We start from the raw sequence: 72,089 nt of genomic DNA, 5'->3' as shown, positions 1-72,089 counted from the left end.
TAAATGACTCAGTACTGTAAGTCTCTCTGGATCAGAGAGTCTGCTAAATGACTCAGTACTGTAAGTCTCTCTGGATCAGAGAGTCTGCTAAATGACTCAGTACTGTAAGTCTCTGGATCAGAGCATCGGCTAAATGACTCAGTACTGCAAGTCTCTGGATCAGAGCATCGGCTAAATGACTCAGTACCGCAAGTCTCTGGATCAGAGCATCGGCTAAATGACTCAGTACTGTAAGTCTCTGGATCAGAGAGTCTGCTAAATGACTCACTACTGTAAGTGGCTCTGGATAAGAGAGTCTGCTAAATGGCTGAAATGTAAATATTGAACAGCAGAGTGCGTCATCACAGAGTGGCTGTAGTGTTAAAGTGATAATACCAAATGCTAACCTCTCCTGTTATTGTAATGGTGAGAGGTTAGCATGTCTTGGGGGTATGATATATATATATAATGCTAACCTCTCCTGTTATTGTAATGGTGAGAGGTTAGCATGTCTTGGGGGTATAATATATAATATATATATAATGATATATATAATGCCAACTAACCTCTCCTGTTATTGTAATAGCATGTCTTGGGTGTATGATATATATAATGCTAACCTATCTTGTTATTGTAATGGTGAGAGGTTAGCATGTCTTGGGGGTATAATATATATATATATAATGCTAACATATCCTGTTATTGTAAGGGTGAGAGGTTAGCATGTCTTGGGGGTATGATATATATATAATGCTAACCTCTCCTGATATTGTAATGGTGAGAGGTTAGCATGTCTTGGGGGTATGATATATATATAATGCTAACCTCTCCTGTTATTGTAATGGTGAGAGGTTAGCATGTCTTGGGGGTATGATATATATATAATGCTAACCTATCCTGTTATTGTAATGGTGAGAGGTTAGCATGTCTTGGGGGTATGATATATATATATATATATATAATGCTAACCTCTCCTGATATTGTAATGGTGAGAGGTTAGCATGTCTTGGGGGTATGATATATATATAATGCTAACCTCTCCTGTTATTGTAAGGGTGAGAGGTTAGCATGTCTTGGCGGTATGATATTTAAGTGATATTACCAGAGTAGCCGGTGTTTGGAGGATATATTTTAGCACAGGTGTTCTGCCTCGGGCCACCCCAACCGTGCCAATATATCCTCCAAAACACTGGCTTCCAAGGCATTATCACTTCTAAACGACAGGTTAGCAACATATTCAAATAATGACTGATATATTTTTCCTTAAACATTATTTTAAAGAAATTAGTTCATACCATTTCATCCCTACATGAGATATAGTCCTGACAAATAATCTAGGGTTGCTACCCATGGCATTTAGGTTGCTAGAGATGCGCCCCAATCGTGAAATCTTTTTGTTCTCCATTTATGGACGCAACCCAGTAGTTTGTTTTAAAAAGGTCCCGTTGCCAATTGCCATGCTGGCTGGCATCCCTCTTATCCCTTGCTTGCTAGCTAGCCATCTACGGCTAAACACTGTCACATCAAACAATGGATCCAGAATAACAGCAAAAGTAGCCGTATTTGTCTTTAAGCTTTTTGAACAAAAATATAAAACGCAACATAATCAATCCACCTGACAGGTGTGGCATATCAAGAAGCTGATTAAACAGCATGATCATTACAGAGGTGCACCTTGTGCTGGGGACAGTAAAAAAGCAACATAATCCATCCACCTGACACGTGTGGCATATCAAGAAGCTGATTAAACAGCATGATCATTTACAGAGGTGCGCCTTGTGCTGGGGACAATAAAAAGGTCACTCTATAATGTGCAGTTTTGTCACAGTGGACAATGCCACAGATGTCTCAAGTTGAGGGAACTTGCAATTGTCATGATGACGGCAGAAAGTCCATAACAGCTGTTAGAGAATTAAATGTTAAATGTCTCCAACTTCATTTTAGAAAACATGGCAGTGTGACCAACCGGCCTCATAACCGCAGACCATGTGTAACCAAGCCAGCCCAGGATCTCCACATCCAGCGTGATCGTCTGAGGCCAGTCACCCAGACAGCTGTTGAAACTGTGGTTTTTCCACAACCGAACAATTTCTGCACAAACTGTCAGAAACCGCCGCAGAGAAGGTCATCTGTGTGTGCATCGTCCTCACCAGGGTCTTGACCTGATTGTAGTTCAGTGTTGTAACAGACTTCAGTGGGCCACTGGAGAAGTGTGCTCAATGTTTGAATCCCGGGTTTCAACTGTACCAGGCAGATGGCAGAAAGCGTGTATGGCATCGTGTGAGCGAGCGGTTTGCTGATGTCAACGTTGTGGACAGAATGCCCCATGGTGGCAGTGGGGTTGTGACATTGGGCAAGCGTCAGATACAGATAACGAACAATTGCATTTTTATCAACGGCAATTTGAATGTACATTGACATTGGCTCGACTTGTACGACAGTGGTCCAGTTCCTGCCAATATCCAGCAACTTCGCACAGCCATTGAAGAGGAGTGGGGCAACATCCCACAATCAACATCCTGATCATATGCGAAGGACATGTGTCGTGCTGCTTGAGACAAATGGTGGTCATAACAGATACTGACTGGTTTTCTGATCCACACCCCTACTTAAAAAAAAAAAAAAAGTATGTCGACACCTGCTTGTCGAACGTCTAATTCCAAACTCATGGCCATTAATATGGAGTTTCCCCCCCTTTTGCATTTGGGGAGAAATACAGATCCCTAAATGATCAAGCAATGAATACCAAAATCATGGGCATTAATATGGAGTTGGTCCCACCTGTGATGCTATTACAGCCTCCACTATTCTGGGAAGGTGTTCTACTAGATGTTGGAACATTGCTGCGGGGACTTGCTTCTATTCAGCCACAAGAGCATTTGTGAGGTCGGGCACTGATGTTGGGCGATTAGGCCTGGCTCGCAGTCGGCGTTCCAATTCAACCAAAAGGTGTTCGATAGGGTTGAGGTCAGGGCTATGTGCAGGCCAGTCAACTTCTTCCACACCAATCTCGACAAACCCTTTCTGTGTAGACCTCGCTTTGTGCACAAGGACATTGTCATGCTGAAACAGAAAAGGGCCTTCCCCAAAATGTTGCCACAAATTCAGAAGCACAGAATAAATCTAGAATGTCATTGTATGCTGTAGCAATTAAGATTTCCCTTCACTGGAACTAAGGGGCCTAGCACAAACCATGAAAAACAGCCCCAGAACATTATTCCTCCTCCACCAAAAACTTTACAGCTGGCACTATGAATTGGGACAAGTAGCAACTCCTGGCATCCGCCAAACCCAGATTCGTATATCAGACTGCCAGACGGTGAAGCGTGATTCATCACTCCAGAGAATGCGTTTCCACTGTACCAGAGTCCAATGCCAAGAAGCTTCACACCACTCCAGCCGACGCTTGGCATTGCGCATGGTGATCTTAGGCTTGTGTGCGGCAGCTGGGCCATGGAAACCCTTTTCAGGAAGCTCCCGACGAACAGTTATTGTGCTGACATTTCTTCCAGAGGCAGTTTGGAACTCGGTAGTGAGTGTTGCAACCGAGGACAGATGATCTTTTACACACTACGAGCTTCAGCGGTCCCGTTCTGTGAGCTTTGCAACCGAGGACAGATGATCTTTTACACACTACGAGCTTCAGCGGTCCCGTTCTGTGAGCTTTGCAACCGAGGACAGACCATTTTTTCCACGCTACGAGCTTCAGCGGTCCCGTTCTGTGACCTTTTGTGGACTACCATTTCGCAGCTGAGCCATTGTTGCTCCTAGATTTTTTCCACTTCATAATAACAGCACTGACTGGGGCCGCTCTAGCAGGGCAGAAATTTGACCTACTGACTTGTTGGAAAAGTGGCATCCTATGACAGTGCCACATTGAAGGTCGCTGAGCTCTTCAGTAAAGGTCATTCTAAGGTCAATGTTTGTCTGTGGAGATTGCATGGCGGTGTGCTCGAGTTTATACACCTGTCAGCAACGGGTGTGGCTGAAATAGCCGAATCCACTCATTTGAAGGGTTGTCCACAGATCTATATATAGTGTAGCTACTCTAGTGAAAATGGGCTTCCATAAAGTTGTTCAATAATCTTGGGCAGATGGCCAAATTCCACATTTTTATAGTCACGTGCACTAATATAGCTAAATGCCTTTCTTGCTTAATGTTTCCCCAAAATGTTTTATTGCATTCATGCTGGCTTTCGCAGGCTAACAGAGGTGGGAGGGCAGACAGGCTACCTGAGACATGAAACCGATAGCTGGGGGGGCAGACAGGCTACCTGAGACATGAAACCGATAGCTGGGAGGGCAGACAGGCTGGGCTGAGACATGAAACCGATAGCTGGGAGGGCAGACAGGCTACCTGAGACGTGGGGGGGCAGACAGGCTACCTGAGACATGAAACCGATAGCTGGGAGGGCAGACAGGCTACCTGAGACATGAAACCGATAGCTGGGAGGGCAGACAGGCTGGGCTGAGACATGAAACCGATAGCTGGGGGGCAGACAGGCTACCTGAGACGTGGGGGGGGCAGACAGGCTACCTGAGACATGAAACCGATAGCTGGGAGGGCAGACAGGCTACCTGAGACATGAAACCGATAGCTGGGGGGGCAGACAGGCTACCTGAGACATGAAACCGATAGCTGGGGGGGCAGACAGGCTACCTGAGACATGAAACCGATAGCTGGGAGGGCAGACAGGCTGGGCTGAGACATGAAACCGATAGCTGGGGGGGCAGACAGGCTACCTGAGACATGAAACTGATAGCTGGGAGGGCAGACAGGCTACCTGAGACATGAAACCGATAGCTGGGGGGGCAGACAGGCTACCTGAGACATGAAACCGATAGCTGGGAGGGCAGACAGGCTACCTGAGACATGAAACCGATAGCTGGGAGGGCAGACAGGCTGTCGACAAATGTATTAATGAACAATTTGCCTAAATGGGTATTGGAAACACTTCAACCTCTACATTCTCATTAGACACCGTGTTTTTTACAAAAAAAATGCATTTTATTTTAGGTGTGATGTCATTACACGTTTTAAAATAAATCGACAGGAGATAGTTGGAAAACGCGCCCAAAAGCAGGCAACTGTCACATCTATTTTCTAGTGAGATTGGAACCTATGATCTCCTGTTCTCAACCCGTAGAATTAGTCCACTGCGCCATCAGGACGGAGCTAGGACACAACGTTTTATATTTGTATTATTTCCAAGGAAACAACAATTGTTTCCAAGGAAACAAGCACTCATTAAGATCATGTGTGGCCAATTAGTGGGCGTGGCCAACACTTAACAAGATACAGGGTAGAGAAAGTTTTGTTGACCCTGAGAACGGAATGTATGCTTTTAAATAACATTTTAAGAACATTCTTTGAATGTTATCTGTTGTTTTTAAATGGACATTTTTCTTAATGTTCTGAGAAATTAACTTTATAATTCAGGGCATTCGGGAAGTATTTAGACCTGGACTTCTTCCACATTTTGTTATGTTACAGACTTATTCTAAAATGAATTAAATTCATGTTTTTCCATCAATCAGGGTCGGCAGGTACCCTAGTGTTTAGTGCGTTGTGCCAGTATCCGAAAGGTTGCTAGATCGAATCCCCGAACTGACAAGGTAAAAATCTTTCCTTCTACCCCTGAACAAGGCAACCCACTGTTCCTAGGCCGTCATTGTAAATAAGAATTTGTTTTTAACTGACTTGCCTAGTTAAATAAAGGTTAAATATCCATAATGACAAAGTGAAAATAGTTTTGGATTTTTATGCAATTTAAAAAATAAAAAAAATAAAAAATACAGAAATACCTGGTTTACATAAGTATTCAGACCCTTTGCTATGAGACTCAGAATTGAGCTCCGGTGCATCCGGTTTCCATTGATCATCCTTGAGATGTTTGTATAACTTGATTGGAGTCCTCCATTAGGCCGATTTCTTGTTTAATGAGTTTTTGTAAACAAACTCTGTATAGTTGGAAAACCTGGTTAAAACATTTTTTTTTTAATCTTATGGATGGTGAGGAACCCTAACCCAAATCTACCGACCTACCTCATCCTCATATTGTTTTTATTTACTTTGCTGCTCTTTTGCACACCAGGATCACTACTTACACACCATCATCTGCTCATCTATCACTCCAGTGTTAATCTGCTAAATTGTAATTACTTTGCTACTATGGCCTATTTATTGCCTTACCTCCTCATGCCATTTACACACACTGTACATAGACTTTTTATTTTTTCTATTGTGTTATTGACTGTACCGCTTGTTTATTCCACGTGTAACTCTGTGTTGTTTCTGTCGCACTGCTTTGCTTTATCTTGGCCAGATCGCAGTTGTAAATGAGAACTTGTTCTCAACTAGCTGACATGGTTAAATAAAGGTGGTGGAAAAAAATAAAGAATTTGAGAATGGTTACATACCGGCGTCTCCAGCCCCCATCCCGTAGCTGTTTACCAAAACAAGCTTTGGGCCAGTAACTGAAACGTCGCTGGTTCGATTCCCTGAGCCAACTAGGTGAAACATCTGTCGATGTGCCCTTGAGCAAGTCACTTAACCATAATTGCTCCTGTCAGTGGTTCTGGATAAGAGCCTCTGCTAAATGACTAAAATGTTCTTGTTTTTTAAGTGTCATGGCGGCCATTTTGTTGTTGTTTGACAAGGTTTTGCTCCTGTTTTTAAAATAGTACTCACTGGTGTTAATCAGATCTCCAGTCTCGTCCTCTTTCACTCTGGAAGCTTCTTCATCGCCTTTCACTGTGACATCCTTCTCTTCCTCCTCTTCTTTCACGACAATATTAAGCCACAGACCCTGTTTCTCGGTCCAGCAGACGTCCTCTTCTTTAGCAGGCGGGGAGTACCTTGGTGAGCTCATGGTCAGGGATTTTAGCTAGCTAGTTAGCATAAGCGACTAGCCTTGTGCTAAGTTAGCTAACTAACAATGTAAATACGGGGTGGTGGAATTGGTTAACCAGTAGATACGACAGACGTGTGTTTAAAACACAATGACTAATATACACTGAAAACGTCTAAAGAGCTCCAATATGTTGGCTAGCAAGATACCGAGATGGCTGATTAGCTGTTGAAGAAGCGTCCCGTCCACTACATTTAATGCCACGTCACACTCCGGCAGCATCGCCAGTAAAACGCATATCGCCATCTGCAGACTGGAGTGGGACGGGTAATGTAGTTTCAGGAAATATTTCATTTAAATTTTCATGTTGGTCTTTTGATCAATCACGTGCAATATTTTAAGAATGAGATAATTTTCAGAGCTGATTTGTTAGGTCCCCCCAAAATATCTGAAATGGTCTGCCTTTGTAAACAGCCTACTGCTCCTACATGGTGTAACAATACATCATGTCGATGTATATAATGATCAGACTAGGTATATACTGCTCCTGTATGGTGTAACAATACATCATGTAGATGTATATAATGAACAGACTATGTCTATACTGCTCCTGTATGGTGTAACAATACATCATGTAGATGTATATAATGAACAGACTAGGTCTATACTGCTCCTACATGGTGTAACAATACATCATGTAGATGTATATAATGAAAAGACTAGGTCTATACTGCTCCTGTATGGTGTAACAATACATCATGTAGATGTATATAATGAACAGACTAGGTCTATACTGCTCCTGCATGGTGTAACAATACATCATGTAGATGTATATAATGAACAGACTACAATACATCATGTAGATGTATATAATGAACAGACTAGGTCTATACTGCTCCTACATGGTGTAACAATACATCATGTAGATGTATATACTGAACAGACTAGGTCTATACTGCTCCTGCATGGTGTAACAATACATCATGTAGATGTATATAATGAACAGACTAGGTCTATACTGCTCCTACATGGTGTAACAATACATCATGTAGATGTATATAATGAACAGACTACAATACATCATGTAGATGTATATAATGAACAGACTAGGTCTATACTGCTCCTACATGGTGTAACAATACATCATGTATATAATGAACAGACTAGGTCTATACTGCTCCTACATGGTGTAACAATACATCATGTAGATGTATATAATGAACAGACTAGGTCTATACTGCTCCTGTATGGTGTAACAATACATCATGTAGATGTATATAATGAACAGACTAGGTCTATACTGCTCCTACATGGTGTAACAATACATCATGTAGATGTATATAATGAACAGACTAGGTCTATACTGCTCCTGCATGGTGTAACAATACATCATGTAGATGTATATAATGAACAGACTAGGTCTATACTGCTCCTGTATGGTGTAACAATACATCATGTAGATGTATATAATGAACAGACTAGGTCTATACTGCTCCTACATGGTGTAACAATACATCATGTAGATGTATATAATGAACAGTGTCTATACTGCTCCTACACGGTGTAACAATACATCATGTGTATAATGAACAGACTAGGTCTATACTGTTCTTACATGGTGTAACAATACATCATGTAGATGTATATAATGAACAGACTAGGTCTATACTGCTCCTACATGGTGTAACAATACATCATGTAGATGTATATAATGAACAGACTAGGTCTATACTGCTCCTACATGGTGTAACAATACATCATGTAGATGTATATAATGAACAGACTAGGTCTATACTGCTCCTACATGGTGTAACAATACATCATGTATATAATGAACAGACTAGGTCTATACTGCTCCTACATGGTGTAACAATACATCATGTGTATAATGAACAGACTAGGTCTATACTGTTCCTACATGGTGTAACAATACATCATGTAGATGTATATAATGAACAGACTAGGTCTATACTGCTCCTACATGGTGTAACAATACATCATGTAGATGTATATAATGAACAGACTAGGTCTATACTGCTCCTACATGGTGTAACAATACATCATGTAGATGTATATAATGAACAGACTAGGTCTATACTGCTCCTACATGGTGTAACAATACATCATGTAGATGTATATAATGAACAGACTAGGTCTATACTGCTCCTACATGGTGTAACAATACATCATGTGTATAATGAACAGACTAGGTCTATACTGCTCCTACATGGTGTAACAATACATCATGTAGATGTATATAATGAACAGACTAGGTCTATACTGCTCCTACATGGTGTAACAATACATCATGTAGATGTATATAATGAACAGACTAGGTCTATACTGCTCCTACATAGTGTAACAATACATCATGTAGATGTATATAATGAACAGACTAGGTCTATACTGCTCCTACATGGTGTAACAATACATCATGTAGATGTTCAGTGCATTCGGAAAGATTTCAGTATTCAAAGTAATCAGACTCCTTGACTAGGTTTTTTTTTCCTCCACATTACGTTACAGCCGTATTCTAAAATGGATCAAATATTTATTATTTGATTTATTTATTTATTTATCTACACACAATACTCCATTATGACATCACAATACCCCATAATGACATCACAATACCCCATAATGAGAAAGCGAAAAACAGGGTTTTAGAAATGTTTGATGACAGATTTGCACACTCTTTGAATTCTCTCAACCAGCTTCATATCATGTACTTAAACCTACCCCTAAACCCTTACACTAAACCGAGTTCATATCCTGTACCCAGCCCCTAAACCAGGTTCATATACTGTAATCATTCCTACCCCCTAAACCGGGTTCATATCCTGTATCCAACCCGTAAACCAGGTTCATATACTGTATCCAACCCCTAAACCCTTACACTAAACCGAGTTCATATCCTGTACCCAACCCCTAAACCAGGTTCATATCCTGTATCCAACCCCTAAACCAGGTTCATATCCTGTATCCAACCCCTAAACCAGGTTCATATCCTGTATCCAACCCGTAAACCAGGTTCATATACTGTAATCATTCCTACAGGTTCCCCTAAACCGGGTTTATATCCTGTATCCAACCCCTAAACCAGGTTCATATCCTGTATCCAACCCCTAAACCAGGTTCATATCCTGTATCCAACCCCTAAACCAGGTTCATATCCTGTATCCAACCCCTAAACCAGGTTCATATCCTGTATCCAACCCCTAAACCAGGTTCATATCCTGTAACCAACCCAACCCCTAAACCAGGTTCATATCCTGTAACCAACCCCTAAACCAGGTTCATATCCTGTATCCAACCCCTAAACCAGGTTCATATCCCGTATCCAACCCCTAAACCAGGTTCATATCCTGTAACCAACCCAACCCCTAAACCAGGTTCATATCCTGTAACCAACCCCTAAACCAGGTTCATATCCTGTATCCAACCCCTAAACCAGGTTCATATCCTGTAACCAACCCCTAAACCAGGTTCATATCCTGTATCCAACCCCTAAACCAGGTTCATATCCTGTATCCAACCCTACCCCCTAAACCAGGTTAATATCCTGTATCCAACCCTACCCCTAAACCAGGTTCATATCCTGTACACAACCCCTAAACCAGGTTAATATCCTGTATCCAACCCCTAAACCAGGTTCATATCCTGTACCCAACCCCTAAACCAGGTTAATATCCTGTATCCAACCCTACCCCCTAAACCAGGTTCATATCCTGTACCCAACCCCTAAACCAGGTACATAGACAACAAGAAACCATGAACTACAATGCCCCTCACCCTTGTCCAACCACAAACATGATCTGAAACCCAGAAGACGGAACAAAGCCCTGAGCTGTCCCTACAAGACCTGATCTGGAAACAGAGAAGAAGGATAGAGGAGGGAACAAGATCCTGAGCTGTCCCTACAGGACCTGATCTGGAAACAGAGAAGAAGGATAGAGGAGGGAACAAGATCCTGAGCTGTCCCTACAAGACCTGATCTGGAAACAGAGAAGAAGGATAGAGGAGGGAACAAAGCCCTGAGCTGTCCCTACAAGACCTGATCTGGAAACAGAGAAGAAGGATAGAGGAGGGAACAAGATCCTGAGCTGTCCCTACAAGACCTGATCTGGAAACAGAGAAGGATAGAGGAGGGAACAAAGCCCTGAGCTGTCCCTACAAGACCTGATCTGGAAACAGAGAAGAAGGATAGAGGAGGGAACAAAGCCCTGAGCTGTCCCAAAGTTCATTGTCTCTCAGGAAAATGGATTATTAAAAAATAAACACAAAGACTGCATGGGGGGCTTTAAAGCCACATTCTCTAAGATACATATCCATCACATATGTAAACAGTAGATCACCCAGTGAGTTTAACAACATATAGCTTTACCTAGCAGGGTCTTGTAGATGACCTGGAGCCAGTGAGTTTCACAACATATAGCTTTACCTAGCAGGGTCTTGTAGATGACCTGGAGCCAGTGGGCTTCACAACATATAGCTTTACCTAGCAGGGTCTTGTAGATGACCTGGAGCCAGTGGGCTTCACAACATATAGCACTCGATTAACAACATATAACACTCGATTTAAAAAAAACACAAAAAACCGAGTCAGAGTAAAAAAAAAAGACTATTTAATCACAGTTTGTGTACATAATCTACATAAAAACTGCCACACTCCATATTCAATTCATGTTTTGGGATTTTAAAAAACAAAACATATTAATGTATTTTGAGTAGGTTTTCTCCAATTTGATTTCATATGGAAATAAGAGCATAAACAAAATGACAAACCACCAATTTTCAGTAAAAGATGAGAACAAGTGTGGGAGCAATGTGTCTGTTACGTCATGAATTGTAATTATGTGTGAAATATCGCTCTCCACACTGGGAGTATGGGTAAGGCTTCTCCGCTGAGAGGGTAACCTCTGTCTTTCAGGTGCCTAAACTGGGTAAATATCTTTCTACACTGAGAGCATTCATAACATTTCTCTCTCGTGTGGGATTCTTTCATGTGATTTCAGTTGCCGTAACCACGTCAATGTCATTCCACAATGGGAGCAGCGGAAAGGCTTTGCTCATGAATCTTCAGGAAGCCTGATGAGGTTAAACTATTTCCACACAGATCAGTGATTTGGCTTCTCTCCTGTGTGTCCACTCATGAGATTTCAGGTTACTTAAGCGGTTAAATCGCCTTCCACACTGGGAGCATTGGTAGGGCTTCTCTCCGGTGTGTGTTCTCTCATGCTCTTTTTGTTGCCTTAACGTGCTGAAACTCTTTTCACATTGGAAACAGTGGTAAGGCTTTTCCCCTGTGTGCACTCTTTCATGTTCCTTCAGGTTACTTAGCCGCTTAAAAGTATTACCACATAGAGGGCATTTGTGAGGCTTATCTCCGGTGTGTATTATCTCATGTGATTTCAGGCAACTTAACCGTTTACATCTCTTTCCACACTGGGAGCATTGGTAAGGCTTTTCTCCTGTGTGTATTCTATTATGTATTTTCAGGCTCCCTAGCTGGGTAAAACTCTTTCCACACTGGGAACATTGGTAGGGCTTCTCTCCGGTGTGTGTTCTCTCATGCGCTTTTAGTTGCCTTGACCAGCTAAAACGCTCTTCACAATGGATACAGTGGTAAGGCTTTTCTCCTGTGTGTACTCTTTTATGGTCCTTCAGGTTACTTAACCGCTTAAAAGTATTACCACATTGAGGGCATTTGTGAGGCTTATCTCCTGTGTGTATTATCTCATGCGATTTCAGGCAACTTAACTGTGAAAATCTCTTTCCACACTGGGAGCATTGGTAAGGCTTCTCTCCTGTGTGTATTCTATTATGTATTTTCAGGCTCTCTAACAGGGCAAAACTCTTTCCACATTGGGAACATTGGTAGGGCCTCTCTCCAGTGTGTATTCTTCCATGCACCTTCAGTGTCCGTAATTGGGTAAAACTTTTTCCACACTGGGAGCAGTGGTGTCGTCTTGCTGGTTCAGACGTCTCCGGTTCCTCTGAGTCTGGTCTCTCTCCTGGCAAAGACAGAGTGTTTATTTTAACAGAGAGATCAAGGTTGTATTCACTAGAAACTAAACACAAGCAAACAGGCCGAAATGGGGAGGGACGACTAGCGGAACTTGTCCAATAAGAAATGCTTGTTTCTGCTTTCCATTGCAAAACATTTTGCTACGGTGGGCACAAATGAATACGGCCCTGAATGAAACCGCCACATGATAAAACTGTATTCCTGTGAGGTTGAATATCAGATCCCTCAATAACCTGAGGCCAAGTTAATCACTAGGACAAAGGCAAGCAGTACAACAGCTGGAAACAAAGTGTATTCTAGAAAAGTAAGCCGCCTCCCTCCCCCCACACTCTTTGTAGCTTTAAAGGAGGACTGAACGCAGCAATTCCACGTGTTTTCTGGTGCTCATTATGAAAAATGTGATTTGGGTCTTGGGGATGTGGTTGAGGGTGTAATTTCAATGTGGGAGTGTTATGTTGAAAATCATACCCTGGCAGTTACTGTTGCTCCAAATTCACCATAGCAACAAGATAGCCACTACCACTTCCTTAAAATAGGCTAGTCAGAATGAATCTAAGATAGATTTGTACGTTTTTGCACGTTTTTGCTAAGGTCTTCGTCACGTAATTTTACATCCAGCTAAGGTGTTTGGTGTAATATTTCTCACGTTAAAAAATTGGCATGGAAAACTAGTCAGTGCAGTGCAGTGCAGTGCATACAGTAAGTATCGACGGACCGATTTCTGAGAACATGTTTATAACATCATCACCAGCAAGCTGTCAAACTACTGTTAATAAAGCACAAGCTGCTACATGCTGTTTATCAGTGCCTTGCTAGCTAGCTAAATTCGCCGTTCATCAGTGCCTTGCTAGCTAGCTAAATTCCCTGTTTATCAGTGCCTTGCTAGCTAGCTAAATTCACTGTTTATCAGTGCCTTGCTAGCTAAATTCACTTGTTATCAGTGCCTTGCTAGCTAGCTAAATTCACTTTTTATCAGTGCCTTGCTAGCTAGCTAAATTCCAATGTTATTTGTAAATTAAGCTAGAAAATAGGTAGACACATTGAGCAGCCATGATACAATCAGCATATCAAGTCACTGGCTTCAGACACATTTAGTTATTTACAACTTTCTCACTGTATCTACTACCAGAGTGAGAGACTGTCTGGCAGTGTTTCATTGCGAACAATTTTACAAAACAGGCATCCGGACACAAAATGGTCACGAATGGGTTTAGAATGTTTAGAATTTTGGAATATTGACAAGTGGCATTTGGGATACAAGTGCGCGTCGTCTCAATACTTGTTTTGCTCAAAAGAGTCGCAGACTCCGGGTAATAAATATAATTGCCGCCAGCCAAATTGAACATTATACATGTATTTATTTGTTTAAAGATATTTAATAAAAAGCATTATTTTGCTAATGGAAATACCAGTCAATATTAATGCATTCAACCTGTCAGTCTATAGGTAAATGTGCATCATTTAGCGGAACGAAATTGCAGCGTGTGTGTATTTTCTTTAGTCGTCAAGTATCTTATCACACGCGCACAGCATACAGAGCCTATGAACGGAATATCACCTGTCAGACAGAGAGCATACAGAGCCTATGAACGGAATATCACCTGTCAGACAGAGAGCATACAGAGCCTATGAGAGCCGGAATATCACCTGTCAGACAGAGAGCATACAGAGCCTATGAACGGAATATCACCTGTCAGACAGAGAGCATACAGAGCCTATGAACGGAATATCACCTGTCAGACAGAGAGCATACAGAGCCTATGAACGGAATATCACCTGTCAGACAGAGAGCATACAGAGCCTATGAACGCCTATGAACGGAATATCACCTGTCAGACAGAGAGCATACAGAGCCTATGAACGGAATATCACCTGTCAGACAGAGATCACCTGTCATGAACGGAATATCACAGACAGAGAGCATACAGAGCCTATGAACGGAATATCACCTGTCAGACAGAGCATCAGACAGAGCCTATGAACGGAATATCACCTGTCAGACAGAGAGCCTATGAACGGAATATCACCTGTCAGACAGAGAGCCTATGAACGGAATATCACCTGTCAGACAGAGAGCATACAGAGCCTATGAACGGAATATCACCTGTCAGACAGAGAGCATACAGAGCCTATGAACGGAATATCACCTGTCAGACAGAGAGCATACAGAGCCTATGAACGGAATATCACCTGTCAGACAGAGAGCATACAGAGCCTATGAACGGAATATCACCTGTCAGACAGAGAGCATACAGAGCCTATGAACGGAATATCACCTGTCAGACAGAGAGCATACGGAGCCTATGAACGGAATATCACCTGTCAGACAGAGAGCATACGGAGCCTATGAACGGAATATCACCTGTCAGACAGAGAGCATACAGAGCCTATGAACGGAATATCACCTGTCAGACAGAGAGCATACAGAGCCTATGAACGGAATATCACCTGTCAGACAGAGAGCATACAGAGCCTATGAGAATATCACCTGTCAGACAGAGAGAGCCTATACAGAGCCTAACGGAATATCACCTGTCAGACAGAGAGCATACAGACAGAGAATATCACCTATACAGAGCCTATGAACGGAATATCACCTGTCAGACAGAGAGCATACAGAGCCTATGAACGGAATATCACCTGTCAGACAGAGAGCATACAGAGCCTATGAACGGAATATCACCTGTCAGACAGAGAGCCTATGAACGGAATATCACCTGTCAGACAGAGAGCCTATGAACGGAATATCACCTGTCAGACAGAGAGCCTATGAACGGAATATCACCTGTCAGACAGAGAGCATACAGAGCCTATGAACGGAATATCACCTGTCAGACAGAGCATACAGAGCCTATGAACGGAATATCACCTGTCAGACAGAGAGCCTATGAACGGAATATCACCTATCAGACAGAGCGCATACAGAGCCTATGAACGGAATATCACCTGTCAGACAGAGAGCATACAGAGCATATGAACGGAATATCACCTGTCAGACAGAGAGCATACAGAGCCTATGAACGGAATATCACCTGTCAGACAGAGAGCCTATGAACGGAATATCACCTGTCAGACAGAGAGCCTATGAACGGAATATCACCTGTCAGACAGAGAGCCTATGAACGGAATATCACCTGTCAGACAGAGAGCATACAGAGCCTATCAGCGGAATATCACCGGTCAGACAGAGAGCATACAGAGCCTATGAGCGGAATATCACCTGTCAGACAGAGAGCCTGCTTCTGCTCTTTAACCAGCTTGTTGCTGCTGGAGTAAAACCATCTGCTTTAATAAACCCAGACACTGCGAAACAATTCTAAATGCAATCGCATGTAAAAAATGTAAAATAATAATAAAAAAGATCTACAATTTGTATTTCTCAACTGGTAATTGAAGCGCACCTCCCATTCGCCATTTAAGTGCATAGTCAACGGTAGGCAGACTTGCAATGTGAGCTGGAGGCAGTATACATTTTGAAAACATATACCTAATTGTCACGTTGTCTGGCACCACACTTTCCTAACTGAAACAATGCCACATTCACAACTATCCTTAATGTATATATATTGGAATTCTGGATTAATTTTAAAAGTTCAAGTCGGAAATTACATGTATTTCAGCCAATACAGTAGGAGGCAGGTAGCCTAGTGGTTAGAGCGCTGGACTAGTAACCCAGGTGTAAGTGGGTGGCAGGTAGCCTAGTGGTTAGAGCGCTGGACTAGTAACCCAGGTGTAAGTGGGCGGCAGGTAGCCTAGTGGTTAGAGCCTTGGACTAGTAACCCAGGTGTAAGGGGGCGGCAGGTAGCCTAGTGGTTAGAGCGCTGGACTAGTAACCCAGGTGTAAGTGGGTGGCAGGTAGCCTAGTGTTTAGAGCATTGGACTAGTAACCCAGGTGTAAGTGGGTGGCAGGTAGCCTAGTGGTTAGAGCATTGGACTAGTAACCCAGGTGTAAGGGGGCAGCAGGTAGCCTCGTGGTTAGAGCGTTGGATGAGTAACCCAGGTGTAAGTGGGTGGCAGGTAGCCTAGTGGTTAGAGCGTTGGACCAGTAACCCAGGTGTAAGGGGGCGGCAGGTAACCTTGTGGTTAGAGTGTTGGATGAGTAACCCAGGTGTAAGTGGGCGGCAGGTAGCCTAGTGGTTAGAGCGTTGGATGAGTAACCCAGGTGTAACGGGGCGGCAGGTAGCCTCGTGGTTAGAGCGTTGGACTAGTAACCCAGGTGTAAGTGGGTGGCAGGTAGCCTAGTGGTTAGAGCGTTGGACTAGTAACCCAGGTGTAAGTGGGCAGCAGGTAGCCTAGTGGTTAGAGCGTTGGACGAGTAACCCAGGTGTAAGGGGGCGGCAGGTAGCCTAGTGAGCGTTGGACTAGTAACAGAAAGGTTGCAAGATCGAATCCCCAAGTAGAAAAGGTACAAATCTGTCATTCTGCACCTGAACAAGTCAGTTAACCTACTGTTCCCCGGTAGGCCGTCATTGTAAATAAGAGTTTGTTCTTAACTGACTTGCCTCGTTGATGAGGTCAAAGGAGAATGGCAAGAATCGTGCGGACGACAAAGAACGGCATCTCAGAATGCACAACTTGTCATGGATAGACTATTGCAGCAGACAACCACACTGGGTTCTATTCCTATCAGCTAAAAACAGGAAGACGAGGCTAGCAAACACCCACAGACTTCCTGCTGGTTAGCAACTTCCTTCAAACTACTCGCAAAGACATACAAATTATAGCCACGAGTTCATCCGACTCTGGGAAAGTAGATAAAGGGGCCTCATTACCAAAATCACAAAGGATAATTTAAGGGCAATAATTTAGTTTCATTTGGAAATGAACTTAAATTTGTGCATTTCTCAAGTCGACCTTCCCACATAACCGACCACAGACCTTTGCTAATATGTTAATTCTCCCCCAAAAAGCTTGTCGATTTCATGTAACGTATTTGTTTTATGTCTCCAACATGCCAATATTTAGAATTCTGATTTCCTGGGTATTTTTTACCTTTATTTAACTAGGCAAGTCAGTTAAGAACAAATTCTTAATGACGGCCTAGGAACAGTGGGTTAACTGCCTGTTCAGGGGCAGAACGACAGATTTGTACCTTGTCAGCTCGGGGGTTTGAACTTGCAACCTTCCGGCTACTAGTCCAACGCTCTTACCACTAGGTTACCCTGCCTCCCCTGGGTATACACTCAGCCCAAGGGGTACTACAGACAAACACATCAAACATTGAATTTATATTTTGTCTGTGCATTCTGTGAGATTACATTTGCACTCAAAATCACAACTTTAATGTCCATAACGCTGGAATCGCCCATAACTTCAGTAGAATGACCCTTCAAAATAACATCGGTTCAACAGAAATACATATTCAGGGACATCGGTTCAACAGAAAGAGATATTCAGGGACATCGGTTCAACAACTGCAGAGTTTGTGCCCTTTTGTTTAAAGACACTACTCACTGGTGTTAATCAGATCTCCATTCTGCTCTTCTTCCTCCTCCAATGTGACAGTAATCTCCGCATCCTCCTTCACTCCAAAAACGTCTGCCTCTTCTTTCACCGTGACAGTAGTCTCCTCTTTCACTGTAAAAACTGCACCCCCTTGTTTATCTTCCCCCTCCTCTTTCACTGAAAGGTCTTTCATTGTAACAGCCTCGTCCTTTACTTCTTGTTTAACAGTGACAGCCTCCTCTTCCCTTTCCTCTTTCACGAGAGCGTTTCTCTCCGTCCAGCAGTCCTCCTCTTCAGCGGAGGTGTGGTAGCTTTTTGAAGTCATTGTCGGGGATGTTAGCTAGTTAGCATTAGCGACTAACCTATAGCTACTGCTACCTTAACCAGACAGCTAGCTGACCAACACCAACGTAAATGTGATATTAAAAGGGGTAACTAGTAGATACGACAGACGTGTGTTTAAAACAGTGGCTAATAATAACCAAAAATGTACAAAGAGCTCAAATGTTCCGCTACGTTGGCTAGCAAAGCTACTGAGGTCGCAGTTGTGGTTGTTGAAGAAATTTCCCGTCCATTAGATTAGACGTCACACAGGCAGCATTGCCTGGAATACGTCATTCGCCATCTGCTGACTAGAGTGGGTAACGCAGTTTAGGAAAATAAAATGCATTTTATTTTCAGACAAAAGGTTTATTTGTCATTTATTTAATTAAAGAGTTAAATGTTAAATGGAAATGTACAAACAGAAGCATGTGTTAATAGGTGCATATATTGAGTGAGAGCTCCCGAGTGGCGCAGCGGTCTAATGCACTGCATCTCAGTTCTAGAGGAGTCTCTAGTTCCTGGTTCGATCCCGGGCTGTATCACAATCGGCCATGATCAGGAGTCCCATAAGGCGGCACACAATTGGCCCAGGTCAGGGCAGGGTTTGGCTGGGGTAGGCTGTCATTGGAAAACAAGAATTTGTTCTTAACGGACTTTTGCACAGTCAAATTAAACCATAATAAAACATTTGGAAATCAGTCAAACAAACAGATAATATCACAATAAGCAGAGATGGTAGGTCTATACTGCTCCTACATGGTGTAACAATACATCATGTATATAATGAACAGACTAGGTCTATACTGCTCGTACATGGTGTAACAATACATCGTGTAGATGTATATAATGAACAGACTAGGTCTGTACTGCTCCTACATGGTGTAACAATACATCATATAATGAACAGACTAGGTCTGTACTGCTCCTACATGGTGATGTATATAATGAACAGACTAGGTCTGTACTGCTCCTACATGGTGTAACAATACATCATGTATATAATGAACAGACTAGGTCTGTACTGCTCCTACATGGTGTAACAATACATCATGTATATAATGAACAGACTAGGTCTATACTGCTCCTACATGGTGTAACAATACATCATGTAGATGTATATAATGAACAGACTAGGTCTGTACTGCTCCTACATGGTGTAACAATACATCATGTAGATGTATATAATGAACAGACTAGGTCTGTACTGCTCCTACATGGTGTAACAATACATCATGTAGATGTATATAATGAACAGACTAGGTCTATACTGCTCCTACATGGTGTAACAATACATCATGTAGATGTATATAATGAACAGACTAGGTCTATACTGCTCCTACATGGTGTAACAATACATCATGTATATAATGAACAGACTAGGTCTATACTGCTCCTGTATGGTGTAACAATACATCATGTAGATGTATATAATTAACAGACTAGGTCTATACTGCTCCTACATGGTGTAACAATACATCATGTAGATGTATATAATGAACAAACTATAGTTTTGGCAAGTCGGTTAGGACATCTACTTTGTGCATGATGACAAGTAATTTTTACAACAATTGTTTACAGACAGATTATTTCACTGTATCACAATTCCAGAAATGTACATACACTAAGTTGACTGTGCCGTTAAACAGCTGGGAAAATTCCAGAAAATGATGTCATGGCTTTAGAATCTTCTGATCGGCTAATTGACATCATTTGAGTCAATTGGAGGTCTACCTGTGGATGTATTTCAAGGCATACCTTCAAACTCAGTGCCTCTTTGTTTGACATCATGGAAAATCAAAAGAAATCAGCCAAGTCCTCAGGAAAAAAATTGTAGACCTCCACAAGTCTGGTTCATCCTTGGGAGCAATTTCCAAACGCCTGAAGGTACCACGTTCATCTGTACAAACAATAGTACGCAAGCATAAACACCATGGGACAACGCAGCCATCATACTGCTCAGGAAGGAGATCAGTCCTGTCTCCTAGAGCTGAACGTACTTTGGTGCAAAAAGTGCAAATCAATCCCAGAACAACAGCAATAGACCTTATGAAGATGCTGGAGGAAACAGGTACAAAAGTATCTATATCCACAGTAAAACAAGTCCTATATCAACCGAGTCCTATATTACCTGAAAGGCCGCTCAGCAAGGAAGAAGCCACTGTTCCAAAACCGCCATAAAAAAGACAGACTACGGTTTGCAACTGGACATGGGGACAAAGATCGTACTTTTTGGTGAAATGTCCTCTGGTCTGATGAAACTGTTTGGCAATAATGTCCATCGTTATGTTTGGAGGAAAACGAGGGAGGCTTGCAAACCGAAGAACACCATTCCAACCGTGAAGCACGGGGGTGGCAGTATCATGTTGTGGGGGTGCTTTGCTGCAGGAGGGACTGATGCACTTCACAAAATAGATGGCATCATGAGGTAGGAAAATGATGTGGATATATTGAAGAAACATCAAGACATCAGTCAGGAAGTTAAAGCTTTGTCGCAAATGGGTCTTCCAAATGGACAATGACCCCAAGCATACTTCCAACGATGTGGCAAAATGGCTTAATGGCTTAAGGACAACAAAGTCCAGGACAACAAAGTCAAGACAACAAAGCCCTGACCTCAATCCTATAGAACATTTGTGGACAGAACTGAAAAAGTGTGTGTGAGCGAGAAGGCCTACAAACCTAACTCAGTTACACCAGCTCTGTCAAGAGGAATGGGCCAAAATTCACCCAACTTATTGTAGGAAGCTTGTGGAAAGCTACCTGACCCAAGTCTTTTCTTGCAAAAAATATCTTTGGCTAACGATGATGTTTTCAATGAGATCAGTATCTTTAAGAAGTGTGTTGTTTAATTTCCAATATCCTCGAGTACCTGTTGATTTTTTAGTAGCTTGTAAATTCAGGGAAATCAAGTGATGATCAGAAAAGGAAGCCAACTGATAATCTACATCTATAACAAATTGTAACAAAGGGGGAAATGAGGAATAAATCTATTCTAGATTTACGTGACATAGTTTTGTTGGTCCCTTTGCATCCGGAGTGAAATAACACCAGGCATCATCGACACAGAGAACCATGCATAATGTAGTGATGATATTGCTATTTTGAAGGCTTTGACTTGTTCTAGGAGGAAAACGATCAACAGATGCATCAGGTGTTTCGTTAAAATCCCTTGAAATAATTAGAAAAGCCTCTAGAGTATTTGTTGCTTAAATCCTGTACTTCTCCCATCCTGTGAAAATGTGTATTCTAGAACGTCACCTTTAAACTTGTGAATAAGTGTCAAAACACCAGCAGAATGATTTGATCCATGACTGAAATAGGCCATGTGTCTCCCCGTTGTGATTTACAACATTTCAAATCACTTTCACCTGAATGAGTTTCCTGAAGGACAACGTCTGCGTTTACAATATAAAAATAAGGCTTTCCTTTTTGTAACGATATTGAGTTGAAAACGAAATTCTGCATTAAAAAAAGAAATAACACAAACTAGATAACAGAAGTAGTAATGTGAACAATAAAACAAACAGTGAACCTTTAGAGGATTACTCCGACGGAAAACTACGCTCAGCTGAGGTAGCGGTGGTTAACCATATAACAAACCGTATAACAAATTTACTTCCTTTTTTTTTAGTTGGCAAGTCAGTTGAAGTTCAAACAGTACATTTACTCATGGCAGTACATTAACTGTACTCTTGGCAGTACATTAACTGTACTCTTGGCAGTACATTAACTGTACTCATGGCAGTACATTAACTGTACTCTTGGCAGTACATTAACTGTACTCTTGGCAGTACATTAACTGTACTCTTGGCAGTACATTAACTGTACTCTTGGCAGTACTCACAGTTCCAGTTTGGTTCATGTCAACAGAGTTACCCAGTAGTCATTCGTCCTTCGATAATCGCGTGGGGGCCCTTGAACCCAGCCTTCTTTCCCTCTTGTCGCGCCCTTGAACCCAGCCTTCTTTCCCTCTTGTCGCGCCCTTGAACCCCGCCTTCTTTCCCTCTTGTCGCGCCTTCTGTATAAGCGGCCAAAGTTTCTATCTGGCAGTCTGATCCTGCGGTATCAGAGCTTCTTCTTCTCGTCCAGAAACGTGTTCCCCTTGGCCATTCTCCAGATGATGTCCCTGTAATGGTGCAGAGTTAAGCGCAATATGATATTGCGAGGGGGTCCATCAGATCTTCGTTTCCCATGTCGATGTACCACATCAATCACATCTCTTAGCCTGTCTTTGATGCACAAAGCCACCTTTCCCAGGATATTAATGACTGCATCCCTAATATCCTCTCTCTCTTTTACACCTTGGATTTTCAGATTCTACCTGCGAGAGTACCTTTGACGTTCAGCTACATTCTCACACAGCTCATTATTTTGGGATTGCAGTTTCTTCCAACTCATTCTCTAGGAACGTTATATTTTCCTTGTTCTTGCTCACAATTATGAGTAGCGGACTATGATGGACACTTTGGAGAGCGTGGTGTCTATTTTAGTTGACAGGGACTGGATTGCAGAGAAAAGTTCAGACATGGAAATGGCCTCTTTTTTTTCACCGGTGGATTTTTTAATTGGGGTCTGAGGTAAAGAAGTTGCAAGGATTTAATCCTGGTCAGTTTTGTTCTTTCTCTTGCTTGAGTTCGCGGCTTCTTGTGTATCCATGCTGATCTGGTTCTCGTTGTGGCTAACTAGCATGTCTGCCGTCTTCTGTGAGACTTGGATATTCCGTTTACTATTGTCTTTCTGTCGTGTTCTTCCCATTCAACTTTACAAAAACGAACTCCAAACTTATCCTATGTTGCTAAAACAAGTTATAGTTAGTTTCTTTCTAAATTGATAGCCACCTAACCCTCAATGTTGCCTGGACGAGCGAGATAACGCTCCCCTGTGAAGCTTCTTGCGTGACGTAAATTTCTAGTGGACGGTACGGGAGGTTTCTTCAACAGCGACAGCAGATTCAACTACGTGGTAGTTCGCAATCGAAAATAAACCGAAACTGTAGTATGATCTAAAATAAAAAACGCACGGCAGCAGATTGCAGAGGAGCAACAACAAGACCACATCTGCCAACAGATAGTGCATCAGTGCAAAAAGGGATGGCCCAGAACTGCCTCAACTGCTGAAGCCCTATTGGGTGTACCAAAGTGACTTCCACTGTAATGGAGACCTTCTCATGAATGGACAACGGATAGTTATCCCAGAGACTCTACAACCAGAAATGCTAGACAGAGTGCACGATGGACACATGGGGATAACCAAATGCAGACTGAGGGCTCAACAGTCAGTGTGGTGGCTTGGTATGAGTACTCAGATTGCCAAGCTAGTGGCCCAGTGTGAGGTCTGTACAAAATGTCAACCTTGTCATCCGGAGCCAATGATGGCAACGGAGCTGCCAAAACGGCCATGGCAAAAGGTAGGGGCGGAGATGTTCTATTGGAAAAATGACACTTATCTGCTAGTGATAGATTACTACTCAAGATACATTGAAATAGCAAAGACACCCATAACCACATCAGCTGGTGTTATTAATGGATTAAAGTACATTTTCTCCAGGCAAGGGGTCGCTGAGGTCCTGGCTAATTGAAGCGTTTAAGACCAACCTTGTGTATATTACTCTTTGTGTTTTGAGCATACTTTTGTTTACCTATCATCTAGTTAATTTAAACGTGATTTGCTTGTTAAATTAGCATATGTGTTACATTGATACTTAATCGCCCGGAACATGAGCTCACTAAGCAAGACGGAGAACGGTCTGGTGAAAGGAGAGGAAGAAGCTTTCAGAATGAAAACGGATGAAGAGGAGGCTATCACATTGAAAGAAGAAGAGGATGATATTACAGTGAAAGAGGAAGATGGGAAAGAGGTTGTCAGAGTAGGAGAGGAGGTAGAAGCTTTCAGAATAAAAAAGGATGAAGATGCCATAACATTGAAAGAAGAGGAAGAACCTTTTGGAGTAAAAGAGGAAGAGGAGGCTATCTCAATTAAAGAGGAGGAAGACGTTTTGGGAGTGAAAGAGGAGGAGACTGAAGATCAGATTAATCCCAGTGAGTATTGTCTTAAAAACAGGGGCACAATGCAGTTCTTGAAATAATGTGGTGTTTCAAACAGACATTCTACTAAAGTTCTACACTGTCAGAATTGTTTAAGGGCCAATCTGCCATTGGTACATATTTTTAGGACTTGTAAATTATTTTGATTGAATTCCCCACGTGGTCTATATTAAAGTGCACTTGATCTAATATAACATGCTTTTAAAGGAACACATTTTGTGGAACGAGCCTTTTACATTGAATCAATCACAAACAATATTTTAAAAAAAGCATAATTAACGTGGTCAATTTAGGTCCTTTTTTAGACATATTAATACCTAATGTAAGACCCTGGGATTGTAAGTTTACCATCTGTTTGATGTTCTCATTTACACAGGAGAAAGACGTGACTATCATGGATTCTCTGGGGAGCCTCAACATCATCCTGATGCTGACGAGTCAGAGAAGAGTCTCTACAGATCAGAACACCAGATGGTACAGCTTGGCATGAGAAGGAAAACAACGTGGCTGTTATGAAAGTGAACTGTGTTCACGTGTGATCAACGGTGTATTCATGTGCCGATTGTTGTTGACAAAGTTTCTTAAACGGAACAAAACGGGGTTACAATATACCTGAATTTGTCCAATGGAAACTCTTGTTTGCAACTGCTGGATTAATGATTACCCACTATATCAGCTAGAAGCAGGCAAGAGTATGCAAGGTGGTATTGAATGTGTCACTGTCACTGACCTGTGTGCACCTACGTTGTAAACTTCATTCATAGGCTAGGTTGTAGCAACCTCATGATGGGGGTATATGGAACATTTGAGAATCATGTAGTAGCCTAAACCTATCGCTGTTACATTGAACAGGGTGAATCGAATATGAATGACAGTTGAATGACAGTCATCCAACATGCTGTAGTAGAAATAAGGCCATGCTCATGAAAAACAAAATGGTCCTCCCTCATCTGAAACGGCACTGACCGCCACAGTTTGGGTGGTGGACCATTCTTTCTACACTTGGGAAACTGTTGAGCTGAAAACCCCAGCAGTGTTGCAGTTCTTGACACAAACCGGTGCACCTGGCACCTACTACCATACCCCGTTCAAAGGCACTTAAATATTTTGTCTTCCCAATTCACCCTCTGAATGGCACACATGCACAATCCATGTCTCATTTGTCTCAAGGCTTAAAATTCCTTATTTAACCTGTCTCCCTCCCCCTTCATCTACACTGATTGAATTGGATTTAACTACTGACATCAATAAGGGATCGTAGCTTTAGCCTGAATTAATCTAGTCAGTCTAAGTCATGGAAGGAGCAGGTGTTCTTAATGTTTTGTATACTCAGTGTATAGCACTACAGATAATCAAGTGCTATTTGGCTTTAAGGGAATAGTATGGTAACATCGAGATAAAAACGAATGTGAAAAATGAACAGAGAAAATGTGTATTAACACACTACCTATTCATAGATGTATTTATTCATCATCCACATATTCATATTAAGAACTACGTCTGTGTACAGGAAATTCTTAAATCAAATCTTATTAGTTCTAACACGTGAGTGAAAATATATCAGTTTATTGTTAAATTATTATGACTTTATTTCCAATACAAAAAGTGTAGTAACTATTGTTTCCAAAATGCGTTACTCACTCCAGCCAGCAGATGACGATGTGCGTCTTGCATGACGTATAATTAACTGGACGGGACGCTTCTTCAGGAACAACAACACGGCTACTCTTTCAACCACCTCCGTAGCTTGCTAGCCAACATAAAACTGAAAGATTGATTATTTAGACCATGTTAATGTACATTAGCTAATCTCAGTGTTTTAAACACATTTCGGTTGACTTATCTAAATGGTTAACTTTAACCTAATGTGCTTGTTCAATTTGCAAACGTGTTAAAGATTGATAGTGTCTAGGCTAGTCGCTAATGCTACCTAAATTGCTAACTAACATCCCTGACCATGAGCTCACTAAACTTCTCCTCCCTTTCGACCATGTTTGTGTACATTAGCTAATCTGTGTTTTAAACACATTTTTGTTTCACGGATCAACTGGTCAACTTAATTTGAAAACGTGTTAAAGATTGATACTGAGGTTAGCACTAGGCTAGTCGCTAATGCTAACTAGCTAGCTAACATCCCTGACCATGAGCTCACTGAACTACTCCTCTCTTGCTAAAGAAGAGGTCTACTCTATGGAGAAAGAAGCTCTGGGACTGAACATTGTCGTGGAAGAAGAAGATGAGGGTGTTGCAGTGAAAAGAGAGGAAGAAGCTCTCAGAATGATAAAAGAAGAGGGGGATATTACAGTAAAAAGAGAGGAAAAAGCTTTCAGAATGATAAAAGAAGAGGAGGATATTACAGTGAAAAGAGAGGAAGAAGCTTCCAGAATGATAAAAGAAGAGGAGGATATTACAGTGAAAAGAGAGGAAGAAGCTTCCAGAATGATAAAAGAAGAGGAGGCTGTTATAGTGAAAGAAGAGAAAGAAGCTTTTAGAGAGGAAAAGGATGCTGTCTCAATAAACGTGAAGGAGGAAGATGTTTTGGGAGTGAAAGAAGAGGAGACAGAATATCAGATTAACACCCGTGAGTACTGTCTTTAACAGGGGCACAAACTATGCAGTTGTTGAAGGGGGGCATTCTACTGAAGTTCTACACTTGAATATGTTGTTCAGTACTGTATAAATTGTTAGTTCAATCTGCCATTGGTACATATGTTTTTGGGAGATTTAAATTAGATTTATTGAATTAGATTTATTAAAGTGCACTTCATCTAATATAAAATGCAATATTGCTGCGTAATTTCTACTTAAAATATCAAAGCGACACAAAAGGCACCATTTCACATTTGCATCACACAATATTTTATAAAATCATGATGAAAGTGGCCATTTTAGGCCCTTTTTAGACATATTCATGCCTCTTGTAGTAAGACTCTGTGATTGCAATAGAAGATCATAAGTTTACCATCTGTTTGATATTCTCGTTAACACAGGAGAGAGACATGACTATTGTGGATCCTCTGGGGAGCCTCAACAACATCCTGATGCTGACGAGGCAGAGAAGAGTCTCTCCAGATCAGAACACCAGATGGTACAGCTTGGTCTGGTCTAGCATATAGCTTGCTCTCTCTGGGTCTGGGATGGGTTTCTGGGTTTCTGTAAACAGTGACATCAGTGACATCAGCATCCATAATGATATGTGTCTGTGTCCCCTCTTTATGGTTACCAGGACAACGCTAGCCCTTCCTCCCTCCCAGAGTCCCTGTGTCATGCCTCTCCCGGTAGCACCTTACTGCTGGGTATGAAGAGGTTGTCTGTGCTGCTGGTGGACTGCAGGAAAACAACGGGGCTGAGTGGAACTGTGAGAGGCAGAGAAGAGAAGAATGGATCAGATTTAACTCAAAGTAAGTGCTGTAGTTTAGTTTGAACAAATACAACAGATCTGGTATCTGTTACCAGGACAACCAGCAGAGTTCTGTTAGTTGACAGGAAGATAGACTGGTGGATATGGATGTTATGAATATCATAACACTGAAAAAGGATTCTGCCAATTAAAAGAGAGAAACCAATAGACCAAATAAAACCTTGATGAAAGTTAGATTTAGAGAGAAACCAATAGGCCATATAAAACCTTGATGAAAGTTAGCTTTAGAGAGAAACCAATAGACCATATAAAACAAACCTTGATGAAAGTTAGCTTCAGAGAGAAACCAATAGACCATATAAAACCTTGATGAAAGTTAGCTTTAGAGAGAAATCAATAGACCATATAAAACCTTGATGAAAGGTCGCTTTAGAGAGAAAGTTTCAAGATGATCTGATGTAAGGTGCATGTTTTACAAAAAAAAATTCTCAAAATATGATGGATGTTACATTGCCTGTCCCTATCTTCACTAGACTCTAGAACGCAAATTAAACTTCAGACACTTCAATGTGGTCTGTATTGCTTCATTCTTGCTGCTGGTGATTCTCTGATCCACCTCTATGCAGACGACACCATTCTGTATACTTCTGGCCCTTCTTTGGACACTGTGTTAACTACCCTCCAGACGAGCTTCAATGCCATTCAACTATCCTTCCGTGGCCTCCGACTGCTCTTAAATACAAGTTAAACTAAATGCATGCTCTTCAACCGATCGCTGACTGCACCTGTCCGCCCGTCCAGCATCACTACTCTGGACGGCTCTGACTTAGAATACGTGGACAACTACAAATACTTAGGTGTCTGGTTAGACTGTAAACTCTCCTTCCAGACCCATATCAAACATCTCCAATCCAAAGTTAAATCTAGAATTGGCTTCCTATTTCGCAACAAAGCATCCTTCACTCATGCTGCCAAACATACCCTTGTAAAACTGACCATCCTACCAATCCTCGACTTTGGCGATGTCATTTACAAAATAGCCTCCAATACCCTACTCAACAAATTGGATGCAGTCTATCACAGTGCAATCCGTTTTGTCACTAAAGCCCCATATACTACCCACCATTGCGACCTGTACGCTCTCGTTGGCTGGCCCTCGCTTCATACTCGTCGCCAAACCCACTGGCTCCATGTCATCTACAAGACCCTGCTAGGTAAAGTCCCCCCGATATTTCACCTTATTTTTTTACTTTACCCAAAATGTTGTGACTTCAGTGACAGTCAAAGTGTTGAAAATGTGTCAACGTTTGTTGCGAACGCCATTTAAATAGCGTGTCGAAAACCTTCCACGTAAATACATGTTTTGGATTTTCACATAAAATTACTTCTTTACTTATTTTAGGTTCAAGGAAGTGTGTAGGTCGCATTCTGTTCATACAACTATTCATACAACTATGAAGGTTATATATTTAGAACCACCTGCTCGTTGGAATCCAGTGACGTCTTTGTCTTCAGTGTCCTAGAACTGTTTAGTTTTTTTTGTGTTCTGACTTGATGCCCGACTAGCATCACCACCCTGGATGCTTCCGACCTTGAATATGTGGACATCTATAAGTACCTAGGTGTCTGGCTAGACTGCAAACTCTCCTTCCAGACTCATATCAAACATCTCCAATCGAAAATCAAATCAAGAGTCGGCTTTCTATTCCGCAACAAAGCCTCCTTCACTCACGCTGCCAAGCTTACCTAGTAAAACTGACTATCCTACCGATCCTCGACTTCGGCGATGTCATCTACAAAATTGCTTCCAACACTCTACTCAGCAAACTGGATGCAGTTTATCACAGTGCCATCCGTTTTGTCACTAAAGCACCTTATACCACCCACCACTGCGACTTGTATGCTCTAGTCGGCTGGCCCTCGCTACATATTCGTCGCCAGACCCACTGGCTCCAGGTCATCTACAAGGCCATGCTAGGTAAAGCTCCGCCTTATCTCAGTTCACTGGTCACGATGGCAACACCCATCCGTAGCACGCGCTCCAGCAGGTGTATCTCACTGATCATCCCTAAAGCCAACACCTCATTTGGCCGCCTTTCGTTCCAGTACTCTGCTGCCTGTGACTGGAACGAATTGCAAAAATCGCTGAAGTTGGAGACTTTTATCTCCCTCACCAACTTCAAACATCAGCTATCTGAGCAGCTAACCGATCGCTGCAGCTGTACATAGTCTATTGGTAAATAGCCCACCCATTTTCACCTACCTCATCCCCACAGTTTTTATTTATTTACTTTTCTGCTCTTTTGCACACCAATATCTCTACCTGTACATGATCATCTGATCATTTATCACTCCAGTGTTAATCTGCAAAATTGTAATTATTCGCCTACCTCCTCATGCCCTTTGCACACATTGTATATAGACTCCCCTTTTTTTCTACTGTGTTATTGACTTGTTAATTGTTTACTCCATGTGTAACTCTGTGTTGTCTGTTCAGCCTACCTGGTTAAATAAAGGTGATTAGGATTTTCCCTCGTTGCAAGGCTATTTTATCATGTGGAGGTTTCATTCAGGTCTATTTAAATAAACAATCTGTTTTTGGCAGGAGAGAGACCAGACTCGGAGGAACCAGAGCCAGGTATGTCCAAACCAGCAAGACGACACCAGTGCTCCCAGTGTGGAAAGAGTTTTAACCAGAAAGGACACCTGAACCAACATGAGAAAATACACACAGGGGAGAAGCCTTACCACTGCTCCCAGTGTGGAACAGGTTGTAACGGATTAAGGGACCTGAAACAACACGAGAGAATACACACAGGGGAGAAGCCTTACCTCTGCTCCCAGTGTGGAAAGAGTTTTACCCTGTTATGTAACCTGAAAACACACGAGAGAATACACACAGGGGAGAAGCCTTACCACTGCTCTCAGTGTGGAAAGAGTTTTAACCAGAAAGGACACCTGAAGCAACATGGGAGAATACACACATGGGAGAAGTCTTACCACTGTTCCCAGTTTGGAACAGGTTGTAACCAGTTAAGGGACCTGAAAGGACCTGAGAGATTACACAAAGGTGAGAAGCCTTACCATTGCTCCCGGTGTGGAAAGAGTTTTACAACGATAGGGACACTGAAAATTCACGAGAGAATACATACAGGAGAAAAGCCGTACCACTGCTCCCAGTGTGGAAAGAGTTTTACAACATTATGGAGCCTGAAAATACACGAGAGAATGCATACAGGAGAAAAGCCGTACCACTGCTCCAAGTGTGGAAAGCGTTTTACCCACTTAAGTAATCAGAAAAAACATGAGAGAATACACACAGGGGAGAAGCCTTACCGCTGCTCCCAGTGTGGCAAGAGATTTAGCGAGTTAGGAAGCCTGATGGCTCATGAGCGAATACACACAGGGGAGAAGCCTTACAAATGCTCAGACTGTGGGAAGACATATTACTCATCACAGTCACTTAAAAGACACGTGAGAGTCCACACAGGGGAGAAAACATGAATTTAATATGGAGTATGTCAGTTTGAATAAAGAGTAGATCAGATTCCTTGTGTTTAAATGGTCAGATAATCAAGTGATATTTGGATGTGATGCATTTGCTCCATTGTTTACATTTGCATTGTGGCCCACTGATGATTTAATTAAATGAAATGTATCACTGACTCTGTAATGTAAATTGTTAATTGTATGTGTCCACATATCTGAGTATGTGACTAACCTTGTGAAACTGTCCTATTATAATCTCCTGTTCCTGGGAGTATCGTCCTGCGTTGCAAACCAGCTGCACCTGTGTCCTTGTATGAATAAAGTCCCTCCCAGGAACAGGAAACTATAAAGATATGTGCTCATCACCCAATGCTTCAGGAATTCAGACTGTCTACACTGCGCTGTGTAACTCTGTTATTCTCTCTGAGCTCAGAAATAAAGAATCTTGGTTTGACTTGGACTCCAGCAGATCCTTATTTTATAATATCCACCACAACTCTCCCACGGATTGCTGTTTATCATTGTCTCAATGAAGAGTTCTTTGTTTTATTTTCCTGGGGTCATTTACAAGCCTCCCACTGGTTGAATTAACTTTGTTTCCATGTCATTTCAACAAAACAAATCCACGTGATGGTGTTTGATTTATGTGATTTAAACTTTGAAAAGCGTTTGTCAGAACCAACCTTCTGGACATGTGTAGTATTTAAGAAATCGGGGACTCTCTCTCTCTCTCTCTCTGCCTCTCTCTCTCTCTCTCTCTCTGCCTCTCTCTCTCTCTCTCTGCCTCTCTCTCTCTGCCTCTCTCTCTCTCTCTCTCTCTCTCTCCCTGATTCACCAAAGGTTCTTGTTCTCTACAGTTTAACATAAACAGTATTTCCCTCCCCTCTAAAAACATACTTTTGGATTATAAACATGTCATTAAAAAAGATGCCTAAAGTAGCCAGTGTATCTTGTCATATACATCATAACCCAGGGGTGGTCAAATTGTTGTTAGAATGTCATATACATCATAACCCAGGGGTGGTCAAATTGTTGTTAGAATGTCATATACATCATAACCCAGGGTGGTCAAATTGTTGTTAGAATGTCATATACATCATAACCCAGGGGTGGTCAAATTGTTGTTAGAATGTCATATACATCATAACCCAGGGGTGGTCAAATTGTTGTTAGAATGTCATATACATCATAACCCAGGGTGGTCAAATTGTTGTTAGAATGTCATATACATCATAACCCAGGGTGGTCAAATTGTTGTTAGAATGTTATATACATCATAACAAATGTCTATTAAACAACTATTATATACATTAACAATATTGCTTTGTCTAAGATTTTTACGAATGATCTTTGAAAGAGATAAAGGGTCCTGAAAAGGGGAAGTTTATTTTGTTAGCTGAGTTTATTTAAGGTGTCATATTGAGATGCAAACTCAAATATAAATACATGGAAACTATACATCAAATCAAATCAAATGTTATTGGTCACATACACATGGTTAGCAGATGTTATTGGTCACATACACATGGTTAGTCAAATTGGTTGTTAGCAGATGTTATTGGTCACATGGTTAGCAGATGTTATTGGTCAATACACATGGTTATCAGATGTTATGGTCACATACACATGGTTAGCAGATGTTATTGGTCACATACACATGGTTAGAGATGTTATTGGTCACATACACATGGTTAGCAGATGTTATTGGTCACATAACATGTTGTTAGCAGATGTTATTGGTCACATACACATGGTTAGCAGATGTTATTGGTCACATACACATGGTTAGCAGATGTTATTGGTCACATACACATGGTTAGCAGATGTTATTGGTCACATACACATGGTTAGCAGATGTTATTGGTCACATACACATGGTTAGCAGATGTTATTGGTCACATACACAATCAGATGTTATTGGTCACATACACATGGTAGCAGATGTTATTGGTCACATACACATGGTTAGCAGATGTTATTGGTCACATACACATGGTTATCAGATGTTATTGGTCACATACACATGGTTAGCAGATGTTATTGGTCACATACACATGGTTAGCAGATGTTATTGGTCACATACACATGGTTAGCAGATGTTATTGGTCACATACACATGGTTAGCAGATGTTATTGGTCACATACACATGGTTAGCAGATGTTATTGGTCACATACACATGGTTAGCAGATGTTATTGGTCACATACACGTGGTTAGCAAATGTTATTGGTCACATACACATGGTCAGCAGATGTTATTGGTCACATACACATGGTTAGCAGATGTTATTGGTCACATACACATGGTTAGCAGATGTTATTGGTCACATACACATGGTTAGCAGATGTTATTGGTCACATACACATGGTTAGCAGATGTTATTGGTCACATACACATGGTTAGCAGATGTTATTGGTCACATACACATGGTTAGCAGATGTTATTGGTCACATACACATGGTTAGCAGATGTTATTGGTCACATACACATGGTTAGCAGATGTTATTGGTCACATACACATGGTTATCAGATGTTATTGGTCACATACACATGGTTAGCAGATGTTATTGGTCACATACACATGGTTATCAGATGTTATTGGTCACATACACATGGTTATCAGATGTTATTGGTCACATACACATGGTCAGCAGATGTTATTGGTCACATACACATGGTTAGCAGATGTTATTGGTCACATACACATGGTTAGCAGATGTTATTGGTCACGTACACGTGGTTAGCAGATGTTATTGGTCACATACACATGGTTAGCAGATGTTATTGGTCACATACACATGGTTAGCAGATGTTATTGGTCACATACACATGGTTAGCAGATGTTATTGGTCACATACACATGGTTAGCAGATGTTATTGGTCACATACACATGGTTAGCAGATGTTATTGGTCACATACACATGGTTATCAGATGTTATTGGTCACATACACATGGTTAGCAGATGTTATTGGTCACATACACATGGTTAGCAGATGTTATTGGTCACATACACATGGTTAGCAGATGTTATTGGTCACATACACATGGTTAGCAGATGTTATTGGTCACATACACATGGTTAGCAGATGTTATTGGTCACATACACGTGGTTAGCAGATGTTATTGGTCACATACACATGGTTATCAGATGTTATTGGTCACATACACATGGTTAGCAGATGTTATTGGTCACATACACATGGTTAGCAGATGTTATTGGTCACATACACATGGTTAGCAGATGTTATTGGTCACATACACATGGTTAGCAAATGTTATTGGTCACATACACATGGTTATCAGATGTTATTGGTCACATACACATGGTTAGCAGATGTTATTGGTCACATACACATGGTTAGCAGATGTTATTGGTCACATACACATGGTTAGCAGATGTTATTGGTCACATACACATGGTTAGCAGATGTTATTGGTCACATACACATGGTTAGCAGATGTTATTGGTCACATACACATGGTTATCAGATGTTATTGGTCACATACACATGGTTAGCAGATGTTATTGGTCACATACACATGGTTATCAGATGTTATTGGTCACATACACATGGTTAGCAAATGTTATTGGTCACATACACATGGTTATCAGATGTTATTGGTCACATACACATGGTTATCAGATGTTATTGGTCACATACACATGGTTAGCAGATGTTATTGGTCACATACACATGGTTATCAGATGTTATTGGTCACATACACATGGTTAGCAGATGTTATTGGTCACATACACATGGTTATCAGATGTTATTGGTCACATACACATGGTTAGCAGATGTTATTGGTCACATACACATGGTTAGCAGATGTTATTGGTCACATACACATGGTTAGCAGATGTTATTGGTCACATACACGTGGTTAGCAGATGTTATTGGTCACATACACGTGGTTAGCAGATGTTATTGGTCACGTACACGTGGTTAGCAGATGTTATTGGTCACATACACGTGGTTAGCAGATGTTATTGGTCACGTACACGTGGTTAGCAGATGTTATTGGTCACGTACACATGGTTAGCAGATGTTATTGGTCACATTCACATGGTTGGCAGATGTTAATGCGAGTGTAGCAAAATGCTTGTGCTTCTAGTTCCGACAATGCAGCAATAACCATATCTGACCCAGTACTGCTGTCTTCTTTTTTAAATCCCATAGCCATGTGTGTGATGTGGATACTTTTGTTTCACAGTAGATTTGTTTAAGACTACCAAGAAAACTCTCGGCGTGCCCCTGATTTAGCCCCCTGCAGTAAAAGGTAAAATTACCTTTTTCTTGTTTTGTGTTCTATATCCTGCCAATCATGTATTCCTTCATAGACAGAAAACGTGTTGTCACGTGTCTCTCTCTCCGGCCTCGAGGTCGTCTGGCTGCTCATTATGGTGCACACCTGTCATCATCGTTACGCACACCTGCTCGTCATCAGACTCACCTGGACTCCATTACCTCCCTGATTACCTTCTCTCTCTCTCTCTCTCTCTCTCTCTCTCTCTCTCTCTCTCTCTCTCTCTCTATATATATATATATATATACATATATATATGATATATACATGATATCATTCTGCCAGGGAGACATAGACTACTTTGTAGTTAACATTTAATTGACAAGGTTTTTGGGAAAGCTTTTCTATCAACCAGAAGATGGTTGTCATTAGCATCATCGCTAACAGCTACACATAGTGGATCATTAGCATCATCACTAACAGCTACACATAGTGGATCATTAGTATCATCGCTAACAGCTACACATAGTGGATCATTAGCATCATCGCTAACAGCTACACATAGTGGATCATTAGCATCATCGCTAACAGCTACACATAGTGGATCATTAGCATCATCGCTAACAGCTACACATAGTGGATCATTAGCATCATCACCAACAGCTACACATAGGTAGCTGTGTTTTAGGCTGGGTTTCTGTACAGCACTTTGAGATATCAGCTGATGTACGAAGGGCTATATAAATAAATTTGATTTGATTTGATTTGAGTGGTAGACAAATGCACTCAGACAAGGGCATTTCTGGGCTGTTTCCTCTTCAGAAACTTGATGGAAAATAACGACAACTTGCAGGCAGAGGGTTTAGAATAGTATCAATTTTGGTTAAGGGCTTGTCAGTGAGCATTTCACAGTAAGGTCTACACTTGTTGTATTCAGCATTTCACAGTAAGGTCTACACTTGTTGTATTCAGCATTTCACAGTAAGGTCTACACTTGTTGTATTCAGCATTTCACAGTAAGGTCTACACTTGTTGTATTCAGCATTTCACAGTAAGGTCTACACTTGTTGTATTCAGCATTTCACAGTAAGGTCTACACTTGTTGTATTCAGCATTTCACAGTAAGGTCTACACTTGTTGTATTCAGCATTTCACAGTAAGGTCTACACTTGTTGTATTCAGCATTTCACAGTAAGGTCTACACTTGTTCTATTCAGCATTTCACAGTAAGGTCTACACTTGTTGTATTCAGCATTTCACAGTAAGGTCTACACTTGTTGTATTCAGCATTTCACAGTAAGGTCTACACTTGTTGTATTCAGCATTTCACAGTAAGGTCTACACTTGTTGTATTCAGCATTTCACAGTAAGGTCTACACTTGTTCTATTCAGCATTTCACAGTAAGGTCTACACTTGTTCTATTCAGCATTTCACAGTAAGGTCTACACTTGTTGTATTCAGCATTTCACAGTAAGGTCTACACTTGTTGTATTCAGCATTTCACAGTAAGGTCTACACTTGTTGTATTCAGCATTTCACAGTAAGGTCTACACTTGTTGTATTGATGTGACAAATAACATTTGATTTGAACTAAATATGGAGTATGTCAGTTTCAATGTTACGGTCTTTGATTACATTTTTCAAACTCAGGCTGTGTGTGTGTGTGTGTGTGTGTGTGTGTGTGTGTGGTGTGGTGTGTGTGTGTTTATCGCCATCATTCCTTGGTCTTTCCTTGTGGTCCTGGAGCTCAGTTGGTAGAGTATGGTGCTTGTAAAACCAGGGTAGTGGCTTTGATTCCTGGGACCACCCATATGTAAAGTGTTTGCACACGACTGCAAATTACTTTGGATAAAAGTGTCTGCTAAATGGCAGATATATCCACTGATTATACCAAACATTTGGAACACCTTCCTAATATGGAGTTGGACCCTCCCCTTTCTCCCCCAGAACAGCTTCAATTCGTCGGGGCATGGACTCTACAAGGTGTCGATAGCTTTCCACAGGAATGCTGGCCCATGTTGACTCCAATGCTTCCCACAATTGTGTCAAGTTGGCTGGATGTCCTTTGGGTGCAGTGGAGGCTCCTCAGAGGAGGAAGGGGAGCACCAACCTCCTCAGTGATTTTAAGAAAAAAAAATTGTAATACATTTCAAAAGTTGTCCTTTTTAGATAAAACTATACTAAATATAATCACGTCACAAAATAATTGATTAAAACAGACTGTTTTGCGTCCTCCTCTGGGTACATTGACTTCAATACAAAACCTAAGAGGTTTATGGTTCTCAAGGCTTCCATAGACTTACACAGTTATTATGACAACTTCCGGAGGACATCCTCCAACCTATCAGAGCTCTTGCAGCATGAACTGACATGTTGACTTACTTAGCTAGCAAATGCAGCTATCTAGTTTAGCCTACTGAAACACCCTGCTCAAACAGAGGGATGCTATGTTAGCTAGCTGGCTATGACTATCCAACACAACACTGGAACTCTTCCAAGTCAAGGCAAGCTTTTGGTTTTATAAATGTATTGCCACCGGGGCCCACCAAGGTAAATGCTAAACTGCTTACTGACTGTACACTGTAACGTTACTGCATGATTGTAGCAGGTTTACTAACGAGTTAGTTCTATTAGCTCTGTTGACTATGATGTTATTTTAGCTAATATGGTGACAACAATGTAAGCTGTGTGTTTCAGTCATAATATGGTTTGGCTTGGAAAGGTTTTTTCTCCTGGTCACATACAGCTGGTGTGTTGTGCATTGAAGTCCAGAAGCGAAGGGAGAAGGTGAGAGGAGGAGAGAAGGAATATAATGTGGCTGTAATGAAAGTGAACTGTGTTTACACGTGATCAGGGGTGTATTCATTCCCGCCGATTCTATTGACAAACAAAACCGGAATGAACATACCTGAATTTGTCCAATAGAATCTCTTGTTTGAAACCGTTTGACTAATGGTTACACCTTATATTTCAGCAAGATGCAAGAAAGAGTGTGCAAGGCGGAATGGAAATTTTTCCCTCGACCTGTGTGCATATACAGTATATCACAAAAGTGAGTACACCCCTCACATTTTTGTAAATATTTGAGTATATCTTTTCATGTGATAACACTGAAGAAATTACACTTTGCTACAATGTAAAGTAGTGAGTGTACAGCTTGTATAACAGTGTAAATCTGCTGTCCCCTCAAAATAACTCAACACACAGCCATTAATGTCTAAACCGCTGGCAACAAAAGTGAGTACACCCCTAATATTTCACAAAAAAAAAAAAAACTTTTGTGATATACTGTATGTTTTAAACTTTCATTCATAGGCTAGGTTGTAGCTACCTCATGATGGGGATAGGGAACATCTGAGAATCATGGAGTAGCCTAAACCGATCGCTGTTACATTGAACAGGGTGAATGGAATATGAATGACAGTCATCCAACATGCTGTAGTCTGTACATCTGAGAATCACGGAGTAGTCTAAACCTATCACTGTTACATTGAACTGGGTGAATGGAATATGAATGACAGTCATCCAACATGCTGTAGTAAAAATAAGGCATAGCTCATGATAAACAAAATGGTCCTCCCTCATCTTAAACGGCACTGACCACCACTGTTTGGATGGTGGACCATTCTTGGTACACATGGGAAACTGTTGAGCTAAAAAACCCAGCAGTGTTGCAGTTCTTGACACAAACCGGAGCACCTGGCTCCTATTACCATACCCCGTTTACCCTCTGAATGGCACACATGCGCAATCCATGCCTCAATTGTCCCGAGGCGTAAATCCTTATTTAACCTGTCTCCTCCCCTTCATATACACGGATTGAATTGGATTTAACTAGTGACATCAATAAGGGATCGTAGCTTTAGCCTGAATTAATCTAGTCAGTCTAAGTCATGGAAGGAACAGTTGTTCTTAATGTTTTGTCTACCCAGTGTAAAGCATTACAGATAATCAAGTGCTATTTGCATGTGATGCATTTGTTCTGTTGTTTACAGGATGATTTGTATCTTATAGAGCGTGGCTTTAAGGGAATAGTATGGTCACATGTAGATAAAAACGAATGTAAAAAATGAACAGAGAAAATGTATATTAACACACTACCTATTCATAGACATATTTATTAGTCATCCACATATTCATATTAAGCTTCTACGTCTGTGTACAGGAACGTATTATTTGTAAGACGTAAGAGAAAATATATCATCTTATTGTTTAATTATTATCACGTTCTTTTCAATACAAAAGTGTAGTAACTATTGTTTCCAAACTGCGTTACCCACTCCAGCCAGTAGATGGCGTCTTTCAGGTGTTGCTTCATGCGTGACGTATAATGGACTGGACGGGGCGCTTCGTCAGGAACAACAACACGGCTACTCTTTCAACCACCTCGGTAGCTTGCTAGACAACATAAAACTGAACGATTCACGCTTTAGACCATGTTATTGTACATGCGCTAATCTCAGTGTTTTAAACACTTTTCTGGTGACGTATCAACTGGTTAACTTTAATAACCTAATTTGCTTATTCATTTTGCAAACGTGTTGAATATAACGTTACTGAGGTTAGCACTAGGCTAGTCGCTAATGCTACCTAGCTAGATAACATTCCTGACCATGAGCTCACTAAACTACTCTTCCCCTGCTAAATAAGAGGAGAAAGAATCTTTCAGAATGAAAAAGGAGGAAGAGGAGGTTGTTATAGTGAAAGAAGAAGAGGATGTTATTGGGAAAGAAGAAGATGTTATAGTGAAAGAAGAGAAAGCACCTTTTAGAGAGGAAGAGGATGCTGTCTCATTAAAGGTGAAGAAGGAAGACGTCTTGGGAGTGAAAGAGGAGGAGACAGAATATCAGATTAACACCAGTGAGTACTGTCTTAAACAGGGGCACAAACTATGCCGTTGTTGAACTAATGTGTGGTTTTAAAGTGGCATTCTACTGAAGTTCTAGACTTGAATATGTTGTTCAGTACTGTAGGAATTGTTAAAGGGTCATTCTGCCATTGGTACATATATTTTTGGGTCTTTTAAATTAGATGTATTGATTTCTCTATGTGGTCGACATTCAAGTTCTCCTCATCTTTTATTTTATTTGGCCTTTATTTAACTGGGCAAGTCAGTTAAGAACTAATTCTTATTTTCAATGACGTCCTAGAAACAGTGGGTTAACTGCCTTGTTCAGGGGCAAAACAACAGATTTTTTACCTTGTCAGCTCGGGGATTCGATCTTGCAACCGTTGATCTTGCAACCTAACCACTAGGCTGCCAACAGGCTTTTAAAATTCAATATTGGTGCGTAATTTCTACTTAAAATATTTTTTTAAATGTAAAAGGCACCCATTTCGTGGGACGACCCATTTACATTTTTTGAGGTATTTTTAGATATGAATGTCTATGATTGTAATAGATGGTCGTAGGTTTACCATCTGTTTGATGTTGTCGTTCACACAGGAGAGAGACATGACAATTGTGGATCCTCTGGGGAGCCTCAGCAACATCCTGATGCTGACGAGGCAGAGAAGAGTCTCTCTAGATCAGAACACCAGATGGTACAGCTTGGTCTGGTCTAGCATACAGCTTGCTCTATCGGGGTCTGGGCTGGATTTCTGTAGAGCACTTCATGACAACAGTGGCATCAGCATCCATAATGATATGTGTCTGTATCCCCTCTTTATGGTTACCAGGACGACGCTAGCCCTTCCGCCCTCCCGGAGTCCCTGTGTCGTGCCTCTCCCGGTAGCACCTTACTGCTGGGTATGAAGAGGTTGTCTGTGCTGCTGGTGGACTGCAGGAAAACAACAGGGCTGAGTGGAACTGTGAGAGGAGGAGAAGAGAAGAAAGGATCAGATTTGACTCATCAAAGTAAGTGCTGTAGTTTAGTTTGAACAAATACAATAGATCTGCCCACTGGTATCTGTTACCAGGACAACCAGCAGAGTTATGTTAGTTGACAGGAAGATAGACTGGTGGATATGGATGTTATGAATATCATAACACTGAAAAAGGATTCTGCCAATGAAAAGAGAGAAACCAATAGACCATATAAAACCTTGATGAAAGTTAGCTTTAGAGAGAGAGTTTCAAGATGATCCATTGTAAGCTGCTTGTTTTACAAAAACTTTTCCTAAAAACATTATGGATGTTACATTGCCTGTCCCAGTCATCTCTTCACTAGACTCTAGAACATACAAACTAAACTCCAGACACTTCAATGTGGTCTGTATTGCTTCATTAACATCTGATCTACAGAACTTGTTAAAAATGTCAAGTATATATATTTTTAAAACAAGCTCCGTAAGCCCTTTCTAAAAGCTATGCAATATGATTGAATGAAAAGCATTTCTTGTGAGACTTGGCCTCCATCTCTGTAATGGACAAAATTAATTTAATTTCCTACTCTAACAGGTCAAATAAAGCCTGAACTCCAACATATAGACCTTAAAGAGCATGGTTTAATATATATATACTATATAGACCTTAAAGAGCATGGTTTAATATATATATACTATATAGACCTTAAAGAGCATGGTTTAATATATATATATACTATATAGACCTTAAAGAACATGGTTTAATATATATATACTATATAGACCTTAAAGAGCATGGTTTAATATATATATACTATATAGACCTTAAAGAGCATGGTTTAATATATATATACTATATAGACCTTAAAGAGCATGGTTTAATATATATATATACTATATAGACCTTAAAGAACATGGTTTAATATATATATATACTATATAGACCTTAAAGAGCATGGTTTTAATATATATATATACTATATAGACCTTAAAGAGCATGGTTTAATATATATATACTATATAGACCTTAAAGAACATGGTTTAATATATATATACTATATAGACCTTAAAGAGCATGGTTTAATATATATATATACTATATAGACCTTAAAGAGCATGGTTTAATATATATATACTATATAGACCTTAAAGAGCATGGTTTAATATATATATACTATATAGACCTTAAAGAGCATGGTTTAATATATATATACTATATAGACCTTAAAGAACATGGTTTAATATATATACTATATAGACCTTAAAGAACATGGTTTAATATATATACTATATAGACCTTAAAGAACATGGTTTAATATATATACTATATAGACCTTAAAGAACATGGTTTAATATATATATACTATATAGACCTTAAAGAACATGGTTTAATATATATACTATATAGACCTTAAAGAACATGGTTTAATATATATATACTATATAGACCTTAAAGAACATGGTTTAATATATATATACTATATAGACCTTAAAGAACATGGTTTAATATATATACTATATAGACCTTAAAGAACATGGTTTAATATATATACTATATAGACCTTAAAGAACATGGTTTAATATATATATACTATATAGACCTTAAAGAACATGGTTTAATATATATATATACTATATAGACCTTAAAGAACATGGTTTAATATATATATACTATATAGACCTTAAAGAACATGGTTTAATATATATACTATATAGACCTTAAAGAACATGGTTTATATATATATACTATATAGACCTTAAAGAACATGGTTTAATATATATATACTATATAGACCTTAAAGAACATGGTTTAATATATATATACTATATAGACCTTAAAGAACATGGTTTAATATATATATACTATATAGACCTTAAAGAACATGGTTTAATATATATATACTATATAGACCTTAAAGAACATGGTTTAATATATATATACTATATAGTTTAAAGAACAATATATATATACTATATAGACCTTAAAGAACATGGTTTAATATATATATACTATATAGACCTTAAAGAACATGGTTTAATATATATATACTATATAGACCTTAAAGAACATGGTTTAATATATATATACTATATAGACCTTAAAGAACATGGTTTAATATATATATACTATATAGACCTTAAAGAACATGGTTTAATATATATATACTATATAGACCTTAAAGAACATGGTTTAATATATATATACTATATAGACCTTAAAGAACATGGTTTAATATATATATACTATATAGACCTTAAAGAACATGGTTTAATATATATATACTATATAGACCTTAAAGAACATGGTTTAATATATATATACTATATAGACCTTAAAGAACATGGTTTAATATATATACTATACAGACCTTAAAGAACATGATTTAATATATATATACTATATAGACCTTAAAGAGCATGGTTTAATATATATATACTATATAGACCTTAAAGAGCATGGTTTAATATATATATACTATATAGACCTTAAAGAACATGGTTTCATTTGGAAATGACTCACTTTATTGATTTCATATGTAACCGACGCCAGTGTGCTGCTACCAGTTTAGTTTCCTCCACTGTCCCCATACTGGACTCAAACTAGTGATCCTCTGCTTCTCATCACATGTGACCGCTCTCCTTGACAATGAACCGATGGAGCGATACAAAAGGTACCAGTTGGACAGCTCCATCTGTGACGTTTCAAGCTGTGGAGTGAGTTTACGGCACGTTCTCACCTCCGTTACACATGTTCAGGTTGACTTTCCCACAGATTCGGCAATATACACTACCAGTCAAAAGTTAGGACACACAACTTCTCATTCAAGGGTTTTTCTTTATTTTTTACTATTTTCTACATTGTAGAATAATGGTGAAGACATCAACTATGAAATATCACATATGGAATCATTTAGTAGCCAAAAAAGTGTTAAACAAATTCTTCAAAGTAGCCACCCTTTTCCTTGCACACTCTTGGCATTCTCTCAACCAGCTTCATGGGGAAGTCACCTGGAATGCATTTCAATTAACATATGTGCCCTGTTAAAAGTTTATTTGTGGAATTTATTTCCTTGTTAATGTGTTTGAGGCAATCAGTTGTGTTGTGACAAGGTAGGGGTGGTATACTGAAGATAGCCCTATGTGATAAAAGTCCAAGTACATATTATGGCAAGAACAGCTCAAGTAAGCAAAGAGAAACAACAGTCCATCATTACTTTAAGACATGAAGGTAAGTCAATTCGGGAAATGTTAAGAACTTTTCGTTTCTTCAAGTGCAGTCGCCAAAACCATCAAGCGCTATGATGAAACTGGCTCTCATGAGAACCGCCACAGGAAAGGAAGACCCAGAGTTACCTCAGCTGCATAGGATAAGTTCATTAGAGTTACCAGCCTCAGAAATTGCAGCCCAAATAAATGCTTCACAGACACATCTCAACATCAACTGTTCAGAGGAGACTGTGTGAATCAGGCCTTCAAGGTTGAATTGCTGCAAAGAAACCACTGCTAAAGGACACCAATGAGAAGAAAAGCCTTTTTGGGCCAAGAAACACAAGCAATGAACATGAGACCGGTGGAAATCTGTCCTTTGGTCTGATGAATCCAAATTAGACATTTTTGGTTCCAACCGCCGTGTCTTTGTGAGACGCAGAATAGGTGAATTAGAGGATCTCCGCATGTGTGGTTCCCACCGTGAATCATGGAGGAGGAGGTGTGAGGGTGCTTTGCTGGTGACACTGTCAGTGATTTATTTAGAATTCAAGGCACACTTTACCAGGTTGGCTACCACAGCAGTCTGCAGCGAGACGCCATCACATCTGGTTTGGGCTTAGTGGGACTATCATTTGTTTTTCAACAGGACAATGACCCAAAACACACCAGGCTGTGTAAGGGGCTATTTGACCAAGGAGAGTGATTGAATGCTGCATCAGATGACCTGGCCTCCACAATCACTCGACCTCAACCCAACTGAGATGGTTTGGGATGAGTTGGACCACAGAGTGAAAGAAAGCAACCAATAAGTGCTCAGCATATGTTGGAATTCCTTCAGGACTGTTGAAAAAAAGCATTTCAGGTGAAGCTGGTTGACAGAATGCCAAGTTCGTGCAAAGCTGTCATCAAGGCAAAGGGGGGCTACATTGAAGAAGCTCAAATATATAATATATTTGGATTTATAAAAAAAAAAAAAGGTTTCTACATGATTCTATACGTGTTATTTCATAGTTTTGATGTCTTCACTATTATTCTACAATGTGGAAAATAGCAAAAATAAAGAAAAACCCTTGAATGAGTAGATGTGTCCAAACTTTTGACTGAACAGAAATATAAATGCAGCCTCCCGAGTGGCGCAGCGTTCTAAGGCACTGCATCGCAGTGCTAGCTGCGTTACTACCGATTCTGGTTCAATACCCAGCTGTGTCGCAGCCGGCCACAACCGGGAGAGCCATGAGGTGACGCACAATTGTCCCAGCGTCATCCGGGCTGGGGGAGGTTTTGGCCGGTCGGTCCTTGTCCCATCGCACTGTAGTGACTCCTGTGGTGGGCCGGACGCATGCACGCTGACACGGTTGCCAGGTGTACGGCGTTTCCTCCGACACCTTGGTGTGGCTGGCTTCCGGGTTGGCTCTTGACGTTCGCCTCTCCCGAGTCCGTACGGGAGTTGCAGCGATGAGACAAGACTGTAACTACCAATTGACAAAAATTGGGGAGAAAAAGGGGGTAAAAAAATATGAATATAATTTTTTTTATATACATCAAATATTTAATTATTTTGACTTTACCCAAAATATCATGACATTAGTGATTATTCAAAATGTTAAACATTTGTGAACAGCGTGTCAAACCCTTGAGACAACAGGGAGATGTTACTGAGGTGCTTTGTGTCTGTCTCTAATGTAAAAAACAAGTGTTTGACTTCCACACAAAATGACTTCTTTACTTATTTTAGGTTTAAGGAAGTGTGTAGGTCACATTCTGTATCATACAGCTATGAAAGTTATATATTTAGAACCACCTGCTTGATAGGAATCCGGCTATGTCTGTGTCTTGAGTGTGATAGAACTGTGTTTTGTGTTCTGACTTCTAAAACAGAATGAGTAATATAACTATATTACCAGGAAGCTCTTCAACATGATTTGTTTTAAAATCACACAAAGATTGTTTTAAATGATGAAATGTTTGAAAACTGGCCTCAGGTTATTGAGGGATCTGATTTGGATTAAACCTCATAGCAAGGTAGTTTTATCATGTGGAGATTTTTTTCTGGTCTCTCTTTAAATAAACAATGTCTTTGGCAGGAGGAAAACCAAACTCGGAGGAACCAGAGACGTCCAAACCAGCAAGACGACACCTCTGCTCTCAGTGTGGAAAGAGTTTTATCAAGTTAGGAAGCCTGAAAGCTCATGAGCGAATACACACAGGGGAGAAGCCTTACCATTGCTCCCAGTGTGGAAAGAGTTTTAGCCAGTTAGGAAGCCTGAAAGCTCACAGCCGAATACACACAGGGGAGAAGCCTTACCACTGCTCACATTGTGGAAAGAGTTTTAACCGCTTAGGAAGCCTAATTGCTCATAGGCGAATACACACAGGGGAGAAGCCATACCATTGCGAACAGTGTGGAAAGAGTTTTAACAAGTTAGATAACATGAAATCTCATGAACAAATACACACAGGGGATAAGCCTTACCACTGCTCCCAGTGTGGAACTAAGTTTACCAAGTTAGGAAGCCTGAAAAGACATGAGAGGACACACACCGAAGCAAAGCCTTTCCATTGCGCCTTGTGTGGAACGAGTTTTAACCATTTGGGAAACCTGAAAAGACATGAGAGAATACACACAGGGGAGAAGCCTTTCCATTGCGCAAAGTGTGGAAAGAGTTTTAGCTTGTTAGGAAACCTACAATCTCATGAACGAATTCACACAGGGGAGAAGCCATACCATTGCGCCCATTGTGGAAAGAGTTTTAACCAGTTAGGAAACATGAAATATCATGAGCGAAATACACACAGGGGAGAAGCCTTACCATCGCGCTCAGTGTGGAAAGAGTTTCACAGAGTTAGGAAAGCTGAAAGCTCATGAGCGAATACACACCTTACAAATGTCACTTAAAAGGCATGTGAGAATCCACAGAAAAAATAACTTCTAGTGTGTAAACTGATATTTCACATCACCTTTAAGTTCATCAGAGAACATACACAGTGCTCCCATTGTCTTCTATTGTTGACTGAGAATGTGTTTACTTGTTTATACCATATAAAATGAAATTCAATTGTAGAAAATATACTCTAAAATATATTTGTATGTCTTTGTTAGAAAATATTAATTGAATATGGAGTATGTCAGTTTGAATACAGAGTAAATCAGATTCCATGTGTCCAATGGTCCGTTTTTCAACTCCATGTGTGTGTTTATCTGGGTGTGTCATTCCTCCAGCACTAGATGACTAGATAATCAAGTGATATTTGGATGTGATGCATTTGCTCCATTGTTCACATTTGCATCGTTTAACCACTGATGATTTAATGACATGAAACTGTTCACAGACTCGCCCACGGATTAAATAAAATAAATAAAGAATCTTGGTTTGACTTGGACTCCAGCAGATCCTTATTTTATAATATCCACCACAACTCTCCCAAGGATTGCTGTTTATCATTGTCTCAATGAAAAGTTCTTCGTTCGACTTTCCCGAGGGCATTTACAAACCTCCCACTGGTTGAATAAACTTTGTTTCCACATTTCAACAAAATAATTCCATGTGATGTTTGATCAATGTGGAAAACTGATTGGATTTGTCAAAAGACATCAGGTATTTATATTTATTTTTCACCCAACTGGCAACCTAAATCCAATGACAGGTGACATTTTGTATTTCACCCAACTTGCAACCTAAATCCAATGACAGGTGACATTTTGTGTTGATTTCATGTTAAATTCACTTTAGTTGAGGACTCAAAGAAATGTAAATAGAAACTAGACGCTCAATTGACTTCTTTGCCCAGTGTGCTGGTTTGAATACACGGCAGGTGTTGGATCAATATCCACCTTAGTTGCTAAGTTTCCATGCAATTTGCGACAGATTTTTGTGAATATTCTCCAATCTGCTTCAAACAATATATGCAGTTTCCATCAGACTTATTGTGGATAAAATGCTGAGCGTGATGACGTAGTGCACAACAAAATAACGTCTGTTGTTAAATTCCCCTGTGCATTAAACAATATACGCATTTTCCCATCGGAAATGTTTGCATCAAACAGATTTATTGCGGATAAAAGTCTTTGCGTGATGACGTAGTGCACGGAAAAAAATGTTTTCCTGTTGAATTCCCATGTACTGAATGAAAAATACAAGTTAAATGGGTTTCCATCACATTTTCAACTGATGGTTTTAAAAAACTGTTGCGTTATATAGAAAACGTGCTCTTGGCATGTAGCCAGCAGCTCACAGATACAGTGTTGGTAGGCTACCTACATGATGAGATTATTATGGATGAGAGAGATATTATTTTATTTGTCAAATGGCAGCCAAGCATCGATCATCACGTCACCAGAATAAGACCATCAAAATGTATTGGAAAGGAGCATCAAGCTCATCACATGCACTTTCACCACCCTGTGAAGTTCATCATTTATTTAATCTGTAGCCTAATAAACTGCATGGTTTCCCAAGTCGTAGTGGGAGAACCACATAACATATCATCACGTGACTCCAAGTTAATTAAGATGTGATGGTTATTATATAAATATTTGCTCATAAAGGAGTTTCCACCGCCTTTTCTCACTCATACATTTTTACTGACACAAAAAGACCCCACCATGTAAAACAAACCAACAAATCTTCTGGAGGCATTTAGAAAAGTGTACACGCAAATCCTGTTTCCATCATTACTTTTGAAATGGTTGGATCAATATCCCCCTTCATGATGTGGATGAAGCCTGATTTGGAATGTCTGAGTAGTTCTATCTGACGTCATAATACAATTTTAATTCAATTTAAGGGCTTTATTGGCATGGGAAACATGTGTTAACATTGCCAAAGCAAGTGAGGTAGACAACATACAAAGTGAATATATAAAGTGAAAAACAACAAAAATTAACAGTAAACATTACACATACAGAAGTTTCAAAACAGTAAAGACATTACAAATGTCATATTATATATATATATACAATGTACAAATAGTTAAAGGACACAAGATAAAATGAATAAGCATAAATATGGGTTGTATTTACAATGGTGTTTGTTCTTCACTGGTTGCCCTTTTCTCGTGGCAACAGGTCACAAATATTGCTGCTGTGATGGCACACTGTGGAATTTCACCCAAAAGATATGGGAGTTTTTCAAAATTGGATTTGTTTTCGAATTCTTTGTGGATCTGTGTAATCTGGGGGAAATATGTCTCTCTAATATGGTCATACATTGGGCAGGAGGTTAGGAAGTGCAGCTCAGTTTCCACCTCATTTTGTGGGCAGTGAGCACATAGCCTGTCTTCTCTTGAGAGCCATGTCTGCCTACGGCGGCCTTTCTCAATAGCAAGGCTATGCTCACTGAGTCTGTACATAGTCAAAGCTTTCCTTAATTTTGGGTCAGTCACAGTGGTCAGGTATTCTGCCGCTGTGTACTCTCTGTGTAGGGCCAAATAGCATTCTAGTTTGCTCTGTTTTTTGTTAATTCTTTCCAATGTGTTAAGTAATTATCTTTTTGTTTTCTCATGATTTGGTTGGGTCTAATTGTGCTGTTGTCCTGGGGCTCTGTAGGGTGTGTTTGTGTTTGTGAACAGAGCCCCAGGACCAGCTTGCTTAGGGGACTCTTCTCCAGGTTCATCTCTCTGTAGGTGATGGCTTTGTTATGGAAGGTTTGTGAATCGCTTCCTTTTAGGTGGTTGTAGAATTTAACGGCTCTTTTCTGGATTTTGATAATTAGTGGGTATCGGCCTAATTCTGCTCTGCATGCATTATTTGGTGTTTTACGTTGTACACGGAGGATATTTTTGCAGAATTCTGCGTGCAGAGTCTCAATTTGGTGTTTGTCCCATTTTGTGAAGTCTTGGTTGGTGAGCGGACCCCAGACCTCACAACCATAAAGGGCAATGGGCTCTATGACTGATTCAAGTATTTTTAGCCAAATCCTAATTGGTATGTTGAAATGTATGTTTCTTTTGATGGCATAGAATGCCCTTCTTGCCTTGTCTCTCAGATCGTTCACAGCTTTGTGGAAGTTACCTGTGGCGCTGATGTTTAGGCCAAGGTATGTATAGTTTTTGTGTGCTCTAGGGCAACAGTGTCTAGATGGAATTGGTATTTGTGGTCCTGGTGACTGGACCTTTTTTGGAACATCATTATTTTGGTCTTACTGAGATTTACTGTCAGGGCCCAGGTCTGACAGAATCTGTGCATAAGATCTAAGTGCTGCTGTAGGCCCTCCTTGGTTGGTGACAGAAGCACCAGATCATCAGCAAACAGCAGACATTTGACTTCGGATTCTAGCAGGGGGAGGCCGGGTGCTACAGACTTTTCTAGTGCCCGTGCCAATTCGTTAATATATATGTTGAAGAGGGTTGGGCTTAAGCTGCATCCCTGTCTAACCCCACGACCCTGTGTGAAGAAATGTATGTTTTTTGCCAATTTTAACCGCACACTTGTTGTTTGTGTACATGGATTTTATAATGTCGTATGTTTTACCCCCAACACCACTTCCCATCAGTTTGTATAGCAGACCCTCATGCCAGATTGAGTCGAAGGCTTTTTTGAAATCAACAAAGCATGAGAAGACTTTGCCTCTGTTTTGGTTTGTTTGGTTGTCAATTAGGGTGTGCAGGGTGAATACATGGTCTGTTGTACGGTAATTTGGTAAAAAGCCCATTTGACATTTGCTCAGTACATTGTTTTCATTGAGGAAATGTACGAGTCTGCTGTTAATAATAATGCAGAGGATTTTCCCAAGGTTACTGTTGACACATATTCCACGGTAGTTATTGGGGTCAAATTTGTCTCCACTTTTGTGGATTGGGGTGATCAGTCCTTGGTTCCAAATATTGGGGAAGATGCCAGAGCTAAGTATGATGTTAAAGAGTTTTAGTATAGCCAATTGGAATTACACCCCTCTGATAATCAAGTGATATTTGGAATGTCTGAGTAGTTCTATCTGATGTCATAATAGACCCCTCTGATAGTGATACATTTGCTCCATTGTTTCCATGTCAGTTGGTTTCCCACTCTGATGATTTATATCTGACAGAGGGGCTTTAAATGAATAGTATGGTGACATCTTAGTGGGGCTTGAAATTAATAGGATTATTAATCATAAACTCCTATAGCAACAATACACTGTGACTTTGACATCAAGAAGAGAACGGGCTGATGGGTGGTGGTGCTACTCTATAGGTAAGGCTGTCCAATATGAATGTTCAATAGACACAATAGGTTGACTGTTGGCCAATGTGAATGTTCATAATAAGGGAGAAATAAAGGTGGGCTCTCCTGTCAACATGGGGCTCCTGCTGCACGTAGCCTAGCGGTTAAGGGTGTTGGGCCAGTAACTGAAAGGTCTCTGGTTTGAATCCCAGAGACGACTTGGTGTTACATTCCCCAGTTTCTGTGTGTTATGGGTTTGTATTTCAGGAAATGGCTTCCTGGATTCTTCTAAGCAGCTGATTGGTCGGCCCCATTGATGATTGGCGCTGACCCCGCCCTCTCGTCAGAAACAGCTGTCTACAATTACCGATTCCTTCTGAAGCTAGAAAAGCAAGTGTTCCTTTGTTAGGAGAGAGCTGATTGATATGTCTTGTGTTGGTTGTTGCTGATTGATATGTGTTGGTTGTTGCTGATTGATATGTCTTGTGTTGGTTGTTGCTGATTGATATGTCTTATGTTGGTTGTTGCTGATTGATATGTCTTGTTGGTTGTTGCTCATTGATATGTCTTGTGTTGGTTGTTGCTGATTGATATGTCTTGTTGGTTGTTGCTCATTGATATGTCTTGTGTTGGTTGTTGCTGATTGATATGTCTTGTGTTGGTTGTTGCTGATTGATATGTCTTGTTGGTTGTTGCTCAATGATATGTCTTGTGTTGGTTGTTGCTCATTGATATGTCTTGTGTTGGTTGTTGCTCATTGATATGTCTTGTGTTGGTTGTTGCTCATTGATATGTCTCGTGTTGGTTGTTGCTCATTGATATGTCTCGTGTTGGTTGTTGCTGATTGATATGTCTCGTGTTGGTTGTTGCTGATTGATATGTCTCGTGTTGGTTGTTGCTGATTGATATGTCTCGTGTTGGTTGTTGCTGATTGATATGTCTCGTGTTGGTTGTTGCTGATTGATATGTCTCGTGTTGGTTGTTGCTGATTGATATGTCTCGTGTTGGTTGTTGCTGATTGATATGTCTCGTGTTGGTTGTTGCTCAGAGGTTTTTGTTAAGTATTGTGTAGCTGCTGATCTATATGTATTGGTCTACACGGACATGTTCTGGCCTGGTTTAGATCTTATATGTCGGAAAGATATCAGTTTGTCTCTGTGAATGGTTTGTCCTCTGACAAATCAACTGTAAATTTCGGTGTTCCTCAAGGTTCCGTTTTAGGACCACTATTGTTTTCACTATATATTTTACCTCTTGGATGTTATTCGAAAACATAATGTTAACTTTCACTGCTATGCGGATGACACACAGCTGTACATTTCAATGAAACATGGTGAAGCCCCAAAATTGCCCTCGCTAGAAGCATGTGTTTCAGACATAAGGAAGTGGATGGCTGCAAACTTTCTACTATTAAACTCGGACAAAACAGAGATGCTTGTTCTAGTTCCCAAGAAACAAAGAGATCTTCTGTTGAATCTGACAATTAATCTTAATGGTTGTACAGTCGTCTCAAATAAAACTGTGAAGGACCTCGGCGTTACTCTGGACCCTGATCTCTCTTTTGAAGAACATATCAAGACCATTTCAAGGACAGCTTTTTTCCATCTACGTAACATTGCAAAAATCAGAAACTTTCTGTCCAAAAATGATGCAGAAAAATTAATCCATGCTTTTGTCACTTCTAGGTTAGACTACTGCAATGCTCTACTTTCCGGCTACCCGGATAAAGCACTGAATAAACTTCAGTTAGTGCTAAATACGGCTGCTAGAATCCTGACTAGAACCAAAAAATTGATCATATTACTCCAGTGCTAGCCTCTCTACACTGGCTTCCTGTCAAAGCAAGGGCTGATTTCAAGGTTTTACTGCTAACCTACAAAGCATTACATGGGCTTGCTCCTACCTATCTCTCTGATTTGGTCCTGCCGTACATACCTACACGTACGCTACGGTCACAAGACGCAGGCCTCCTAATTGTCCCTAGAATTTCTAAGCAAACAGCTGGAGGCAGGGCTTTCTCCTATAGAGCTCCATTTTTATGGAACGGTCTGCCTACCCATGTCAGAGACGCAAACTCGGTCTCAACCTTTAAGTCTTTACTGAAGACTCATCTCTTCAGTGGGTCATATGATTGAGTGTAGTCTGGCCCAGGAGTGGGAAGGTGAACGGAAAGGCTCTGGAGCAACGAACCGCCCTTGCTGTCTCTGCCTGGCCGGTTCCCCTCTTTCCACTGGGATTCTCTGCCTCTAACCCTATTACAGGGGCTGAGTCACTGGCTTACTGGGGCTCTCTCATGCCGTCCCTGGAGGGGGTGCGTCACGTGAGTGGGTTGATTCACTGTTGTGGTCATCCTGTCTGGGTTGGCGCCCCCCCCTTGGGTTGTGCCGTGGTGGAGATCTTTGTGGGCTATACTCAGCCTTGTCTCAGGATGGTAAGTTGGTGGTTGAAGATATCCCTCTAGTGGTGTTGGGGCTGTGCTTTGGCAAAGTGGGTGGGGTTATATCCTTCCTGTTTGGCCCTGTCCGGGGGTGTCCTCGGATGGGGCCACAGTGTCTCCTGACCCCTCCTGTCTCAGCCTCCAGTATTTATGCTGCAGTAGTTTATGTGTCGGGGGGCTAGGGTCAGTTTGTTATATCTGGAGTACTTCTCCTGTCCTATTCGGTGTCCTGTGTGAATCTAAGTGTGCGTTCTCTAATTCTCTCCTTATCTCTTTCTTTCTCTCTCTCGGAGGACCTGAGCCCTGGGACCATGCCCCAGGACTACCTGACATGATGACTCCTTGCTGTCCCCAGTCCACCTGGCCATGCTGATGCTCCAGTTTCAACTGACCTGAGCCCTAGGACCATGTCCCAGGACTACCTGACATGATGACTCCTTGCTGTCCCCAGTCCACCTGGCCATGCTGCTGCTCCAGTTTCAACTGTTCTGCCTTACTATTATTCGACCATGCTGGTCATTTATGAACATTTGAACATCTTGGCCATGTTCTGTTATAATCTCCACCCGGCACAGCCAGAAGAGGACTGGCCACCCCACATATGCTCTCTCTAATTCTCTCTTTCTTTCTCTCTCTCGGAGGACCTGAGCCCTAGGACCGTGCCCCAGGACTACCTGACATGATGACTCCTTGCTGTCCCCAGTCCACCTGACTGTGCTGCTGCTCCAGTTTCAACTGTTCTGCCTTATTATTATTCAACCATGCTGGTCATTTATGAACATTTGAACATCTTGGCCATGTTCTGTTATAATCTCCACCCGGCACAGCCAGAAGAAGACTGGCCACCCCACATAGCCTGGTTCCTCTCTAGGTTTCTTCCTAGGTTTTGGCCTTTCTAGGGAGTTTTTCCTAGCCACCGTGCTTCTACACCTGCATTGCTTGCTGTTTGGGGTTTTAGGCTGGGTTTCTGTACAGCACTTTGAGATATCAGCTGATGTACGAAGGGCTATATAAATAAATTTGATTTGATGTGTGCCAATAGGGCACAGTGTTTTTGAATCTTGAAATTGTTTCCTTACGTTTGTATTATTCTGTTTCATTAGTTCCCAGGGGGGAAGGCACCTAGGGAGAGCTTAGGCAAGAGGCCTATGGGCATACATAGACAGTAAATACTACAGGTTATGTTCCCAGGGGGGCGAGAATCCATCTCCTCACCACGTGCTCTCACCACTGGTGTCCCCCAGGGCTCTGTTCTAGGCCCTCTCCTATTCTCGCTATACACCAAGTCACTTGGCTCTGTCATAACCTCACATGGTCTCTCCTATCATTGCTATGCAGACGACACACAATTAATCTTCTCCTTTCCCCCTTCTGACGACCAGGTGGCGAATCGCATCTCTGCATGTCTGGCAGACATATCAGTGTGGATGACGGATCATCACCTCAAGCTGAACCTCGGCAAGACGGAGCTGCTCTTCCTCCCGGGGAAGGACTGCCCGTTCCATGATCTCGCCATCACGGTTGACAACTCCATTGTGTCCTCGTCCCAGAGCGCTAAGAACCTTGGCGTGATCCTGGACAACACCCTGTCGTTCTCAAATAACATCAAGGCGGTGGCCCGTTCCTGTAGGTTCATGCTCTACAACATCCGCAGAGTACGACCCTGCCTCACACAGGAAGCGGCGCAGGTCCTAATCCAGGCACTTGTCATCTCCCGTCTGGATTACTGCAACTCGCTGTTGGCTGGGCTCCCTGCCTGTGCCATTAAACCCCTACAACTCATCCAGAACGCCGCAGCCCGTCTGGTGTTCAACCTTCCCAAGTTCTCTCACGTCACCCCGCTCCTCCGCTCTCTCCACTGGCTTCCAGTTGAAGCTCGCATCCGCTACAAGACCATGGTGCTTGCCTACGGAGCTGTGAGGGGAACGGCACCTCACTACCTCCAGGCTCTGATCAGGCCCTATACCCAAACAAGGGCACTGCGTTCATCCACCTCTGGCCTGCTCGCCTCCCTACCACTGAGGAAGTACAGTTCCCGCTCAGCCCAGTCTAAACTGTTCGCTGATCTGGCCCCCCAATGGTGGAACAAACTCCCTCACGACGCCAGGACAGCGGAGTCAATCACCACCTTCCGGAGACACCTGAAACCCCACCTCTTTAAGGAATACCTAGGATAGGATAAAGTAATCCTTCTCCCCCTCCCCCCCTTAAAAGACCTAGATGCACTATTGTAAAGTGGCTGTTCCACTGGATGTCATAAGGTGAAAGCACCAATTTGTAAGTCGCTCTGGATAAGAGCGTCTGCTAAATGACTTAAATGTAAATGTAAATGTAATGGGAAGGCACCTAGGGAGAGCTTAGGCAAGAGGCCTATGGGCATACATAGACAGTAAATACTACAGGTTATGTTCCCAGGGGGGAAGACACCTAGGGAGAGCTTAGGCAAGAGGCCTATGGGCATACATAGACAGTAAATACTACAGGTTATGTTCCCAGGGGGGAAGACACCTAGGGAGAGCTTAGGCAAGAGGCCTATGGGCATACATAACCCGTAGTATTTACTGTCTATGCACACTAGGTAAGACCTGGGTGGACCACCCCCCCCTGTATTTTGGTTAGCGCACCAGGTGGAGCTAAGTTAGGTAAGTAGTGGGTAGGCAGGTAAGGTAGGAGAGGGTAGGTTAGGTAAGTAGTGGTTAGGTAGGTAAGGTAGGAGAGGGTAGGTTAGGTAAGTAGTGGGTAGGCAGGTAAGGTAGGAGGGCTTTGACATTTACTTTCTTTGATTCAGTTCAGCCCCTTTTCCCCAAAATGACCGTGTGAAGGAAGCAATAAATGATCTGCCTTTGTCATCCTTACTCGCACCTACAATCCCTTTTTCACTCCACGGGGAGTTGCGTTGTAGCAGAGTGTTGCGTTCCCTCTTCCAAGTAACACTAGGTGAAATATCTGTCCATGGTAGGAGGCTCATGTTGACAGGAGAGCCCACCTGCACTCAGCTGGCCAGGTGTCTTAACAGGAACAGGATGTGCCTGTCCAACACTCTTCCCCACATCAAGGATGGTGTCACATGGTCACGCAGCTCTCTTCATTGAGACGACACACTAGACACATCAGTAAGTCATCACAAATGGCTATTTCTAAACAAAGATAATAGACAAGTGGAAAGGGACAGGTTTCTTATTGGTTACACATTACTGCACATAGTAACATTAACTTTGTGCTGTTGATGTATTGCTGTCACACCCTGATCTGTTTCACCTGTCTTTGTGGTTGTCTCCACCCCTCTCCAGGTGTTGCCCATTGTCCCTGTGTATTCATACCTGTGTTCTCTGTCTCTGTGGTTGTCTCCACCCCTCTCCAGGTGTTGCCCATTGTCCCTGTGTATTCATACCTGTGTTCTCTGTCTTTGTGGTTGTCTCCACCCCTCTCCAGGTGTTGCCCATTGTCCCTGTGTATTCATACCTGTGTTCTTTGTCTTTGTGGTTGTCTCCACCCCTCTCCAGGTGTTGCCCATTGTCCCTGTGTATTCATACCTGTGTTCTCTGTCTTTGTGGTTGTCTCCACCCCTCTCCAGGTGTTGCCCATTGTCCCTGTGTATTCATACATGTGTTCTCTGTCTTTGTGGTTGTCTCCACCCCTCTCCAGGTGTTGCCCATTGTCCCTGTGTATTCATACCTGTGTTCTCTGTCTTTTGCCAGTTTGTTTTGTTTCGTCAAGTCTACCAGCGTTTTCCCTCTGCTCCTGTCTCTCGATTGTTCCTGTTTCCTAATTTCCCCGGCATTGACCATTCTGCTTGAGCCTGCCTGCCGTCCTGCACCTTTGCCCCATCTATCTGGATTACTGACCTCTGCCTGACCCTGAGCCCGCCTGCCGTCCTGCACCTTTGCCCCATCTATCTGGATTACTGACCTCTGCCTGACCCTCGACCTGTCCTTTTGCCTGCCCATTTTCGAGTAATAAAGGTAATTTTGACACTGTCTGCACCTGGGTCACTGTCTGCACCTGGGTCACTGTCTGCACCTGGATCTTACCTTTGATAATTTCAGAGAGTCTAAAACTCTGCTCCTAACAAGGAGATGAAGTACAGCTTCTGGAACTCTTCAGAACTTGTCTGATGTGCAGCGAAGACACTCCAGGGACGGAGATGAAGGCTGTAGGAATGAAGATCAGACAGTGAAGAGACTCCAGGGCCGGAGATGAAGGCTGTAGGAATGAAGGTCAGACAGTGAAGAGACTCCAGGGACGGTGATGAAGGCTGTAGGAATGAAGATCAGACAGTGAAGAGACTCCAGGGACGGAGATGAAGGCTGTAGGAATGAAGGTCAGACAGTGAAGAGACTCCAGGGACGGAGATGAAGGCTGTAGGAATGAAGGTCAGACAGTGAAGAGACTCCAGGGACGGAGATGAAGGCTGTAGGAATGAAGGTCAGACAGTTTATCTGCGTCATTCCTTGTGATCCTGTAGCTCAGTTGGTAGAGTATGGTGCTTGTAAAACCAGGGTAATGGGTTTGATTCCTGGGACCACCAATATGTAAAGTGTTTGCACACGTGACTGCAAATCACTTTGGATAAAAGTGTTTGCTAAATGGCAGATATGTACACTGATTATACCAAACATTTGGAACACCTTCCTAATATGGAGTTGGACCCTCCCCTTTCTCCATCAGAACAGCCTCAATTCGTCAGGGCATGGACTCTACAAGGTGTTGAAAGCTTTCCACAGGATGCTGGCCCATTGTCTTCAATGCTTCCCAATGATAAATGATGATGATAAAACTATAGTAAAGATAATCACGTCACCAAATAATAATTAAAATGTGAGTATCATGTAGTGGTCTAAACCTATTGCTGTTATATTATATATGAATGACAGTCATCCAATATGGTGTAGTAAGGAATGAGGAACTGAGCAACTGTTATAACTAGGCTGTGATACCAGAACAGTAAGAATCTATACATCGACGGAGGGAGGACTCCAAGAAGCGCCAAGAGGCGGGGACCCGCCTGAGCGTCTGCAATAGGCTGAGCAAGTTTAAACCACGCCCAACCTCTACTGTGATAGGCCAACAGACGGGTTGAAACTATGTCCATCACAGTATAAGAATACTGTTTACATACATCTTGTCAGTTCTCTGTTCTGCCCTGCGTGGTATTACAGTGAGCCCGTATATACAAAAGTTGCATTTGCCATTTATTACTTAGCTAATAAAAAATACATAGTATACAATCGGTGACTCATGAAAAACAAAATGGTCCTCCCTCAGCCTAGTGGTTAGAGCGTTGGACTAGTAACTGAAAGTTTGCAAGTTCAAATCCCCGAGCTGACAAGGTACAAATCTGTTGTTCTGCCCCTGAACAGGCAGTTAACCCACTGTTCCTAGGCCGTTATTGAAAATAAGAATTTGTTCTTAACTGACTTGCCTAGTTAAATAAAGGTAAAATAAAATAAATAAATTAAAGGGGACTGACCACCAGTGGGTGGTGGACCATTCTTGGTACACATGGGAAACTTGAGCTGAAAAACTGTAGCGATGCAGTTCTTGACACAAACTGGTGCGCCTGGCACCTATTACCCTGTTCAAAAACACTTACACATATTGTCTTCCCCATTCACCCTCTGAATGGTACACATACACAATCCATGCCTCAATTATCTTGGGCCTTAAAATTCCTTATTTAACCTGACTCCCCCCCTTCATCTACACTGATTTGAAGTGGATTTAACTAGTGACATCAATAAGGGATCATAGCTTTAGCCTGGGTTCACCTGGTCAGTCGAAGTCATGGAAGGAGCAGGTGTTCTTAATGTTTTGTCTACCCAGTGTAAAGCACTACAGATAATCAAGTGCTATTTGCATGTGATGCATTTGCTCTATTGTTTACAGGATGATTTGTATCTTATAGAGCGTGGCTTTAAGGGAATAGTATGGTCACATCTAGATAAAAACGAATGTGAAAATGAACAGAGCAAATGTATATTAACACACTACCTATTCATAGATGTATGTATTCATCATCTACATATTCATATTAAGCTTCTACGTCTGTGTACAGGAACGTATTATTTGAAAGACGTAAGAGAAAATATATCAGTTTATTGTTAAATTACGTTCTTTCTAATACAACGTGTCGTAACTATTGTTTCCAAACTGCGTTACCAACTCCAGTCAGCAGATGGCGATCTGCGTCTTTCAGGTGATGCTTCTTGTGTGACGTATAATGGACTGGACGGGACGCTTCTTCAGGAACAACAACACGGCTACTCTTTCAACCACCTCGGTAGCTTGCTAGCCAACATGAAAATAATAGATTGACGCTTTACACCGTGTTTGTGAACATTAGCTTAATCTCAGTGTTTTAAACACATTTCTGTTGACTTATCAACTGATGACCTTTAACCTAATTTGCTTGTTCAATTTGCAAACTTGTTTAAGATTGATACTGAGCCTAGCACTAGGCTAGTCGCTAATGCTAACTAACTAGCTAACATCCCTGACCATGAGCTCACTAAACTACTCCTCCCCTGCTAAAGAAGAGGAGGTCTGCTGGACGGAGAAAGAAGCTCTGGGACTGAACATTGTCGTGGAAGAGGAGGCTAATATAGTGAAAGAAGAGGAGGCTGTTACAGTGAAAGAAGAGGAGGCTGTTACAGTGAAAGAAGAGGCTGTTATAGTGAAAGAAGAGGAGGCTGTTACAGTGAAAGAAGAGATAGAACCCTTTAGAGAGGAAGAGGATGGTATCTCAGTAAAGGTGAAGAAGGAAGACGTTTTGGGAGTGAAAGAGGAGGATACAGAATATCAGATTAACACCAGTGAGTACTGTCTTAAACAAGGGCACAAACTATGCCGTTGTTGAACTAATGTGGGGTTTTAAAGGGGCATTCTACTGAAGTTCTACACTTAAATAAGTTTCGTACTCTATAAATTGTTAAATGTTCATTCTGCAGTTGGTACATATATTTTGGGGACTTTTAAATGAGATGTATTGAATTCTCCATGTGGTCTACATTAAAATTCCTCATCTGATATAACAGTATTTTAAAAATGCAATATTGGAGCATAATTTATACTTAAAATATCAAAGGGACGCAAAAGGAACCCATTTCGTGGAACAACCCTTTTACATTTGCATCACAAACAATATTTTATAAAATCATGATGAAAGTGGCCATTTTAGGCCCTTTTTAGACATATTCATGCCTCTTGTAAGACTCTGTGATTGTAATAGTAGATCATAAGTTTACCATCTGTTTGATGTTCTCATTCACACAGGAGAGAGACATGACTATGGTGGATCCTCTGGGGAGCCTCAACAACATCCTGATGCTGACGAGGAAGAGAAGAGTCTCTCCAGATCAGAACACCAGATGGTACAGCTTGGTCTGGTCTAGCATACAGCTTGCTCTATCGGGGTCTGGGCTGGGTTTCTGTAAAGCACTTTATGACAACCGTGACATCAGCATTCATAATGATATGCGTCTGTGTCCCCTCTTTATGGTTACCAGGACAACGCTAGCCCTTCCTCCCTCCCGGAGTCCCCGTGTCGTGCCTCTCCCGGTGGCACCTTACTGCTGGGTATGAAGAGGTTGTCTGTGCTGCTGGTGGACTGCAGGAAAACAACGGGGCTGAGTGGAACTGTGAGAGGAGGAGAAGAGAAGAAAGGATCAGATTTGACTCATCAAAGTAAGTTTTGTAGTTTAGTTTGAACAAATTAAATAGATCTGCCCACTGGTATCTGTTACCAGGACAACCAACAGAGTTCTGTTAGTTGACAGGAAGATAGACTGGTGTATATGGATGTTATGAATATCATAACACTGAAAAAGGATTCTGCCAATGAAAAGAGAGAAAGCAATAGACCATATAAAACCTTGATGAAAGTTAGTTTTAGAGAGAAAGTTTCAAGATGATCCAATGTAAGGTTCATGTTTTCCTAAAAACATAGATGTTACATTGCCTGTCCCAGTCAACCCCCCCATATCTTTACAAGACTCTAGAACTAAACTCCAGACACTTCAATGTGGTCTGTATTGCTTAATTAACATCTGATCTACAGAGCTTGTTAAAAATGGCAAATGTATATTTTCATCTAGAAGAAAAAGAAACGCACACCTATTTAGGCGAGGTGCTGAGTAGAAAACTTGAAAATAAAGGAGAGCTGCACATTCTAGGAGCTCAGATGCAAAAATATCCAACGTTTTGACAGCCAAGCTGTCTTCATCAAGGTATATGTATTTTAAAACAAGTTCTGTAAGCCTTTTCTAAAAGCTATGAAATTTGATTGAATGAAAAGCATTATTTATTTTTTTGGGGGGGACTCCAACATTAAGACCTTAACAGAACATGTCTTAATTTTGAAATGACTAACTTTATTGATGTCATCTGTAACTGACTCCAGTGTAACTGACGCCCGTGTAACTGACTCCAGTGTAACTGACTCCAGTGTAACTGACGCCCATGTAACTGACTCCCGTGTAACTGACTCCAGTGTAACTGACTCCCGTGTACCTGACTCCCGTGTACCTGACTCCAGTGTAACTGACGCCAGTGTAACTGACGCCAGTGTAACTGACGCCCGTGTAACTGACACCCGTGTAACTGACTCCAGTGTAACTGACTCCCGTGTAACTGACGCCCAGTGTAACTGACTCCGTGTAACTGACGCCCAGTGTAACTGTAACTGACACCCGTGTACCAGTGACTGACCCAGTGTAACTGACGCCAGTGTAACTGACGCCCGTGTAACTGACACCCGTGTAACTGACTCCAGTGTAACTGACTCCCGTGTAACTGACTCCAGTGTAACTGACTCCCGTGTAACTGACGCCCGTGTAACTGACTCCCGTGTACCTGACTCCAGTGTAACTGACGCCAGTGTAACTGACGCCCGTGTAACTGACGCCCGTGTAACTGACACCCGTGTAACTGACTCCAGTGTAACTGCCAGTGTACCCCCGTGTAACTGACGCCCGTGTAACTGACGCCCGTGTAACTGACTCCCGTGTAACTGACTCCCGTGTAACTGACTCCAGTGTAACTGACTCCCGTGTAACTGACTCCAGTGTAACTGACCCCCGTGTAACTGACCCCCGTGTAACTGACGCCCGTGTAACTGACGCCCGTGTAACTGACTCCCGTGTAACTGACGCCCGTGTAACTGACGCCCGTGTAACTGCGCCCGTGTAACTGACAGTGTAACTGACTCCCGTGTAACGCCCGTGTAACTGACGCCCGTGTAACTGACCCCGTGTAACTGTAACTGACGCCAGTGTAACTGACTCCGTGTAACTGACCCCGTGTAACTGACCCAGTGTAACTGACGCCAGTGTAAACTGACTGACCCCGTGTAACTGACTCCCGTGTAACTGACTAACTGACCCGTGTAACTGACCCCGTGTAACTGACTGACTCCAGTGTAACTGACTCCGTGTAACTGACTGTAACTCCAGTGTAACTGTAACTCCAGTGTAACTGACGCCCGTGTAACTGTAACAGTGTAACTGACTCCAGTGTAACTGACTGTGTAACTGACTCCAGTGTAACTGTAACTGACCCCGTGTAACTGACCCAGTGTAACTGACTCCAGTGTAACTGACTCCCGTGTAACTGACTCCAGTGTACCTGACTCCCGTGTACCTGACTCCAGTGTAACTGACGCCCGTGTAACTGACGCCCGTGTAACTGACTCCAGTGTAACTGACTCCAGTGTAACTGACGCCCGTGTAACTGACTCCCGTGTAACTGACTCCCGTGTAACTGACTCCAGTGTAACTGACTCCAGTGTAACTGACGCCGTGTAACTGTAACTGACCCCGTGTAACTCCCAGTGTAACTGACTCCCGTGTAACTGACTAACCCGTGTAACTGACTCCAGTGTAACTGACTGTAACTGACTCCCTGTGTAACTGACTCCAGTAACTGTAACTGACGCCAGTGTAACTGACTCCCGTGTAACTGACGCCAGTGTAACTGACGCCCGTAACTGTAACTGACTCCGTGTAACTGACTCCAGTGTAACTGACTCCAGTGTAACTGACGCCCGTGACTCCCGTGTAACTGACTCCAGTGTAACTGTAACTGACTCCAGTGTAACTGACGCCAGTGTAACTGACCCCACCCCGTGTAACTGACGCCCGTGTAAACGCCCGTGTAACTGACTCCAGTGTAACTGACTAACCCGTGTAACTGACGCCAGTGTTAACTGTAACTGACTCCAGTGTAACTGACCCGTGTAACTGACCCCGTGTAACTGACGCCCGTGTAACTGACTCCCGTGTAACTGACGCCCGTGTAACTGAACTCCCGTGTAACTGCCCCTGTAACTGCCCGTGTAACTGTAACGCCCAGTGTAACTGACTCCCGTGTAACTGACGCCCGTGTAACTGACGCCCGTGTAACTGACCCGTGTAACTGACCCCCGTGTAACTGACGCCAGTGTAACTGACTCCCGTGTAACTGACTGACCCCGTGTAACTGACCCCGTGTAACGCCAGTGTAACTGACGCCAGTGTAACTGACTCCGTGTAACTGACTCCGTGTAACTGACTCCCGTGTAACTGACCCCGTGTAACTGACCCAGTGTAACTGACTCCAGTGTAACTGACCCCGTGTAACTCCCGTGTAACTGACTCCAGTGTAACTGACGCCCAGTGTAACTGTAACTGACCCGTGTAACTGACTCCCAGTGTAACTGACTCCAGTGTAACTGACGCCAGTGTAACTGCCCGCCCGTGTAACTGACTCCAGTGTAACTGACTCCAGTGTAACTGACGCCCGTGTAACTGACTCCAGTGTAACTGACTCCAGTGTGACCCCCTGACTCCCAGTGTAACTGACGCCCGTGTAACTGACTCCAGTGTAACTGACGCCAGTGTAACTGACGCCCGTGTAACCAGTGTAACTGACTCCGTGTAACTGACGCCCGTGTAACTGACTCCAGTGTAACTGACTCCAGTGTAACTAACAGTGTAACTGACTCCCAGTGTAACTGACTAACTGACCCAGTGTAACTGACTCAGTGTAACTGACTCCCGTGTAACTGACTCCAGTGTAACTGACTCCCGTGTAACTGACTCCAGTGTAACTGACGCCAGTGTAACTGACGCCCGTGTAACTGACGCCCGTGTAACTGACGCCCGTGTAACTGACTCCAGTGTAACTGACTCCCGTGTAACTGACTCCCGTGTAACTGACTCCCGTGTAACTGACTCCAGTGTAACTGACTCCCGTGTAACTGACTCCCGTGTAACCCGTGTAACTGCCCAGTGTAACTGACGCCAGTGTAACTGACTCCCGTGTAACTGTAACTGACTCCCGTGTAACTGACTCCAGTGTAACTTTCTCCAGTGTAACTCCCGTGTAACTGACTCCCGTGTAACTGACTCCCGTGTAACTGACTCCCGTGTAACTGACCCCCGTGTAACTGACCCCCGTGTAACTGACGCCAGTGTAACTGACTCCCGTGTAACTGACTCCCGTGTAACTGACTCCCGTGTAACTGACTCCAGTGTAACTGACTGTAACTGACTCCGTGTAACTGACGCCAGTGTAACTGACTCCAGTGTAACTGAGTGTAACTGACTCCCGTGTAACTGACTCCAGTGTAACTGACTCCAGTGTAACTGACTCCAGTGTAACTGACGCCCGTGTAACTGACTCCAGTGTAACTGACTCCAGTGTAACTGACGCCAGTGTAACTGACGCCCGTGTAACTGACTCCATTGTAACTGACTCCATTGTAACTGACTCCAGTGTAACTGACTCCAGTGTAACTGACGCCCGTGTAACTGACGCCCGTGTAACTGACTCCAGTGTAACTGACCCCCGTGTAACTGACTCCAGTGTAACTGACCCCCGTGTAACTGACTCCAGTGTAACTGACTCCAGTGTAACTGACGCCAGTGTGCTGCTAACAGTTTAGTTTCCTCCATTGTTCCTGTTCCCATACTGGACTCAAACTAGTGATCCTCTACTTCTCAACACACAAAAAAAGGTTAAATAAATACAAATAAAAAAATACCTTCATGAGGTTCTATAGTAGCAAGGATCTGACACCTCCAGAGGGCTTGATGGCTCAATCCACCAGAGGTATGGCTACAACATATACATTGTTTAAAGGCATCTCTGTTCAAGAGATCTGTAATGCAGCATGTTGTGGTGATATACCTTCATGAGGTTCTACTGACTGGACATCACTACACGTACGGTGAGTAGAGTGGGGACCTCTGAGCGATGGTCCTGTCTAGACTTGGCATCGGAGAATATATGAGCTCTATGGTAGTTGACTCTATCCCCAAAGTGAAGGACTAACGAGTCATTGAAATAGAACTTAAAATAGATTCTATGATATTCACCAGGTTACCTTTCACACATGGAAGACGGGAGTGGCTATGTCCCTTATATGGAAGTGGCGTGGTCTGCTATTGGCCGTTGCTCGATTGACGTTGTTTGACTGGATCTCCCTAGACTCCTCCCCTAACGAGGCTTATAATATCATAGAACAGGGGTTATGTTAGGTAACCTTAAATTACATGTCCTACTATGCTAATGTCTCTGTTTTAAATTGCCCATAGCTTTAACACTGGCAGAGATCCTGGAACTAATATACCATTAAAGTACATTATGTTCAACTATTTAAAAATAATGCAAACATTTGTTTTCAATATTCATGTTTATATTTTTCAATATTCGTGTAGTAAAAAAAAATGAAGGTTTTGGACTTCCACACAATAATTAACACTGTCTTTGGCAGGAGGAAAACCAAACTTGGAGGAACCAGAGACGTCCGAACCAGCAAGACGACACCGACACCTCTGCTCCCAGATTGGAAAGAGTTTTACCAAGTTAGGAAGCCTGAAAAGACATAAGCGGGGACACACAGGAGCGAAGCCACACCATTGCTCCCAGTGTGGAAAGAGTTTCAAATTGTTACGAACCCTTAAAGGTCACGAGCGAATACACACAGGGGAGAAGCCATACCATTGCACCCAGTGTGCAAAGCGTTTTACCCATTTAGGAAGCCTGAAAGCTCATGAGCGAATACACACAGGGGAGAAGCCTTACCGCTGTTCCCAGTGTGGAAAGAGTTTTACCCAGTTAGGAAACCTGAAAGCTCATGAGCGAGTACACACAGGTGAGAAACCTTACAAATGCTTAGACTGTGGGAAGATATATTACTCATCACAGTCACTTAAAAGTCATGGGAGAATCCACACAGGGGAGAAGCCTTACCACTGCTCCCAGTGCGCAAAGCATTTTACCCATTTACGATGCCTGAAAGTTCATGAGCGAATACATACAGGAGAGAAGCCTTACTGCTGCTCCCAGTGTGGAAAGCGTTTTACCCAGTTAGGAAACCTGAAAGCTCATGAGCGAATACACACCGGGGAGAAGCCCTACCACTGCTCCCACTGTGGAAAGAGATTTAACCATTCAGGAAAGCTGAAAGAACACATGAAACTGCACACAGGTGAGAAGCCTTACAAATGCAAGTCCAATATGAATGTTCAATACACACAATAGGTTGATCGGTAGCCAGTTAGCTAGCTGCTACGTCTTTGTCCGCACAGCAGCAAGCTATCAACAAAGTCAAAATGGACTCCAGGCCTGGTGGTGGCAGCAGTGCACTACAACCACTGTTTACCGGAGCTTCCTGATGGGGAAATAATTAGGCTGTATACAGATTGATTAACCACGTTTCCATCCAAAGTTTTTATTTGAGTCAAGTCATACCGTATAAAAAAACTCAAGACAGATGTGATGGAAACAGGTTTCAGAAGACTGAGGTGGGTTTCCCTCTAACTTTTTACCTGGGCTTTGCTCCTTTCATATTTATTTTGATCCTGACAAACCCCAATCCCTGCCAGTGACAAGGATACTCATAACATGATGCTGCCACCACAATACTTATTGTGTGGTTAATATGTGGTCTATCTCCAGGTCATCAGACTTAAATAGTCACCTCTAGCCGGCCTCCGCCCAGTACCCTGTCCTGAACTTTAGTCACTGTTACTAGCTGTCAACCACCCATTATTCCACCCTGTATTCTAGTCAAGGCTCATCCTATATAACTACTGCTGTTCACACCTTTCCTATTAAAATACGGTCCATAATGTCTATACACACCATCATATACATTGTAAACAAACTGTATATTTATATTCCGGACTCTGATATTCCTCGTTCTACTATTTCTTATAATATTTCTTCATCCATTTCTTCAAAGAAATTGTGGGGATTTGTGTTGTTTTGTTAGATATTACTGTTTCGCTACACCTGCGATAACATCAGAGAAATGTGTGTATGAGACCAATAACATTTCATTTGATCTGATCTGTGGTCAGAGGTGTGCAGACAACAGATGGTGTTTATGGTGGAGAGGACTGTGGACTCAGTGGAGGACATCTCAGCCACTTGGCAGTGTTGACACTGCTACTTCCTATCTGACTGGTAATATGACTTCACTGCTACTTCCTATCTGACTGGTAATAGGACTTCACTGCTACTTCCTATCTGACTGGTAATAGGACTTCACTGCTTCTTCCTATCTGACTGGTAATAGGACTTCATTGCTACTTCCTACCTGACTGGTAATAGGACTTCACTGCTATTTCATCATCTATTATGCTACAATGTAGAAAATAGTAAAAAATAAAGAAAAACCCTTGAATGAGCAGGTGTGTCCAACGTTATGCTACGGTCACATAACATAATACAATGTCAGTCTCACATAACACAATACAATGTCAGAGTCAGTGTTCGCGTCCTTAGATGCTGTGGTAATGTGTTATATTGTGTACATGTTCCACCTGTAGATATTCCTTATCCTCTTAGATACTAGTACATTAGTAGTACATAACAGTGTCATAGTGTAGTACCACAGTACGGTCCTGTCTTGACAGCCTCGTTTGAAACTTTAAAAGTTTATTGTTTATTGTCAGAACCAGACTTCTGGACATGTGTAGTATGTAAAATATCAGGGACTCCTTGATTCACCAAAGGTTCTTGTTCTCTACAGTTTAACATAAACAGTATTTCCCTCCCCTCTAAAAACATACTTTTGGATTATAAACATGTCATTAAAAAAGATGCCTAAAGTAGCCAGTGTATCTTGTCATATACATCATAACCCAGGGGTGGTCAAATTGTTGTTAGAATGTCATATACATCATAACCCAGGGGTGGTCAAATTGTTGTTAGAATGTCATATACATCATAACCCAGGGGTGGTCAAATTGTTGTTAGAATGTCATATACATCATAACCCAGGGGTGGTCAAATTGTTGTTAGAATGTCATATACATCATAACCCAGGGTGGTCAAATTGTTGTTAGAATGTCATATACATCATAACCCAGGGGTGGTCAAATTGTTGTTAGAATGTCATATACATCATAACCCAGGGGTGGTCAAATTGTTGTTAGAATGTCATATACATCATAACCCAGGGGTGGTCAAATTCTGATCAGGCTCTATCTGAACTACAGTCTGCTGATCGGGCTCTATCTGAACTACAGTCTGCTGATCGGGCTCTATCTGAACTACAGTCTGCTGATCAGGCTCTATCTGAACTACAGTCTGCTGATCGGGCTCTATCTGAACTACAGTATGCTGATCAGGCTCTATCTGAACTACAGTCTGCTGATCAGGCTCTATCTGAACTACAGTATGCTGATCAGGCTCTATCTGAACTACAGTATGCTGATCGGGCTCTATCTGAACTACAGTATGCTGATCAGGCTCTATTTGAACTACAGTATGCTGATCGGGCTCTATCTGAACTACAGTATGCTGATCAGGCTCTATCTGAACTACAGTCTGCTGATCAGGCTCTATCTGAACTACAGTCTGCTGATCAGGCTCTATCTGAACTACAGTCTGCTGATCGGGCTCTATCTGAACTACAGTCTGCTGATCAGGCTCTATCTGAACTACAGTATGCTGATCGGGCTCTATCTGAACTACAGTATGCTGATCAGGCTCTATCTGAACTACAGTCTGCTGATCAGGCTCTATCTGAACTACAGTATGCTGATCAGGCTCTATCTGAACTACAGTCTGCTGATCAGGCTCTATCTGAACTACAGTATGCTGATCGGGCTCTATCTGAACTACAGTCTGCTGATCAGGCTCTATCTGAACTACAGTATGCTGATCGGGCTCTATCTGAACTACATTATTTTACAGAACCTTTACTGACCTTCAATTATTATTCATCTGCACCTGGTGTTGTTTTAACCCCCCAACCTGGCTGTAGGTTTTTATCAGTAAGTCATGAATCAATTGTCAGCTCAAGCTCCAGAGGCCCAACTCAGTCCCATAGACACAGATGAGAGAGTACCCATCAAAGCTATTCGATGGCTAAACAGTATTAATACAATCTTGTAATTCCTCTGTGTCCACCCTATCGACAACGGGGAAATGTTACTGATGTGCTTTGTGTCTGTCTCCAATGTAAAAAATATATAAAAATGGACATTCCTGCAGTCAGCATGCCAATTGCACGCTTCCTCTGAGACATCTGTGGCATTGTTGTGTGACAAAACTGCACATTTTAGAGTGGCCTTTTATTTCCCCCGGCACAAGGTGCACCTGTGTAATGATCATGCTGTTTAATCAGCTTGATATGCCACACCTGTCAGGTGGATGGATTATCTTGGCAGAGAATAAATGTTTACTAACAGGGATGTAAAAAATTCTGCTTTCTTTTTTTTCAGCTCATTAAACATCCAACACTTTACATGTTGCATTTATATTTAGTTTATTGTAGTTAATATCAGTTTTAGGAACATCTTACCCAAAATATATCACCTTATTTTTTACTTTACCCAATATATGACGTCAGCGATAGTCAAAATGTAGAAAATCTGTGAACGTCTAAATAAGAAATTGGGCCATTTAAACAGCAGGTGTCGAACCCTTTCAACAACGGAGAGATTTTACTGATGTGCTTTGTGTCTTCAACATAAAAACAAGTTTTGGACTTCCACTTAAAATGACTTATTTACTTATTTTGTGTTTAATGAAGTGTGTACAGTCGTGGCCAAAAGTTTGGAGAATGACACAAATGTTAATTTTCAAAGTTTGCTGCCACAGTTTGTATGATGGCAATTTGCATACACTCCAGAATGTTATGAAGAGTGTTCAGATGAAGTCCCTCTTTGCCATGCAAATGAACTGACCCCCCAAAAAAAAAACTGGAAGCTTCAAAAGGAGGGTGGTGCTTGGAATCATTGTTCGTCATCTGTCACCCATGGTTACCTGCAAGGAAACACGTGCCGTCATCATTGCTTTGCACAAAAAGGGCTTTGCAGGCAAGGATATTGCTGCCAGTAAGATTGCACCAAAATCAACCATTTATCGGATCATCAAGAACTTCAAGGAGAGCGGTTCAATTGTTGTGAAGAAGGCTTCAGGGCACCCAAGAAAGTCCAGCAAGTGCCAGGACCGTCTCCTAAAGTTGATTCAGCTGCGGGATCGGGGCACCACCAGTACAGAGCTTGCTCAGGAATTGCAGCAGGCAGGTGTGAGTGCATCTGCACGCACAGTGAAGCAAAGACTTTTGGTGTCAAGAAGGGCAGCAAAGGAGCCACTTCTCTCCAGGAAAAACATCAGGGACAGACTGATATTCTGCAAAAGTTACAGGGATTGGACTGCTGAGGACTGGGGTAAAGTCATTTTCTCTGATGAATCCCCTTTCCGATTGTTTGGGGCATCCGGAAAAAA

The 72,089-nt window shown here is 41.8% G+C and overlaps 3 protein-coding genes across 3 annotated transcripts; 2 read left to right on the top strand and 1 right to left on the bottom strand.

The window, feature by feature from the left end:
• Positions 1-11,432: 11,432 nt before the first annotated feature.
• On the bottom strand, positions 11,433-18,865 carry LOC115128000 (zinc finger protein 501-like). Its single transcript, XM_065015200.1, has 2 exons — positions 18,313-18,865; positions 11,433-12,844 (listed from the first exon to the last, which is right to left on the bottom strand). Exons 1-2 carry the CDS (start codon positions 18,626-18,628, stop codon positions 11,928-11,930), a joined length of 1,233 nt encoding a protein of 410 aa, XP_064871272.1. The 5' UTR covers positions 18,629-18,865; the 3' UTR covers positions 11,433-11,927.
• Positions 18,866-26,369: 7,504 nt separating this feature from the next.
• On the top strand, positions 26,370-31,975 carry LOC115116260 (zinc finger protein 436-like). The gene is made up of 4 exons (XM_065015202.1): positions 26,370-27,252; positions 27,662-27,759; positions 27,898-28,072; positions 30,638-31,975. Exons 1-4 carry the CDS (start codon positions 26,814-26,816, stop codon positions 31,534-31,536), a joined length of 1,611 nt encoding a protein of 536 aa, XP_064871274.1. The 5' UTR covers positions 26,370-26,813; the 3' UTR covers positions 31,537-31,975.
• Positions 31,976-40,133: 8,158 nt separating this feature from the next.
• On the top strand, positions 40,134-69,037 carry LOC135568326 (zinc finger protein 502-like). Its single transcript, XM_065015199.1, has 9 exons — positions 40,134-40,632; positions 41,219-41,316; positions 41,452-41,629; positions 46,872-47,645; positions 57,798-57,868; positions 60,850-61,177; positions 61,638-61,735; positions 61,871-62,048; positions 67,117-69,037. Exons 1-9 carry the CDS (start codon positions 40,443-40,445, stop codon positions 67,884-67,886), a joined length of 2,685 nt encoding a protein of 894 aa, XP_064871271.1. The 5' UTR covers positions 40,134-40,442; the 3' UTR covers positions 67,887-69,037.
• Positions 69,038-72,089: the final 3,052 nt, after the last annotated feature.

The sequence above is a fragment of the Oncorhynchus nerka genome, unplaced genomic scaffold (genome assembly GCF_034236695.1).
Source record: "Oncorhynchus nerka isolate Pitt River unplaced genomic scaffold, Oner_Uvic_2.0 unplaced_scaffold_1618, whole genome shotgun sequence".
In the NCBI taxonomy this organism is placed as follows: Eukaryota; Metazoa; Chordata; class Actinopteri; order Salmoniformes; family Salmonidae; genus Oncorhynchus; species Oncorhynchus nerka.
This window is presented reverse-complemented; position numbering and strand designations above follow the sequence as displayed.

Coding starts and splice junctions, on each gene's coding strand:
- LOC115128000 (XM_065015200.1), bottom strand. CDS start 18,628: ATGACTTCAAAAAGCTACCACACCTCCGCTGAAGAGGAGGACTGCTGG. Junction 12,845..18,312: donor TGGAGATCTGATTAACACCA/GTGAGTAGTGTC, acceptor TGTCTTTGCCAG/GAGAGAGACCAGACTCAGAG.
- LOC115116260 (XM_065015202.1), top strand. CDS start 26,814: ATGAGCTCACTGAACTACTCCTCTCTTGCTAAAGAAGAGGTCTACTCT. Junction 27,253..27,661: donor AGAATATCAGATTAACACCC/GTGAGTACTGTC, acceptor TCGTTAACACAG/GAGAGAGACATGACTATTGT. Junction 28,073..30,637: donor TGGATCAGATTTAACTCAAA/GTAAGTGCTGTA, acceptor TGTTTTTGGCAG/GAGAGAGACCAGACTCGGAG.
- LOC135568326 (XM_065015199.1), top strand. CDS start 40,443: ATGAAAAAGGAGGAAGAGGAGGTTGTTATAGTGAAAGAAGAAGAGGAT. Junction 41,630..46,871: donor ATCAGATTTGACTCATCAAA/GTAAGTGCTGTA, acceptor TGTCTTTGGCAG/GAGGAAAACCAAACTCGGAG. Junction 57,869..60,849: donor TTGTCTCCACCCCTCTCCAG/GTGTTGCCCATT, acceptor CTAACTAACTAG/CTAACATCCCTGACCATGAG.